The sequence below is a fragment of the Neolamprologus multifasciatus genome, chromosome 4, assembly GCF_963576455.1.
Source record: "Neolamprologus multifasciatus chromosome 4, fNeoMul1.2, whole genome shotgun sequence".
Lineage (NCBI taxonomy): Eukaryota > Metazoa > Chordata > Actinopteri > Cichliformes > Cichlidae > Neolamprologus > Neolamprologus multifasciatus.
The window spans coordinates 6,526,884-6,596,925 of NC_140442.1; the positions used below are offsets into that span (position 1 = coordinate 6,526,884).

The following is a 70,042-nucleotide window of genomic DNA, read 5'->3' on the forward strand; positions in this document are numbered from 1 at the left end:
ATTCTTTCACACCACATAAACCTCATCACCAGTTAAAAAAATTAAAAGAAATACATCTGCAATCCACTTATATTATATTATATTACATGGAATCTGTTTGCTTTTTCTTCTTTGCTTTGTTTTATGTTATTGGATTTTCAGCTGCTCCCTTTAGGGGTCGCCACTGCGAATCACCTGCCTCCCTCTCACCCTATCAGTAACATCCTCTTCTGTCACACCAACGCTCTGCATGTCCCCCTTCACTATATCCATGAATCTTCTCTGTGGTCTTCCCCTTTTCCTCTTGCTTGGCAGCTCTATATTCAATATCTTTTGTCTAGTATATTCACTGTTTCTCCTCTGCACATGTCCAAAGCATCTCAGCCTTTCCTCTTTAACTTTGTCTCCAAACCGCTTAACCTATTTTCATTATTTCAACTAACATATTATATACAATAACAGAAATACCAGCAGTAAATCCTCACATTAAAGGTGCTAAACTATTAATTTGCTTTTTAGCTTTTATTTTAGCTTGGCTGACGTCAGTCACTGCGATGGTAAATTTTTTTTTTTTATTTGAGCTTAAGGTTAAATGGCATTTAAGTTCATGATTATCATAATTTCACTTTTATTTTTAACTGAGTGCTTCCATTGCATTTTTTAAAACTACATTTTCAATACTTGCATTAAAACTGATCACTAAATTGGTAAGGATTACCTTTAAATGTATTAATGTGGGCAGTTTTAAGTAAAATGATATGTGTCTGCAGCTTAATGTTCAGTTAAATGATGCTCATTAGAATTTTTGCAGTCTCAAAGATATCCAACAGAGACCTCAAAGACTTTGTTGGTTTTAAGCATTGGCACTGCAAACTAGCCCATTAAACCCCAGGAGGATACAAGCCTGTAATCTCCTAGTCTGGATCCCAAGCCTAGATGACTGGGGAGGGTTGGTTCAGGGCACAAAATCTTGGCTGAATCAAACAGATGTTTGAATGAGATTTCTACACTGGCTCAATTGGGACCAGAGTCAACAATGACAGCCTCCAGTGCAGTTGTCCAGCAGTGTGCCAGTGGAAATTTGTGGAAAGGGTGGGAGGCAGCAAGACAAAAGGAAAGGCAGGAGTTTGGTGGTAAGAGTACGGATTTTAAATATATCTATGGATACAACAAAAGGGATAGAGTTGGCTTATTTAATGGAGAGAAGTGTGATGTGTGCAGAAGACCAGGTGGATGGTTTGAGCATGTGCAGAAGAGGGACAGGGACTGTATTGGACAAAGGGTTTTTAACATAGAGCTGCCAGGCCCCAGGAGAGAAGAGAAGGACCACAGAGAAGAGTCACTGATGTAGGGAAGGAGGACATGTAGAGGATTTATGTGACAGAGGGGATGCTGAAGACGACTCCTGAAGGGAGCAGCCAGAAAAAAGAAGACTGCAAACTAATCCATTTCATTAAACTGTTTTTTTTTTCCTGAAAACATATCTTTCTGGTAGCCTGAAAAATAGAACAAACTACCTCCAAATAAACATTTAACTGTTGGTTCCTGTTTAAAATACCAACATGACAATCATACAGTGTATTAACATGAAGTGTGTAAGAAAGGAGCGTGCCACATGCCAAATGACCTCATGTCTCAAGGCTCCAAGCAGCCCAGTGCTGCTGTGCGACATATCCACCTCATTTGCTACATTAATCCAGTCTTCTGCTGGTGCCTCTGCGTATATGCATCTTTTCCATTATCCGGATGATTTACTTTTCAGGATCAGTGTGCTCGAGATCCACTTGAATATCCTCTGAGCTGGAAGAAAGAGTTTGAGTCCCAATTCCCAAGTGTTGCATGTGAGGGTTTGACATCTACAGTACGGAGTATAAAGAGGCAGCAGATTGACTCATGCTGCACTAATCGAGGGTCACCAGCTCCCTATGATGTGATCCAGGAATTAAATGTCAATGAGTTTTTAATCTATTTGATTCTGCATCGAGGTGTTGCTGGTTAAGGTCGCACTGAGTGTAATGATGTGTTAAGTTCAGCGTAATGAGTTTTTCGCGTGCTGTTCTTGCACTGTTTGTCTTAGAACTGCATTTATTATTCATCGCACACTGGAAACATTATTTCTGTATTTATTCATTAATAACGCTGGAATAACTGCTTAATTTGTTAGCTGCCATTCTTGGCATCATGCAAGCGGTCAAGATATAATCACTTCACTTGTTCCATCGAGTAGACTAAACACGCCACCATTTTTATGAGCTTAATCAAGAATATGCGGCACAGATTCACTCCAACCCCCGTTATGTCTCCGTCAAATGAATACTTTATATTGACATGATAACACATCTAAGGAGAAGGTTTTTATAGTATTTTATACGCTTAGACTAAATCAAGTTCTTGGTCTTCGTCTGTAATTTGTAGGCTGTTTTATTGAGAAAGACAAGGTTGGTGGTCCATCTGAAATATAAAAGAAAGGTCTGACAGCTACTTCAATCCACCCTGCACACACACACACACACACACACACACACACACAAGCCCACTTAGAGTCCAGCGTCTGACCCCGTTCACCAGCATCTCCATTAACCAGAACAGTGTGATTTCATTACATGGGGTTTAATTGTGTTCCCTGCATCTCAACATGCTCCAGTAGAAACAGTGGCGTGAAGGGCGGCTGGTGGAAACAGAAGAAGAGAATGGTTGTAGGGATACAGGGCAGGGAGGATGTCAAAGCTTTTATTCACAAGCTTTTAAAAAGCTCTCTATTCCACACCGCTGCATTTCCCCCTCTGCAGGGCAGAGAGCACATCTGCACTGAGAAAATAACCTCCAGCCTCCATGCCGCCTCGCAAACAAGCCACAATAACAACACGCGGATGGGTTTCTGCACTGCAGCCCCAATGAGACACGCTGCATTTTCCAATTTTGTGACAAAGGAGGAAGAGGTGACTGTGTTCATCAACTCAGGCCGCTTTGTGCTTTTTATTCTGATGGAGTGAAATTAAAGATAGCTCTGTGAATGCGGGAACACTTACCAGGACCACACAAATACAAGGTTTGAGAAACCGAACGAGTGAAAGTACTTCAAAATAAAGATAAGAAGAGCAAAGGTTCTACAAACTAATTTAAAAAAAATAGCTATGGGCTTTATCAGCCTTTCACACAACTTCCTCTAAAAAGCTTCATTGTGTCCTGTTTTCTCCTGACAGCTGGTGCCTATTTACAACTACCGTGTAATCACTTTTGGCAGTTTCAAAATAAAAGCAGTGGGAGCAAGATATGGGAGAGACCTCGCGTTTTGCTAGAGAAGGAACAGGGCCCACTGGGAATAAAATTAAGGGATTTCTGGACTGGTTTGTGGTTGACACCTGACATGGTTCACTTTCTTTTTCCACCAACTGGAGTTGAAACACCTGCTGTGGCTTTCTGCCGTTTCGTTCCCATGTCAATTCATCCAGACACCTACCGCTGATTCAGCTATCACAACACAGCACACAGACGGTCAGGTTGTGTCTGCTAATTTAATGTCAAATAAGTTTCACAGGGCAAGACCTTACATCTGTGCGTGCTCACATCTTTGATACCACATATTTACCCAGTGTGGGACTGCTTGTGTGCAGCAGCATGTCTTAAAGCTGAAATACTTCGTCTTGAACTAGTTTTGTGTTTCAACCGCCCTTTTTTGGACATACCAACATTACTAAGAATGTGCACATAGACCATGGCTAACTTAAACATTCAAACAGTACCTCGCTAACTTTACCAATTTTGCTCCTAGTGGCCAACTGTCATGTTCTTTCTAACCTTTGCAAACATATATAAAAATTGTAGCATTGCTCCAGGTCCCTGTTAAACTCCCTACCTTTGGCACGCTAATTGGTGGCACCTGGAAGCCACTTTGAGACAATGCAGAACTACCACACAAGTTAAATGATCCACCCCTGTAGGAGGAAGAACAAGATGAGAAACAGCTGTGACCAATAAAAAAGCGAGAAGATTTTAAAACAACGGTGTAGGAGACAATATAGACATAATCAAAGACTTCTTTGCGAAGTGGCAGCAAATAAAGATAATATCTGTATATCCTAACAGAATAACAGAAACTGTTCTTTCAATTAGGCTGCTACAGTAAATACTTCTCCATGCAGCTGTTTGTGGTATCACAAACTGTTCCCTGATCTGCGGTAAGAGACCAATCTACCTCCAAACCAGTTGAAAGGCTTGTGGTTAGCCGATGGCTTTGAGTGCACCTAATGCCAACCTAATGCCGTAAATGTTTTCAACCAGATTTTATGATTCGGAAACTATTCCTGTGAAATTACATCCATGCAAGTTCAAAGTCTTTTACCTTTAAAGAGAGACGGCATGGGCTTTTATTGCGCCTAATATGGTGTTAAACTAAGGCAATAATGAAACCATTACAGATGACCATCTATTTTCACATTTCTTTTAAACATCTTATTGCTTGTAACCGTAGATGCATTAAAGACCTCCATGAGTGGAAGGAATCTATCAAACCTTTCCAAAAAATTAAGACATTTATGGAGAGTTCAGTTTTTGTCAGATGAAAATTATATTTGGTTTTAAAGATAGACAGATCAAAGAGCTTGCTTTCACTTTGTTTCTACAGTAGAGATGTAGTTAAATAAGGAGTAAAGCCCAGTTGCAACATCACAGTGAGACAAGCTTCTATTCATTTTTAACCTATCCATCTAACTTTTTTATTGAAAATAACATGTTTCTACTAAAGATCGACACTATTTATGGAAACTGTATCAGATCATCACCACTCATATAACAAAGCTGCTGCCCCATTATATAATTCTCACTGTTTAATTTACAAGTGGCTGTGACTTGATGAAAAGTGTCAGCGGATGGATGAAGGTGAAGACGAGCCTGCCAAAGGCTCCATGCAGAGGAGAGCATCTGCTGTCTGTAAGCTGTGAAATCCATCAGCCACAATGACAGCAGTGGACACAGAAACCTTTGAACCGACAATGCTGCACATGATCATAGCGACCACGACATGGAGAAAACTGGTCATAGCATAAATAACATACAACCAACGAGTGACAGCAGCGACAGCAGAGATCCTTGACTATGTTTTAATTGAACTGTTTGTTCTGACGTTGGATTTAAAGGGATTTAGACTTTGGTTTTAGACAGTTAAAATTTACTGCTTCAAATCCTCAGTGACCTTTTACTGTTTTGAATTGTATGCCTGAAGCATTCTAATTATAGGACCACAGTAATGCAAACAACTAAATGATGCCAAATAGAAAGTGCAGTTTATATAAGTAACATTCTTAGCTTTGCTATCACCAAGCTCATTACAGACAGAAATAGAGAACTCTATGGTCTACAGAGGCTTTCATCCAAACCCATTAATGCACTGTTTGCATTTATATGTAATCTCACAACAGAGAGGGCGAGCTATCTAACATCGTGATCTATCTGACTGATGTCTTTAGGCCGGCGTTCATAATGAACATGTCCACTCTCCAGGACGGCCCTGCGGGCAGGAACTCAGGTCTTTGTTTTTGATCTTCCCCAGGCTGTCTGTTGCATTAACTCATTTCTTTCACCAGATGCACTCATAGATGAGTCGCATCATTTTTCATGTTGAGCAGTGGCTCTGTGAGGCTTATTGTCAAATCTGGCCCTCCAGCCCTTGCTGTCCAATGTAACTCTTTAGTACATTAAGCTACCCAGCCATCTCCACACAGACACATTTGTTGTGATTTGGCGCTATATAAATAAAATTGAATTGAATTGAATTTTATTATTTGCTTCGAGCCCTGTGTACAGGAGCTGCATGCTAAAAGATCTTTTGTTAAAAGGGTTGGCGTAATAAGCAAATGCTTCAGCCAATACCTTTTGATTAGCCTTGTCTCATGCTTTCTTGCTTTGTGGTAAATCTTTGTTCTGTCTTCACTGAGATATTTGAATGCTAATCAATAAACATATCAGTATATCAGTATTTAAAGCCAGACAGTAACATATTGCTGTTATCATGATGTTGTGCATTAGTGGGGCATTATTTTGCCCTTAGCACATAATGTTGCTGTAGTTGGTGTTGAATACATATTAAGTTTAAATGGTTGGCAATATGAGGTGGACGGCTTTTCTAGGATGCTGTTGGAACAAATAAACCCCGTAATTAAAATGCTCCTTGTTCCAGTAAGAGCGATCTTCCAGTTTCAAACCATGTCACAGTCTGCAAGTTGGGACCAATATGTCAGGCTATATGTCACTGGTTTAATGCATGCCCGAATGTGTGAGCAGCCTTCAAATCAAATAACAGGCTCTGGCAGTAGTGGCACTTCTTTGTTTCTGTGTGCATAAATGCATAAAATGCAGTTGTATTGTGAGAATTAAATTTTTACCTCTGACATTTCAGCCTAAATTAAATGTGTTCATAAACGTGTTAACTTTTGCTTGACTTTAATCCTATTCTTACCTACATACCATCCAGATTTTAAACTGAATACTCTGCTGATACTGATGTTTGTTGAACCTTACACAGAATTAGTTCATTGTCACCTTGATGACCTTCTTTGAAGTAAATTCCTGTGGCCCACAAAACCTATATTGTTGCAGGTTTGAGAATGTGTGCCAATACCACTAGTGCTATAAAGCTAACAAGTGCTCATTTAGTTACTCTCCTCGTAGCACTTAGTGCAATAATTCTGTTTTAATGACTCTCACTAAGCACAATTTAACTGTACATCCCATGTACTGTGAACAGGACCTCTGGGTATTTTTGCGCTGCACAAGGTAGAGCATTCATTTTGTCCCCACAAAGCCTCAAAACCATTAGTTAGACACAGAAACTCAGTCTGTCCAATAGCTCTGCTTGCCTGCCATCGCTACAAGCATGTCCTGAAAAAGCTCACCAATGAAACAGTTGCTCTGCTCTGTTGTTCTGTATCTGACAGTTCACTATTTGATTAATGCTGCTTGGAGAGTATGTGGAGAAAAGCATGTGAGACCAGTGAAGTAGGCAGGGGAGCAACACTGAAGTCTAATTTAATAAAAAATTTAGTAGGAGCATTTCCATAAAGAGAACAAGTGGATCCACGTGGGCTGGCTAATGACAAGCACAGTTGGATCTGCAAATTTACCCAGACCCTCAGCTCTATAGAAAATGATTGTCTGGCCATGAGTTAGTGCTGCTTAGGTTTGAGTTTGCTGGATACGCCTGGATTTGTGTTTTTCCTTTAAGATAGAAAAACACTGGGTCTATTTATAGTGAGTTTGAGGTGACATTTGGTATCAGCATATCTAAGTAATATATTCATCCAGGGCATGGTGTGAGGAATGGAACTGCCCAGGAAAACACATGTCAAACACATCTGTGTTTCTGATATCATTTACTGATAAGTTCACTGACACAAAAGTTTACCAGTTCAGCTCTAAAGTAGATCATGTGATGGCGTCATTCCATTTGGAAACCATTAGCTTCCCATCTGTTACATGGAGTTTCTGTGTAAGAGGTCCCACAAAGAGCGACAAACTTTAACAGGGGATTTTAGCCTAACAGATGTTCACCGACTTTATTTATAGATCAACCTGTTCCTGCAAAGTCAGTTATGCTACAGTGGAATGCATTGCACCATGCCGCTTCTTCATTAGCTCTCATACTGTAACAGCACAAGGCTCGTCTGATCAGACCAGTTAGGGGGGTCAGTGACTCTCTGCAGGTTAATATTAGGCAGCGGTTAGTCAGAGGTCTTTAGTTTCACACAGTTTTTCTCAAAAGTGCCCGAAGGGAAACTGAGAATGAGCGGAGCTGTTTGGGGATCTAGTGACGCTTTAGGAAAACATGGTGTAAAAATGAATGGGAGCGCTAACTAGACAGATGTGTTGATAAGACCTCGAAAGGAAAGCCCATGAGAGGAAAGAGACAGCAACAGGGGAAAGAGCAGATGAGACACGTGGTGTTGGAAAAAATATAATGCTAGGGGAAAAAAACAGTTATTAAAAATATTCTTTATTCTCACTTCTGCTAAGTTGTAGTTGCAGCTCAGTCATATTCTTTTTCAGACTATGCCTTCATCCATCCCTCTAAACTAGCAGCTGTCAGGCCCCCTTGCACAACAGCTCTGATTGATGAACTCTTTTGGGAGTTAACGTGACACACTTTGTGTCAGCTTTCCAGACTGCTGCACTCACACTCTTTATTGTCCTTTTTACCCAATACCTTGAACCATTTTTAACCTTTTTGCCAAATACTGCTTATTGTTACCTGATCTGCCAATGCCTCGACCTTCTGCCACACAGCAGGTGGTGAGTAGATAAAGATACTTAATTCTTTTGGCTAACGGGTTATAAATATCACCAGTTGTAGAGAAGAAATTCTTTCCTTGTCTTGGCAGGCTTGGTAAAGGAGGGGCTGGGACTGTGAGTCCCATTGCCTCTCAACACACCCAACATCCTTATGGTGTTAATGAAACTGCAGAGCTCTGATTGATGACTGCACCTTTACTTTAGTGGTCTGGGGTTCATTTACAGTATGTGGGTGTCCTCTCAGTGGAACCTCCAAAGACAAAAGTGTGTTTTTTTTTTTATGGTGATTTTTTTTCCACCCGGATCTCATCTTTAATTTTTCCCCAGTAATGGATCATGTAGCCTCCCTTTGTTTTAATCACCACTTTACCTCTCATTGAGAAGAGTCATCATTCAGCGGTTGGGTGGCAGAGGATTTTTGTGGGAAGCTAAAGCTTTTCTTTATGGCATTATGTGGACATGCCAAGTGAGTTGTGAAATCCAGCATTGTGCCAGTATGGCTTTTCGGAACAATAAAAGCCACTGTGGTTTTTGTGTGGATTTTTTTTCCTTTTACAGGAGAAGCAGAAGAGGATGGATGGATGGGTGGGTGGATGGATGGATGGATGGATGGATGGATGGATGGATGGATGGATGGGGTGGGTGGATGGGTGGGTGAGTGGATGATGGATGGATGGGTGGATGGGTGGGTGGATGGATGGATGGATGGATGGATGGATGGATGGATTGGTGGATGGATGGATGGGGTGGGTGGATGGGTGGGTGAGTGGATGATGGATGGATGGGTGGATGGGTGGGTGGATGGATGGATGGATGGATGGATGGATGATGGGTGGATGGATGGATGGATGGATGGATGGATGGATGGATGGATGGGTGGGTGGATGGATGGGTGGATGGGTGGATGAAACTATGACAGTTAGCACTTTGACCTACATAAGTGACAAAGTAACAAACTAACTATTAACTGATTTTCAGAGCAATTAAGTATACACACCACTGGCTCATGCCCTACAGAATTTGATATATTTATATTTGTATTGCGTATATACTTCATTTGATCTACTTTAATAAAAATAACTATATTTTGAAAGCTCAATCTATTGTGATTTTTATTTCCATTTGTGCGTTTGATGTATTGCATTCTGCAATCGTTTAATGTTTACTGCTGTATTAAACGTTCTGTCATACATTCTTGGTAAGCAGCAGGAGGGGCTGTTTTATTCACCAGCTAATCAAAAAGCCACAAATATTGGTAACATGCAGTTTAATTCTTCACATGTGGAGTTGGTCACATGTCATTTATAGCCAACAGAACTGTGTAAATTTTACAACAATTTCAGGAAAAAAAAAAAAGAAAATTCATTACATAAATCTGTGAGACCAAAGAAGCAGATGTTTAAAACTGTGACTGAAAAACATGGGAAAGAAAGGGCATTAGCGATCAATCACTTTAATGAGCACACTTGTTATGACAGCTGTGCAAACAGCGAGATTTATATTGGGTTTTATTCTGAAAAATATGTATGTTGCTTTAGATTTGATTCAAAGTCAGAGAAAGTGGTCAGAGAGTGGCCACGTACGCAAAAGCTAATCAATCAATATAGACAAACGATTTTACGTGATTAAAGTTAATAGGAAAAACTTTACTGATACGTAAGAATTAGTTTAAGTTTTCTATGCAAATCAGAAAACATCTCTTCTGTGGATCGTTATCTTGTCATGATAAAGGCGTGACCCATTGTCCTGTGCAATTCACCACAGATCTCACAAAGCGAGCAGATCCAGGGTGAGGGTTCAGACTATGAGCAAATTAGAATTCCCTGATGATGACGATGATAAACAAAGGATCAAGTTACTCTACCAGAAACCTAAAATACCAGGCACTGGGTTGGTGCTTCATAGCAAACACCACATGATGAGCCCACCACTGAGAGAAAGCGCCAAAGGAGTATGGCACAATGTGGATTGGATGGAGGTCAGCGATGGCGATCCTGGCAGTCAGATCTCTATAGATTGATGTCTATAGATTTTAAATATGTTTAACATTTTATGCAATTATCCATTAGTAATTAAACTAATTTGCTGTATTACACCATGTTGGTATAGTTTCCTTTAGCATAATAAAAACATGGGCAGATCAGAATGACAGCACTGTGGAAGACTCTGATTTAGTGTGATTTAAAGTGTGATGTACTGATGTCCCTGAGTGACTGTGCTGTTGTTCACAGCGAGGGGGTCACAGAGGTCAACTAAGTCCTCTATTATTGCCAACAGTGGGACAAACTGAATAAAAAAAAACACTGCTCTGATGTAGACTGAATGTATGACATATATCCAAACTAACGCCAATGTCGGGGCAGCACAGCGATTAGTGATTAGTGTATTTATTTTGGATAGCTAGTTAGGTAGCACCGTTAGCACCAATGACTGTAGAAAACAGTTTCCTACAGTCATTGGTTAGCACTGTTACTGTTACCTAAATTAGAAGTAGTTACTCCTAATGCGGGATTTCTGGGTCTGTGTTGATTTCCTTATTAATCACAGTGCTAATGTACTAAACAAAGCTTTAAAGGAAACTTACCCTGGTTACATGTGCTCTGCACTTGTGAATCCAGCGTGGTGGATGGAGGAGCGAGGAATGAGACCTCTTCATCTTCTGTTTTCTGATTGGCTGTCCTCCACTCCAGTTCATTCCACCTCCAAACTCCAAACCCAAATTTCACAAGTGAAAATTTCAAAATATAAGTTCAAATTTCTTTCTACACACTCTGACTTTTTATTCTGCAACTCACATTTTGCAACATATACGATCATAGTGTACATCCTCTGTAGGTTGTCCTAAAGGTTAAAGATTGAAAGAAGGAAGCTGAGGCAGTTTGGGAATATAACTAGGGTACCTGATTGGTGCCTTCTCGGTTTGATGTTTCGGCTATGTCCTCCCAGAAGAAGACCCAGGGCAGGGTAGACCCAGGACATGCTGGGGAGCTTACATCTACTGGGCTGGCTTAGGACTGCCTCATTGCCATCCTGGACGAGCTGGAGGTGGTGGCTGGGGAGAGGGAGATCTAAGTGTCTCTACTCAGACTATTGCCTCTGCAACTCGAACATAGCAGAAAATGGATAGATGGAAATCACAAAGGCAGCAATTTACTCAAAGCAAATGTCAGCATTGTTATTGTCAAATACATGCTATGAATATCCAATATATCTGTAAAGCTTTATGAGACTGTGAATCATCAGACTATTATTCTCTGCATTATACTTTCGTTTTTTTCAGCAAGATCTCCTCATACTTGGCAAACAAGGAGCAGGTGCTGTTGGGCTCTTTATTATTTCATTTGTATGGTAATGATCTTCTTTTTGTTGTGCCCGATACTTCCTGTTATGTTCAGAATGCCAATGATTTTGTCATTTTCCTTCCTTATGTTGGTATTTATTAGTTGATTAAAAACCTTTCCATCATTCTTTTTACAAGTGACTGCAGCTTTTCATCCGCAGTAATCATAACTTTTGTTTGTTTATGTTATTTCTTCCACTAGAATATTCGCACACATTGCTGGCTAATAATGTGACTGCTCATGATATTTTACCCATCCAAGCAACTAAGTAATGACACATACTTATCCATATAAGAGACATGTTGTTCTAAAAAAAAACTACTAAACATTTCAGCATGAGTGGTTCTTTTACATTTTTTACTTCTATATTCTTCTATTTATGATATTGATCTTGTCATTAATTGACTGTAGCACTGTAAGTTCTCTTTACTTTTTGATTAATGACACATAGACAAAGTAAAAATAGTTTCTATGCAGTGCTGTAGAACTTAATTTAGTATGAGGTCTCTTTTAATCAACGGGTACATGTGGTGGCATGTCTGTATTTAACTGCTCTCTCCATTCTTCTCTGTGTCAGTTATATGTACCTACTGGGTCCTGCTCTATCAATAAATGAAGTATAAAATGGGATTATTGTTAACACCTCAAAGGCTGCTGAGGACCCTGCTGTTTTTATACCTGCATAAGTTTATTCCCACAGGCCAAATATATGCAGTTTGGATGAACTGAAAGCTCAGAAGCTTTGATTGTCAAAATGTTTGCCTGTGTGTGTCAGCCCTGTGCACAGCACATATTAATCAATGCATGCTGGGATACGCTCCATAGCACCCCACAACTCTGAAAAGGAGGGATAGAAATAAAAAAATGAGAGCCTACAGCCATGTGAGAGGCTGTGCGGTGCTGGTTTTATTTCTAATCTGAGCTCTAAATTATATGTAAGGCTGATGGGAAAATGTTTTGTTCTCATCCCAGGGCATTAATACAGCCGGACAATATCCTCATTTGGATGCCCAGTCATTTGTTCTCATCCAAGAGACATTTTATATCCCATCTGGGACATCTATGACTTTGTTTTGCATTGATTTCACTCGCTAATTTGTTTCACTTTCATTTGGTTTTTATGTTCACTTTTTCTCACTGCTTGTTTAGGCTTAAGCTCCAAAAGCTTCTTGGTTAACTTTAGAAAAAGGTCTGAGACACCACTGAGGCCAAAAAGGCACCCTGTCCATATCTTCTACATATCAGTAGTTTGGGCAAAGTGGAAATGTTTGATAAAAACGTGCTTAGTAGTAAGTGTTAAATCACACTACTGACCTTTTTATTTATTTATTTATGTATTTATTTTAACTTTTACCAGATGGGGAAAAAGATGAAATGTAAAAAGACCACCAGCTTGGTTACAAATAATCTTGATGGGGACATAAATGTGCACACCAAATGTCCGGATAATCCATCTAATAGCGCTTGAGACATTTTATTCAGGGTCATAAATATCAGCCTCTTGGTAGCATTAGGATGGAAAAAGAATAGGATTACCAAAGGTTTAAAAATGTGCTACTACTCCGTCATGTGGCGGGCTAGCTGGTTCAACCCCCCAGCTCACCTGGCTCTGTATGTTCACCTGCTGAGGGGAGGTCCAGGCAAGGGGAACTTGGAATTAAATTTAAATTTCATGGTCCAGGGCTTCCCCTGCTTCTGTTTCTTTCTAACTGAATTCCCCAGAGGAACCCAACCAAGGGATAAATAAAGTTTCATCTAATCTAAAAATGCCCTAGCAATACGACACTGCCATCACCAGAGCCACAAGTATTTATGAGAGAGAAAAGATAATATATATGTGATATCTTTCATTTCCATCAGTTGAATACAGTGTATTTTACAGTGTTCACTAAGATTGATGAATGTGGGTTAAATGCGGTCAAATGAGAAAAAAATATGCAATTAAATGGACAATAAGAACCAGAAACCCCAAGTTCTTGCTGATGAATCAGCTTCCTCTCTGTGGTTCCTTTACTGCAAAACAGAAGGAGGCTAAAGGAAGGACTTGATGAGGAAACATGTAAATGACACAATAAGTGATCAGAAAACATAGGAGTTAGACTCCCATGTTACCATCTGCACAGGAAATTAAATGAGAATGAGGCGTGCCCTTTGGTCCTACCCCATAACTACATTAGACTTCCTTTGATTAACCACCAATGTCGTGCTTTATAGAAATTAATCTTTTGAAAAGCGAGATTTGTCATTATTGCTCGTTTGTATGTTTGGGGTTTGTTTGGTTTTTTTGGAAAAGGGTGGGGAGGTTGGGCTGGATACTTGGCTTTTCAACTACTATATATTTTATTCAGAGAAAAGCAGAGCAGAGAGAAATGGAAATTCTTTTCACCATGACACAGCGGTACTGTGATAGTCTCAGTCCTAACACATGCAGAAGATAATACGTTATCATAAATTTGATTTCCAGGTCCAGTTGCTGTACTGAGGTGTGCTGTGGAGCAGAGCAAGCTGTCTGTTCACTGTCACCTGCAGATAGAGCAAGATGTGCTGTGAGTATCTCCGACCCTGAGGAGAAATGCACCACAGCAGCCCAATCCTTCTTGGCTGCCATCTATCTTTTCTATCTCGCAAAACACCCTTTCCCCCTCTCTCTTATCACACATTCCTGTATCCTCACAGCTACATAGTCATCACTATGTAGCAGTACAGTTGCTGACTAGCCCGCACAGTTTCTTAGCACACCTACTGTGAAAACACTCGGGGGGATCCCAAACATTCATTTTTACGTAGGCACTAGATACTCAGTATTCAAGTGGCGTAGTGCTGAAAGAGTCAGAGCGCTGCATCTGCAGCCAGAGCTGGGGAAAAAACAACTCTGTGTGCATTGTTGTTGACAGAAATAGAGTCCATTAGAAGGTGTGAATGGAAGAGTAATGAGGAAAACCTGATTGCTGGATTTGGTTAACTTCAATGTCATGTCCTGTAGTCAGTGCTTGTTTTGTTGAGGGAAGTTTTGAAAGCAAAACGTGCAGCTTGCAGCATTTCACTGCATGTAATGGATATCAACAATGTTCTGTAAAGCAGAGCTCAGTGTAATGATCTAAGATCGCTTTACCTCAACCCCTTTTTTCTAGGTATCACTGAGAATGGCAAAAGGATGCTGTAATGCCTCTGATCAGCCTCAGTACCCGGAGGAAGTTTACTCATCAGTGTGGTCGATTGAAGTGTTTGTTTGTTGAAGAGAAACTTCATTTGTACAACGAAATGCTTAAATACATGTTTGTATATATATATGAGCTGTTTATCCTTTTGTCATACACGGAGTCAAGGACGAAAAGCCAAGATGATTAGAGTGGAAAAATCACTTCTAGTCTTGCAATCAAAGTGAGGAGAAAGTGTGTCACAAAAATTAACCCAGTCTGCGTTTTCCGTCTGCTGGCTATTAGAATTTAAGCCAGAGAATATGAGACCAGGTGTCCCATGCAAGCACAGTCTAGGACTTCGTGGTATCAGAGAACAGTGGGAAAAACAAACCGTGTCCAATTTTTACCCTAGGCACTTAGAGTTTCATAAATATTTATAAATGTTGTGGTTTTACAGTATGTTCCGTTTCGGGGTGTGCCACCTGTGGGTGTCCAGATAAACATGTGGTACAGTAATGTTCTGGTGAAGGTAAATACTTTTTAGGAAAAAGACTTTTAGTGCAGATGCATCTGTTGTCAAGTCAAGTCAGCAATGGCAAAGAAACCCAACCCAACTCAGAATCCTGAAACATTAGAGAGAGAAAATAAACACAGTGTCGTAAATATTGATAGAATTACAAAAACCCCCAAATAACTCATTAAAATGGTGATTCAAGTAGCACTGGCAAACGTAGAAAGATAAAATAAAATAAAGAAATCATATCCAAGTAAAATTTAAATTAGTTATTTTAGATAATGTTTTAAAATAGTTACCAAAATAAGAGCCCAAAGGTGTTGCCAAGGGATTTGTTTCTAGGAAGGACTTTGGTATAACGTGTTTCATGCCCCTGAAGACAACATGGTAAATAATCAGTGACAAATCCAGTTCTAAGAAAGCTGCATGAGGTGTAAAATGTAAATTACAACAGAACACAAATTAAACACAGATTTACAATAGAAAATGAAAAATACTAAATGCTTTAACCGAGGCATTTTACTGTTTAATTAAAAGAAGGCACAAACACATCTCATAGTCGGGACAGGCAAACAAAATGCTGGGGAAAAAAAGTTCTTCGAGAAACATCTAGTGGAAAATTTTGCAGCTACTGACTAAGGTCAGTAGTATAATAAGAGCATCTTAGAAAGGCAGACGTTCTCAGAAGCAAATTTAGCCACAGTTCAATAATCTGTCTTCACAATGTGGAACAATTCCACAATAATTTTCTTCATTGTAAAATTGCCAAGAATAGCTCATCTTTATATGTTTGAATATCTCATCATCTACACTGCGTAATACAATAAAAGATGCAGAGAATCTGGAGAAATCACTGTGCACAGGGGAAAAGGCTGAAAATCAATACCGGATGCCCGTGATATTCAGGGCTTCAGGCGACACACAGAAATAGGAATGATTCTGTAACGGAAATCATTGCATGGGCTCAAAGATACATCCAGAAATGTGTCTGTGAACACAGTTCACCGTGCCATCCAGAAATGCAGGTTAAAGGTCTATCAGGTAAAGAGGAAGCTATAAAGTGAATATAATCTACAAACCTTGCTGCCTCCTCTGGACTACAGATTGTTTAAAATGGACCAAGGCAAAGTGGAAAACTGTTCCACTAAACTTTGAAATTCCTTATAGAATAAAATGCACACACCGTCCTCAGGACTAAAGAGGAGAGGGGCCATCCGACTTGAAATCAGCACGCAGCATGCATCTCTGATGGTATGAGGGTGCATTAGTGCAAATGCATAACTGGAAAGCCACAATATAGAAAGCAACCATTCAGAGCCGCATGTGTAGAGCAGCTAGAATCGTATATCAAACCAAAATGCAACAAAATTTTTTACAGTGGTAAACATGCCATCAGTTTAAACATTTGATATGTTATATTGTTATTTCCTGTTATATATGTTCTATTGTGAAAAATATGGGTTTATGAGGTTTGCAAATCATTTCATCTCTTTTTTATTTACATTTTCCTCAGTGTTTGAGGAAGCTTTTTTTCTGTTATAATAAATAGTTTCTGATCTAAGTGTTGACTAGATCACAAATGGCACCCGCTGTGCTTGGGAAAAATACATTGTGAAATATATGAGCATACATTCTTTCTTTTTTTTCTTTTTTTTTTTTGCCTGTCCTGTTTGGCTCTTTTGCCATCAGAATTATTGTCTAAAGGCGAAGAAAGATGCCCAACGGATTTACTTTACCAAATGGACCATCCCAGCCTTGCCGTATTGGTCTATTTGATTCACCTTTTATTGTTTATTTTATTTTATTTTCAGTTGCTAAATACGGGACAGATTTGATTTGGATTTGGAAAAGAAAGAGGGAAAAAAACAGTGGGGAAGAGGGACGGGGATAAAGGGCAAAAAACAACAAAATAAGCAGACAAAAAATACATATATCAATCACCTGGATCACCTGTTGAGAAAGAAAAAAGAGAAAACAAGCAGAAGAAAAAAAAGAGCAACATAATAAACAACATCACGACAGTAAATACTAAATATCAAACATTATTGTGCAGCACGTAAGATCGACAGCGCACAGTGTGCTTTGAAGTAGGAGCCAAAAAGGGTGTAGTTTGTGTGTGTGAGCACCCGTGTGTACACCTGTGAGCATGAGCGCGCTTGTATTTAAAAGGTTCCTTCATGTAATGATCTGCTAGAGGGTGTGGGGAGCGAGCGAGCCCCAGGCTCCAGGCCCCGACAAGCAGCCACCAAGGAGTGAGCCGGTGGGTACCTGGACGCCCACCCCTGGACACACAGGCATGAGCATACATATGCTACATACATATATTACAAGTTTGAAATATATTCTTTAAATGTAAAATTTGTTAGCATTCAAAGGAGAGGTTGCCTTTATTATTTACCTGTCTCCTATAAATGTACAACAATAATAATATAATAATAATTGTATTACTTTCATAATTAATGTATTAGTTAATGATGTACGTAATACATTTGAAAGGGAAACAGGTTGTATGAAAGTCATCAGAGGGCATGAAAGGTACACAAAGTGAAAAACTTAAGCCAAGGATGTTATGGCAATAAAACATCCTTGAATGTCAATTAATGCAGCATGCACATTGTGTTTCATGCAAAAAAAATTTTTGCACTAAACCAGAAAAAACTTGAAAAACATATGAAACATGCTTCATTGATTTAATCAGATATGAAGAGCAAATATTGTAGTGGATAAACATCGATCCACCCATTCTCTGCCACTTATCCCTTCTTTCAGGGTCGGGGGGGAGGGGGGGGGGTGGAGCCTATCCCAGCTGTCTTAGAACAAGAGGCAGGGTACACCCTGGACAGGTCGCCAGTCTGTCGCAGGGCTAACACACAGACAACCATCTGCACTCACATTACACCTATGGGTAATTTAGAGTTTCCAATTAACCTATCCCCACTAACTGCATGTCTTAGATAAACAGTTTGAAACGGATTAGAAATGTGCATTCAAACTTTTCTATGTGTAAAAAATAGCCTCCAAATTTAATTGCAATCTTTCATAAGATACAGTTTTTGCTGGTAAAATTATTCGTACACATTTTCTTTGATGCGATATTTGTTTTGTCTTTTGTTATTCTCAGTCACGTCACTGCCCTGTGTTTCCTTCACAAGTGTGTAACCAAGTTCGTTGCATTTCCAGATACATATTGAATTGTTGCAGTTCACCGAGGCCTGTTTTTTTTTTTTTTTTTTTTTTGTGCTGCTAGAATCACCCAATATCTTTCTCACTTTCTGCCCAGTTAACTGTGTGTAACAAAGTATTCTTCCATATCCGACAAGATGAATTGCACCAGGCGTTGAAGGTGCACGCATTACAATGGTGGTCACACACTTTCATTTTTCTCACTCGGAGGCTCAACTTAGGGAAGAAAAATCAAACCTAACTCTGCCTTAAAATTATTCATCTCTATCTTGATATGAAGTGACAGTCAAGTTACGGATGTGGGCAAACTGAATCCCAGTGAGTCTCGATCTAACGTTCCATTAGTCAACTTTGTTGTCCATGCTACTTTGTAGCAGAGCAGGAAATAAGCAAACCGCATCCGTGCGTGAAAATCCAATGAGCTGCTGCATCAGAAATGAGAAGAGACATACTTTAGATTCCTTAGTCCCTCCATAAATAAAGTTAACTCTGCGAGCAGCATCATAGATAATCACTTAAGAAGTCATTCATTTGGATATTACCTATCAATAAAGGAGGACAACTTTACTTTTTCTGTTGTAAAGGTGTAAACAGTAGGGGTCCATACACATATGGAATTGGTTTAAGGATCTGTACGAGGCACACAGTCATTTAATTTCTGAACAAAGGCAAAACGTTTTCTCATTTCATCTTTCTTCTTTCCAGATGACATGCATTAGAAACCCCACAGCAACAAGTGCAATGCCATAAATTGGAATAATTCTGACTGCTGAGGGTCTAAAGTGGGGAGTGTTTAACTTTGGGATCCACTAGAGTGAGGTGTTACAGGATGGCGCTCCTACAGCTGGTTGTCATCAAGTCTATTCATTCCCGATTTTCCACCTCCAAGTCAGTCATTTCCAACATTTTCTCTTTTAATTCTTCTGTCTTTATAGTTAAGTGAGTTGGAACAGGGCGGTCTGCTCATTTCTATGTAGGATGCAAGCAAATGGGAGAGGCTGGGTTGGATTGATTTGTTTATTTGTTAACCGTTGCTTGGCTGGATGGTTTCCTTATGTGCCCTACACATGACGCAGAGCTGGTATTCAAGCCTGAAGCCAGCTCTCCCACATAGATTTCACACCCTACGGAGACATATATTAAAACACTGATAAAGCAGAAACATAAACAGTAACGTAACATAAAAATCTTGTAAAAATGGCCCCGTGTTTCCTTTTCTCTGAAGCTATGCGTGCATGTTGTTTGCTTACTCTTATGTCTTGTATGTTTATCTGTCAGGTGTTTTAGCATAGGAGTGCAGAGTTCAACCTCTGGGATCCTGTTGGAAGACTTTCACAGATTTACTCCTTTCTCCACTTTGTGAAAAAAAAACACTGCTCTCTAAAAATATCCTCCTTCATAATGTCAGCTCACATTGTTTGCAGATGTAGATTGACCGACTGAAGCAACAGTCCAAAACGTTTCCAAGCAGATGTGTTTCAGTGTTTGGTGAATTTTGATTTCACTCCAACCTGCTCTGCTGTAGTGAGGAACTGAGTCAGAGGTGTGACATGTAGCAGTCAATGTTTAAAAAAACATGAAAGCCACATTTTGGCTTGAATTGTGTTTTTTCTCTCTCAGAGGATGTGGCGATTGCTGCCACTAGTGTTGAGCCATTTTCAAATGAGAAAGGAAAAACAAGAACTGAGGGTGAAATGGAATAAAATTGAATCTCTGTCGTTATCCATCCATCCATTTTCATCATTTCATCAAATGTGTTAACCTCTTTAAGTGACACTTTATCCATAACACAGCCATGACTGTGTCTCACTGTATAGACCACAGTCCTCTGTCCAAAGTGAGAGGCAGATTTTACCACTCAGGAGCCATGTTGGAAATACTTCCAGGTGGTAAATTTAAGGTTTATAATGCCAAGACATTTCTCACATCCTTTTTAACATAAACCAGAGTGCAACAAAAAACATGGCCATCTTGTCCCCTACTCACAATTAAGGCAAGGCAAGTTTATTTATATAGCACAATTCAACAACAAGGTGATTCAAAGTGCTTTACAGAGACATTAGAAACAAAACCAAATAAAAAAACATGATTTAAAATTGATTAAAACAAGCAAACAAACAAACTAACTAGCAAAGAAACAGACAAACAAACAAAACAGTATATAAAATCAAAACAGATAAAATCAGAACAGTAGATAAAATCAGTAGTTAAAATGTAAGTTTTGAAATTTAAGCTTAAGCGGATTTGGTGCTTTATTTAAATGCAGCTGAGAATAGGTGAGTCTTCAACCTGGATTTAAATAAACTGAGTGTTTCAGCTGATCTGAGGCTTTCTGGGAGTTTGTTCCAGATATAAGGAGCATAAAAGCTGAATGCAGCTTCTCCGTGTCTGGTTCTGACTCTGGGAACTGATAAAAGACCGGATGCAGATGACTTGAGAGATCTGGAAGGTTCATTAAGGACTAGCTCCATGGTGAAATTTGTAGTCCAAGCCAGATATTTTGGATAGAGCACGCCATAGTGGGCACGACCAAAACAATAGAAAAAAAATCTTACCTTCCACCATAGAGATAAAAAGAAAAACTCCCAGACATAAACATTAGAGAAGGTTGCTAAAACAACCTCACAGCTACCAGCACTACATTTTAAACATGTAAGTAGATGGTAATCTAGCTCTTCTAGCTTCAACGACACTACAATGCATAGGCTGGTGTGCAGTCTGGAAACAGACAGAGCTAATCAAGTCGTATCAGGTCCTAATTTAAAGCTGGCACCTCTGGTCACCAACCTATGGTCATCTGCCACATAGAGCTTACATAACTGAAAGCATAGAACAAAATGAACACCACTCCTCAGGCAGGGAGGAGGGAAAACAATAACACAGAATACAAAATCAAGTCTGGGTCATAGCACTTTTATTTCAGTGGTCACCTCAACATTAAACACCTCATGAGTCGAATCATCAGTCAAATCTCATTAAGTTCTCTTTACAAGTTTGATGTTGGCCCAAAAGCTTTTTTGTGCTACAGGTTCTTCTTCTACAAAACACACTCACAGTCTCACAAAAGGATGGATTTATTTAGCGCCTAATTCCAAGTATTGACATGATCGGTGTGACTGGTTCTTTTTATGCTTGCCTGCTGCAGCACATGTGAAAGTACAGTGAACCTCAACTTTGCACTCATGTCAGTCCAATAGTGCGACTGGCTCATAATATCAGGGTTTGGCTGAAATTCCCCGAAGTTTCAGACAACCACATTTTCAGACGTTAAGAAAGTCTCATGTCTTTTGGCTTTATTAAGAAATTTCCTGCATATTTATTGAAATGCCCACATTAAATTTTTGCCATTAAATCTTTTAGATAATGACAAAGATCTGTTTTATATATGTTCCTTATGACTGGACTTTTCTATTTTTAACACATGATATTTAAAATAACTATATTAATATATTTCTTTTGGTTTCTTTGAGAATAAAATAATTTTTTCTTTCTCATCTGTTTTTGTGCCGTGAATCCATCAGATATGACTAATCACCATACACATTTTAGCCCATTAAGTGCTGATGGAGTGTGTAAGCCCTGTTAGCAAAAATCTGATGAATTTATCTAAGCGTATAAATAAGTGTCTATGTGAATGAATAAAGCTATAACCTGCTGATTTGAATTTACAAATAAAGCATTCATCAACAAACGAGAGCCAAGCTGAGACATTCTTCTTGTAGGTGCTTGTTTCTTTTTTAAATTAGTCACACAGACAAGTTTCAGTTGTATCGCCTCGAGCATGTTCGCACATTTGCTTCAAGTTGGCGTATCTCTTTCATTTCATCTCTTTATGGGCTTTTTTGTCATTTCAGCTGAGTTGGAGTCCTGATTAATCTTGATAGGAGGAAAAACTTCTGTTGATTAGTGTTTCCATGTAAATGTTCCCTGCTGATCAAATTAAAATTTATCTGTCAACCCCATCTTGCTCTGCTTTGTTGCATTCAGTAGAAACTAGTGAAGGGGGGAGCTGTACAAAAACATTTCATCACTTTCCTGTTGTATTCCTTTAGTTCATTTTTTTTTTAACTGTTGTGCTATTTCACAAAAATTGAACCAGAACACACGTTAGTACCGTTCTTGATCATTTTCTTGCTATTATGTCATTTCGTTGTTGGTGAAGGATTTATCGCTGAGGATTAGTCTCTGACACGTAGCAGGGACAAAAATTCCATCTGGAATCCAAAACGTTTAAGTGGTGATAAGACTGTAGAGAACCGCACTCTGGGTCCGGTAGACCTTCACATATGGTCTTGTTTTAAACTGTGGTTTGGCTGTGAGTCCAGCACGCCATTCTTTCTGGCTTAAGCATTTTATTTTCATTTGCTTGAGGTCATTTTCACAATGCTTTTGGGTGTTTTTGAAACGGGGGGAAAAAAACCAACAAAAACTGCCTATCATCAAAACTAGGAGGGTGGGAAATGTTAAAATGTTGATAGCTCTGTGAGATTATGACACCTGTGTGTTCCGTTTTGGAAATATTTTAAATAATCTTTTATGGTTTTCCCAATGACAAAAAGCTTGCTGAGTCTTTAGATTATGTGTTATACATGTATCCAGCCTACTTTCAACTGCTGAAAGAAATTGATTGAAATCTTTAAATTACCCCACCAAGATCAGCATCATTGTCATGTTTGTAAAAATGGAATTAATCAAGCTGCCCATTAGCTTAGCTTAGCCTGAAGAAGAAATACAGATGTTGTCAGAAGTTTGTATATACTCATCAACTTGGATCTTTTGAAAAACACTGTGGGAAAAGGGATAAAATTGCTTTTTATATATATATTTTTGGTAATTTGGGGCTTTTAATGATTTCTTTAAACTTTTATTGGGAAGGTCCTTCCAGAAACTACATGTTTTGATATTTGTTTGGGATCACTGTCCTGCTGGAGCTTCAGCCACCTGGCAGTTGATTTGAGTCCTCCTTCATTATTCTTTCCACTTTGTGCAAAGTACGAGAATCAATGACACCAAAACAGTCACAAAGCAAGATGCTACCATCACCATGTTTGTCATGGTGGTAAAATATTCATACTGTAGGTTTGAAAGCTTCCCCTTTATTCCTCAAAACAGACCTCTTGTCATTCTGCCCAGACAGTTCAATCTTTGTGTCGTCTGACCATAGATGATTTCTCCAGATGGCACTTGGCCTGTCCATATGGGCAGCTGCATTAAAGGTGTCGATTTTGGAGGTGGGGCTTCTCTCTTCCCTCTTGGCCCAAAGCAATGTAAAACTGGCTTCACTGTGGACAGTGATGCTGGTGCTCCAGCAGTTTCCAGTTCACGAGAGCTTTGAGTCTCCGTGGCTCCTGGCTTGGTCCAGAACATCCTAACTTATTTCCTCCCATCTGAGCATGACAGTTGGGTCTTCTTCCAGGCTTTAGCACAGGGGTAGGCAACTCCAGGCCTCGAGTGCCGGTGTCCTGCAGGTTTTAGATCGCACCCTGGGTTAACACACCTGAATCAAATGATTAGTTCATTACCAGGCCTCTGGAGAACTTCAGGAAATGCTGAGGAGTCATTTAGCCCTTTAAATCAGCTGTGATGGATCATGGACACATCTAAAACCTCCAGGACACCGGCACTCGAGGCCTGGAGTTGCCTACCCCTGCTTTAGCAAATACTTGCAAAGACACATGCAAATACTTTGTACTTAACATTGTTTGAAGGAATGAAATTGGAATCTTCAGTTGTTTAAAAAGCCTTCCCAGCTTATGTAAATCTACAATTCTCCTTCTGCACTGAGTTCTTTGGACCCATTGGTCCTGAGTACTCTTTTCATGCCAGCAAACTTTTGACCCCCTTGTGAATTAGAGATTGTGCATCCGGTTCTTATTGGATTTTAAATTAAATATGTCTCCTCTAAAATCATTACCCTCTGACAAAGAACAGTTCAAAGAAATCATTAAAAGCCCCAAATTACCATGACGGTCATGCCCATGATGACTGTTTGTAAACTTCTGACCACAATTGTGTTTTCTCCTCATGCTGACCACAAGTATACAGTAGCTGGCCTGGCTGTGTCTGCAGCTAACAAATCAGTCTACGAGTGCTTCTAAATTTAATCAATTACAGCATGATGTTGTATGGACTGAAAATATACGAACATTTATACTGTACTGCTCTTCTAGTCTTACTTAGCTCAATAAGTCCCTTGGGCTACAAATCACATACATTCATGCAGCACATTATAATATGCAGTTTAAGTGATTTTTTTTTAACCCTTTATTAATCTAACCAGCAAGTTTGGACTGTAGGGGGATGGAAACCCACATAGACACATCTAAACTTCACACAGAAGTACCCCAACCTAGCATTGAGCTTCCAGCTCAAAACCTTCTTGCCATCAAGGAACAGTGCTAACCACTACACTGCTATTCCACGTACTCCTGGTTTTCACGGATTTTGATATGAAACCAAGAAAATACAAGCCATGCATAAAAAAATGCTTTAAATGGGCAAAGGAAAGAGGAAATCATTTCAGGATATTAAAGTAAATCATGTACATGTCATGCAGTCAATTATGAAACTTAAACTGAAGGATGATTTCAGAGAGTGGATTCATTAGCATAAATCCTTAATGAGCTGCTTCAAGTTTATTAAAAACCTGCAAGCTGCAGTGTTTTTGGGGGGTGGACCTCAAAGTCTACCGATTCAAACGTCACTGGAAATGGAAATGTACAACGAAAACAGCCTAAAAATATCTCCGAGCCTGAAATGATCTGCAATTCATAAACTATTAAGACGTAGCGTTCTACCAGACAATAAAAGCATTTGCAAGCAGGCAATAATATATGCCAAACCGGATTATTAACTCTATACTTTCACCCATCTACAACTGTTGCATAATTTTTCATGTTTTTAAAGTGATGACAAAAAGTTATTACATTGAAATTAAATGTGGCAATTGTTCATCTTAATGCTTAAACACTGAAGCTTTATTAGTTTTCTTCCTTGTATTCTTTGAGCTACTCTAAGCTAATCAACAGCTGGCACAGGTTTCATATTTGCAAAACAGATCGCTTTTTAGCAAGCAGGTTTGCCAAGATCTCAAGCTCTTCCTTTAACCAATAATATTAACACCGTATTTATCAATTCGTGTGAATATCATCAATCTCAGTGTAGCTACAAAGGCAGAGTAGACAAATAATGCAATGACATCTGTTTATTTTAATATGGATGTCCATTACACTTGCACATATTTTTGTTTTTATACATTTTCTAGGGTATTTTTCTGTCTTGTATCAACGCTAAGAAATTCACATTTACATAATGCATTTTACATTAGTAGGTTACTGCAGATGACATTCAGCTTTACTGGGACCAGGTCCTGATCTATCTGTGTCAAGTAATAATATCACAGAGTATCACAGTGAACCTCCCCATAGACTTCATGTTACTGTAGATTACATATCTTGTTGCCTCTGTGATGGAGGTATGTGATCAAACTTACTGTACATGCAAAAAAATCAGTACCGTAGTGCTGATTTCTATTGACAAATAGTATGTGTGAGCTTAAGAGTAGAAGTCCTGGGTGGCATGTTTATGCAATGCTACATGACCCTGTTAGTCGCCAGTATTTATAGCATGTTAACATATAGTATGTGTTCACTGGCAACCTATTTGTACTGTAAGTCTCTTTATACTGGTGCCAAGTTTATACAGTTTGCTTGCGTCTCCAAGGTTCATCTATAGTGCTGACTTCGATTTGCTAGAAACCTTCATTAGCTCTGAAAATATTTTTAAAAATACACAAAAAACACAAAATAAGTGGAAAAACTGCAAAAGAAAACTAGCCATACATCTGAACTCAAAGATACTGGACACTGTACACAGGCACTTGAACTGTGGTACACTCTTTGAGTGCATTCATATTATGTCTAATAAGTGCTACAAAATAACATCAGTTAGAAAAAATACGGATTCCAAAAGTGTAATATTGTTCATTCATACAAACAAACGGGAAAATGTAAAGACAAAAAAAGAAAAATCAATTTACAACAAAAAACTTAGGGCTACTCAAACCTTATCCTTGAATTGGTCTTGCATATATTTCTGTTTATATTCAGGTTGTAGATTCCTACAGTGTGTCTCACTTTACAAGCTGTTAGAGTAACACGGAATAAGTCAGTTCAGGGTATATGAGTTCACTGCTGGAGGGCTGATTGGGCCTCAGGGGGATGCAGTCGTGGAGTAGGGGTTTTTTTTACTTTCCTGTTAAGTCAACACTCTGGTCGCTCATACTGTAGCAGACTCTGCTTTAATGTCACTGCCAGAGCTAGGATCGGGATGACTCATACCGACTCTTACAATAGAGTGAATCATACACTGTCTGTATGTGTGTGTGGTCACATGTCCGCACCGCATCAGCTGAGGAGGTGTGAGCAAAGGACAGCAGAGTTTTATTTGCTTCCATTCATTATGCTGCAGTGATTCATGAATCACAAGTGAAGAGAAAGTTTAATTGTCTTGAGCTGTTGGTGACCAGGTGATTGATGCATGCGGGATATAATGACTCACTTTCTCTGTCTTCTTCTCACTGTGTGACATTTCCTATCTGGTGGTCATTAAATTCGACAAGTTCTGCTAACAAGTAAACACATCCGCTTGTCCATAGATAATGGTATTACAAATAATCCCCGTTTAAAAGCCATGTGTCATCTCTTACATGTGAGGTTTCGTATGAAGCTAGGAGAAGTGATGTGTTTATTAGGAAACTTGGTACAGGTAGGTGAATTTTGTACCTTTGGCCAGAGCCAACCATTTCCCCCGTTTTACAGTATTCATTCTAAGCTAAGCTAACCGGCCTCAGAGAGCATCATATTGAATGTTCAGATCTGACATTAGCAACAATCTTCTCATCAAAATATTCATGAAAAAAGCAATCAAACTATTCTTTTAAATGATTCTGTTTCTAGATCCTGAATCTATATCAACCCGTGTCTTTCTAGCTACTTTACTTGTCTACTTAGCAGGTCTATTACACAACTTACAGATGATTCACACTAATTTTCTGAAGATCTCTTTATCATTTTATCCACACCACATTAAGAGGGACCCTGAGAAGATGCGTGCCCCTGAAGGAATGAATGCTAAAGCAATGCCGGTGAGCTCAGCTGCAATCTTTTGCAAGGTATCTATGTCAATTGCTTTTACAGCTACGTTAGGCAACAGGAGGGGGGCAGCATAAAAGTGGTCCTCCATGATAAAAGGTGTCACCCAGCTTTAGATGTGAGCCTGGACTAAGTGCTTTTATATCACCAGCCAATGTAGTAAATGTCAGCAGCCTCAGAGTGGGATAAAGGATTTGTAATGTGGCGTTGAGGCTTCAGCAAGGGCGTAGTCACCCCTCTGTTGTCCACGGCATTAATCCCAATGAGAGTGGAGCGGAGGGTAAATGAAGCTGAAACCCTGAGGTAATTACTACCTGCCTGTCAGGATGTCTCTCTAATGGGTCCCGTGTTGATGTGAGTGCCAGCGGCAAAGCATTAGCACCTCCACACTGTTTATCAGACTCAGACAAAGCTGCATGAAAGACTGCAAGAGTGAGAAAGTGAAGATGTAGTTGCTTGTGCAGATTATGAAATGAAAGTGTGCCTCTGAGGGTTGTCCCAATTTTCCACTCAGTAAGCGTAAATTGTTATAGATGGGATTCCTTGTTGCTGATTTTGTGTCCCAGATTCATTTAAACATCAGTTTAATGAGCACTGATGACGTAGTTTGTTGCTCATTAGACGGCTTCCCCTTCCCATCAGGCAAGTTAACTCATTGCAATGAGTCAGCAGAGCTCCACAATGCCGAGACGTCCCCCTTCATGTTGCACATCCAGGCTCCACGGAGGAGTGTGGAGGACCACCGCTCAATCAGCCATGTAGCTCAAGCCACAAAATTACCATAAACAGAAGATATACATTTGGTTATGTTGAATTAAAAGCGTGAAATTACCGACACACAATCCTTTTTAGGTGGCGTAACGGAGGTTAGTTTGTGAGAGAAAGTCAGGAAGAAGCATCTCACTGAGGCAAAAAAAACCCCAAACAGTTAACCTCTTTTTCCAAATATGAGTCACTCGCATCAGTCGGTGTAGCCAATCTCAAACAATGACGCAGACTTTTTATAAGACAACATGACATGAAACGCATTTGTGGTTAAATGATACAAGAGAAAGAAATTTCAGAAGAAGTTGGGAGTGACTCACGGCTCCCCTGTTGCTTTTCGTATCGCTGATGACAGTGGGGGTCTAATAGAGTGAATCTCGTGGAGAGAGGCAGAGGATTATCCAAGAGTGGGACGCCACAGAGCAAGATGTGAGACGGACAAGCTCCCTTTGTCTCTTCGATGCTCGTGAAAAAAGAGGGAATATAATGAAGTGTCTTTCTACCTATTTACCTATCAGGCATAGATGTTTCATTGCAAGTGATCATAAAATTTAAAGGTAAATGAAAAGCTTTGAGATGGATACGAGGTTCTAAACTGGCAGCTAGTGAGAATTATGTCATGTCATACTGGAATAGTCAGGTAATACAAGATGCACTGGCAAATATCTACCTATCTGTGTAACACAGGTTCAGATTTTGGTTGATATTGCCAAAGAGTGTCCAGGCACACTGTATGTGCATGGAGGAAGAGTCAGCGTGTGGCCCAAAGGTGCTGGGAGGTCCTTATCAGTCGAAATGTCGCTCTGTGGCAGCTTCAGATATAAATCAGAGTCGGTTTTTACATTCTGTGGCCGCCTGTCTTCCTTTTGGTCCACTGTTTAAGTCCCCACTGTCTTCTCCTTGTCTTGGGCCTCCGTCTCCTCAGACTTCAGGGGGAGGCGAGTCAGGCTGGGGACCCCCATCCACCCTAACCACTGCAGAAAAAGATAAGATATATGTCAGGCTGTGAAAAGAAGATACTGGTGGAGGTTTTTTTAGTTGTAGAGCTCCTCTTTTATTAACTTGAAATTTCACTCATACCAACACTGTTTCTTGTGTCTCGCACTGAAAAGATCCTTGTTCTATCTTCTTCAAAAAGTTTCTTAATCACGAGGAAATGCTTCTAGTTACATCGCCCAAATGTTAAAGCTATCCATTCACCAAAAAATAAACTACTTACTATAAGTCATGTAAAACCTCTAAAACTCTGGATAATCACACTCTACCCTGTAGAGGGCCCTATGGTGTCATCCACTCATTCAAGCTTGTTAAACTGGATCATTAGCTCCATGAGGATGGGAAACAAAGCTGATTGAGGGAAACCATGGAAACACCTTGGGAATGAAGACATAATTCTGAGAGGACCCCAAAGTCTGTGTCTTATCAATGCATCCTTGTGAAAGTGAACTACAGTACAACAAAGTTTGAAGAATTGACTACCTATAGTGTCACTCTCCTCCTACAAAATCCTTTTCCAAACATCCTACTGCACTAAGAGCACTAAGATCGCTACATCCAGTTTTTCTGCTTCCTTTCTCCATCTACTCTGATTATGTCCAGCGGCAGTCCAAAGCACTCGTCTCTTCCTTCTGCTTAAACAGACACTCTACAGGCATCCTCAGTGACACAGAGCAGAAAGACTCTGACACTGGCCAGTGCCCAGCCATCTGTATCACGCACAAGTTCATGCACACAGACATACAGCGGCTTGCACCTGCACTTCTGCTTCAGTCCAACTGTTTCTGAACTGGCAATGCACCTCATTTCAGAGGCAGCATTGATAATAATAGCCACATGGCTGTTTTATAAAGTCCGACCTCATTCCGAGAATCAATACAAGCTGTCTTTCACTGAACCAGTTCAATCAGGTCTACTCTGAAACGTGAACTCCCCATCAGAGCGAAGCCTTGTTACTGACTCTTTTTTTTTTTCCAATCAGAACATTCAGGGAATCCTGATTGGATCCAAAGCCACTGTTAAGCTTTGAAATTTGCCAATTGTGATTGTGATTTGTGGTTTCATGATTGTCACAAGAACTCAAAGGAAAAGTTAAAGAGTCAGTGTTTTACTATGTTCACATATATATATGTTTTTCTTTTGATAGTTTACAATCAAATAGCACTACTTATATTCATTTCAGAACTCATTTTATTCCATTTAAATCCATTTTCATTTTTTAGGGCACTTGAAAGGATACTACATATTTTTGTGTTTACTTGATTAACTAAACCCTGCATGAACACAGTCTTTTCTTCCTAAATTATAAACCTATTTGCTAAATTTGCCTGGTCCCTCTTTTTTGTATTTTTATTTGTCATCTTTTTTTTTATCAAATATCTGCTTATGCACTTGTGTCATGGGGCAAGATATTTGTACCCAATTGTGCATTTTTAGAGTTCTACTTACCAATCAAGTTTGATGCTTTGCTTCAATGCCAACAACAGCCCATGGTGGGAGCAATAGAGTGAACTCATTTGCCAAAATACAACCTTGAACCTTAAGCTCTGATCATAATTTAGATCTTTATAGCTTTTTTTTTTAAAATGTATCTGACTTTGTAAAGAATCACTGGTTTACAGAGCAGCAAGTCTTGCACCAGATGCCTGTTCTCTATACTGGAAGCCCCAGCTGGTGGTTGTCCCCAGAGGCTAATTCAAAAAACTAGTCACCAGGTTCCCAGCACTTCAGAAATTTGCTTCTACATCCTGGTGATAAAGGGAAGCTGAATATTAATCAGGACACTAGAGGGTGAATATTTAGTTTAGTTGTGAACTTGATTGTGGATTTGACAAAAACAGATGAAATAATAAGACTCTGGCTTTGGGGGAAAAAACTGCCTAAATCTTTGTTGATACCATCAAGTGTGTTGATTTGTTAAACCAACATCTTCAGGGTAATCAAACCACTTAACCAATTATTAAAGTAGTTTAGAATAATTGAATCAGTTAGTCGACTCATTGCAGCTCTACTGTGCACCGAATACATACTTATTTCACGCGGGGTGTCTGCTGCCTACTTCTATGCTCATTATTCAAATAACAACAGCAGTGAGAATACTTCCACCCAGAGAAGTTTTTGCAAATTTGCTAATGTGGGAGGATGACAACCAGTTATGAGTCATCCCTCTTGTTCTGCAGAAATTGCATTAGTGATTTGTAACATGACTCAGCTGCATTATTACTGTAACTTTCAGCTGTATAATGTTACAGAGTAAAGAACGTACCGCTGAGACTCTGCAGGTACCGTGAGCAATCAAACGCAATCCCACATGTAAACCCAATGATGGAGGTGGACTGTAGTGATGCAATAAAGACTGTCGTCCCTCTGCGTTTTCAGCAAACCTTCTGTCAGTGGCTTTCATAGGAAGATTAAGCAGCATAAATCTGGGACTGTACATTTGCTACAGGGTTATTTTAGGTCAGTTTTGAAGCTCTAACGTCAAATTTCTACCCTTTCATCATCAGGTCTTTTGTTTTTTCCAATGACTCTGACAATCCTTTAAAAAAAATTTGACTGACACCTGCTTTGACTCAGTTTGTTGGGCAACGAGGTCTCGTTTAAATTTTAAACACATACAATCTGCACAATTCATAGGGGGAAGCAGGCAGTAAGCGAGGGAGAGTTCAGGGAGGGGCGCTGCACAGATGAGACGGTTCTTTTCAATTCAGATGAGCAGACAGAAATGAGGCTGAGGACCCTTCATCTTGGAGGTCTCACCCCTCACCAGTGAATCATGCAGGGAATACCCTCATTGAGTGTGTCAGTCAAAGCGAGGGGACATTTTCAGTGCTCGGTTTCTGGTTTTAAAAGCCTCTTTGACTTGTTTTGACTGAAGCCGTTCCCATTACTTTAGCTACCAGTTAAATATGGTTCAGTGGAAACAGGAAACCCCCTGCGATTATCATGGATTTATGGCGCATATTCTCACCCCTTTGCTTTTTTTTACAGTCCCAGTTGGTTGTGTAAGAGCACACAACCCCCTGCACGAGCACATTTGCTGCCTTTTTAATGGCTTCCGCACCGACAGACGGTGGTAATGCCAATTAGCACGTGCTAAACACTGATACTACATCAGATTCGGAGCCCAGGCCTGGATCCCATCTCGTAACACCTGCTAATGAGCCAGTCCGTTAAAGAGGTGACAGTGTTAAGCAGGCAGTCATCCTCTCAATGAACCAATGCCAAACTTTGCCTCCAAAAGAAATTCCTTTCTTTTCTTCGACATACAGCGGGCTTCACATTTGTTGAGTGGAAGAATGAAAAGAGGTACTCAAACAAAACACAAGAACAAAATGAGCTTTTTCCAGGCCTCATTAGAATGTAATGGGGATCCTAGACCAGACACAGTGGTGCGGATTGTAGAAGCAAGGATTTGTCAGTTGTTTGTCTTCGCATACTATTATCCTTATTATAACAATTTCTTAATCTTTACACAATGTGCTTTGGAAGGGAAAAATAAAACCCTGAGAAAGAACAGGACAAGTGAGAACAACTGAAAACAAGATCACGAGCGAACTTAAGACCTCTTCAGTAGAGGAAAAAACTCAGTCTTATATGTATAAATCAAATAAAAAAGCTAGTTTCATTTTGTAAGTGCTATTTGAGAATTGAAGGACGATGGGTGGCTCAGTGTTGTGCAGAAGCCACTTCACATTCCTGGAGCACTTACTTTTATCCTCCAAGGCTCTTTTTTTCCAGACATTCAGTGACAATTCTCACCGAGCCTCGTTCATCGCGTTTATATATTCAGCGCTATGCAGTGAATGAAATCACCTGATCTTATATTGATTTAAAAGGAGAATTAGATGGTCATAAAAGACTGGTATAATTTGAGATAACTGGGCTCAAATATAGTAATAATTCAATGTATTTATATTTCTTGTACTGGTTAAGGGATGATACCAGCATTTTTGGGGGGTGGCTATTGTGATCAAATCCCTCTAACATATTGATCCTGTAAAACATTGTCTTTACATGCAAAGCTTGATAATGAATTTGCTAAAAAGTACTGCTGTTCCCAACAATCAAAAACACATTTCAACATACACATTCATGCTGCTTTAACATATATAAATCTGCAAGTTAGTCCCCAAAATGCACAGATTTCTCCTGATCCAGTAACGTTCCCTACAATCTAAAGTTCCCAGCTAATTTTGAAAATGTCACAGCTCTTTATTTAAAAAAAAAAACAAGACTTTTTAACAATATTTATGCCTTTAGTAGGAAGCACAGAAATTCTGGCTTGCAGACGAAAATGGCAAAGCACTAGAAATTAAATACTCGGAGTTATCTTAATATATCTATATTAACAGTAATGGCAGATATCTCAGACAAACAAAAACACACACACAAAAAAAAAGTTCATCTCTGCGTTTCTCCATCTTAATGCACTGCATTACAAGAAGTAAATTAAGGACATGGTAAATTGCTTTATAATAGATTAGTAAAGTGCATAATGTTGGTTCTAAGCCAGACATCATTTATTGAGTTCATCTTCCAAACAAACCTTTTAGATGTTGTCTGGCTTTCATGTCTGCATTGCACAATCTGTCCTAAAGACCTACACCAGAAACACTTCCCAAGTCCCCAGAGACAAATATATGGAGGAGTAGTGGTAAAGGCAAATACAGATCATGCATATACAGTTACATACCCAGTCTATACATTCCTCCAATGTACTGACTGAGATGAAATCTGTGTCAAAATTCTGTCAACACTGAAATTTTTCACCTTGTTTTGACGGCAGGTTTCCTACAGAGCCGTAGTCTGTGCATTCCTTGAGTCTAATGCATCGTGAGTACCTGTAAGACTTGGCCTAACCTACCTGCCTTTGGCAGCTAAATGTAGATTTTAGTCCTGCTGTTAGGTGATATACTGCTTTTGATCTCAATCCCGCAGAAATGTGTCTTCCCTCTGAGAGAAAAGCTTGCACAATGCTCAAAAAACACCACTACACACATTGATAAAATCTCAGTAGAATATCTTGATTTAATCGAGGCAGACTTTCCTTGGCACCGAAAGTAATACCACGTGAAGGAAAAAATGTATTCAGTCTGGGATGAGTCTAAGTTTCTGTGATGAGAGGCCAGGTTTTCATGGAGTGAAGCACCTTAGCTCCCATCAGGCTTATCATTTTATTAGAACATGGTCACGCAATTTCCACTTAATGCTTTCATGGAACTGGGAAATTGATTTGCAATAAGCAAGAGAGGACAGAAAGATGAAAGATGAAGCATTTTGGATACTTAAATACCCCTTTATCACACAGAAAGACTGAAAAGCTGGGATTAGGGTTTGAGCTTACCTATCTGTTCCTGTGTATGAGAGTGCGAAGGCTGAGGCTGGACTTCAGCCTGGGCCTGCTGCTGTTGCTGCTGCTGCTGCTGCTCCTGCAGACTCTGACTGTCCACTGAGATCCCGCTGTCACTGTGCAACTTCTCTCCTTCCGGCGTCACCATCTGGTTGTTTGTAGCTCCACGGTTATTAGCTGCCTGTTTGTTCTGTTTGCAGCTATTCCACCTGTGGAAAAGTAGCACATCAGATAAGATCCAGTGTGATAAAGATACAGTCATGGTTTTAAACTAAAACAAATCTTCTTTAATTAAAGCCAAAGGAGTTTGCAAAGAAAAGCGTCTGGACGTCTTTAAGTTACTTGAAGACGTTTCAGCTCTCATCCGAGAAGCTTCTTCAGTTCTAAGGTCAAATGGTGGGGAGTCCCAGATTTAAACCTAGTGGGAGTTTCCCCCCACAGAGGAACAAAAGGACCCCCTGATGATCCTCTAATCACCTGAGCCAAGGTGTGAAACTGGGTGTGGGTCCCAATCAGCCAGAGTTTCGGGTGAGCTCATTGTGAAACCTGGCCCCACCTTATCATGTGAATTCCTGAGGTCAGATGGCCCAGGATGTGAGTGGGCGTTAAGCCGTTTGGGGAGGGAACTCAAAACTGGATTATAGATGGCAGACAGTTGGTGTCGTAAACCACCGCCTCTGTTCAAAGATGGTCGCTCACTAAAGTATTACTTTTCTTTGGCTTTTTTTTAAGCATTTCTAAAACCAGAAACACAAAAACAAAACTATCGAATGAACAAAATTATGTTCTTATCTTCTGTAATAGATAAACAGAAGTCAATAAGAGGTTAAGAGGGTGGCTTATCACCACATTATCAGCTACCTACATTGTGTTACATTGCAAATGGCCCTTTCAAGTCTCTATCTACAGTGTGGGATCTGATGTCCCAACGTTGGTGTTGTTCCTAAAACATCATATTTAACAATCTTCAGTGCAAATGATGAAACACGTTTTACCCACCGGATCCATTACAACCTACAAGCCTTCCTGCCTTAAAGTGTTTCTGTCTGGAAGCCTTTTCTCCCAGAAAGCACTGCATTCAAACTTCTCCCGCTACCATCTCATTAGCAGGATTGGTCAGTTGCAATGATGAAAGTTGCAACAACATTACTTATTATGCTGAAAGAACTACGACAACGCTAACTCCCTAAAAATATCACCCTAAGATCCCAGCTGCTCTGCACACTTTACTGGATATATTAGCTAAACACATTTAGTATTTAAGATCATTCTAATTCAAAAACCTAAAATGACAAATTAGTAAACTATATTTCATATTTTACATCATCCTCAGAATTAATGGACTAACTAGCTCCACAGTCCTATGCAAAAAGAATATTTCCATTTCCATCTATTTCTGTTTCTTATTTGTGAATTACACAAACATTTAGTGTGATCGACATTATAAAGTCCAGATGGAGACAGCATTTTAAATCAGTTCATTGCAAAGCATTAGTTAGCTAACTAGCTACAGCTTCTAACACCTTATAGAAATCCATTCACAGCTGTCGCTTCCACTTTCAAATTCAACAATTAATTTTATTTTCTGCAGTTTTGAGTTACTGTATTTTAAAGAGGCATGCCACAATTTGAAGTGAGCTCCAATGGTGACAGTTGATGTAAACTGTTTATGAAATTTGTGCTTTAAATTAGTAATTTATGTCCTTGTAAAACAACAAGTCTTAAGATGAGTAGTTTGTGTTTGACAGAATTGTTTAATTAAACAAATAGATGATATAGCTGCTAGAATGGAGTAACTTTCACTTGTATTTCTTCAGAAAATGCTATGGGCTTTAACAGTTAATCTGTCATCATTATCGCTGTAAACTGCATAGTTATATTTTGTACTAAAATCTTAGAAAGCAGAATTATAATTAGTGCTATGAATACAACTACAAGAAAAAGAAACACTAAATAAAATAAATATACAAAATACTATAAAAAAGAAATACAACCAAGTGTTCTTCTTGTAGAAGATAAAGTGATGTGAATCAGTAATTTAAATATTCATGAGGTATTTAGTGGTACCGTATAGTAAACACCTCTTCTTATAAAATACTGGGTGTTAAAGAAATTCATGTAATTTACAGTCTGTCTATGCATGTCAACAAGTACATGAGGTTATTAACCAGATGTGTGCGTGACTGTGCTGATAAATCTGGCACTCAAATTTCCTCTGGTCGGCACTTTTCAAACAATCAATGCCCTTAATGAGCTTGTTTACTTGCTTCAAATGTGTTATAGCCTGGGTTTGTATCTGTCTGTCTGAGTGCTTGCATGTGTGGTTGCACGTCCTCACTAACGTGTGTGTGTGTGTGTGCACGCGTGTGTGTGTGTGAGAGAGCGAGAGCGAAAGAGAGACAGTAAGGGAGCGAGAGCTCTCTGAGAGCTGAGTTTGGGTTTTTTTGTTATGGTGTGTTTTAGCACAAATGGCTTAAAGCCTCTTCAACCACAACTGGAATTAATATTCGACCAGCCACCTTACTACCACTTTTCAACCAGATGTTGCCTGGGGCAGATGTCGCTCCAAGCAACATCCAGACCACCATCATTGTTCACTCATTCTACACCAGGCAATATTTTTGAACAAGTTGTAAAACCCAAATGAGCCAATATCCTTGACCATAGAGTTGCTTTTAATTATTTCTCTTCACAAACTGACCTCCTAAAGATGAGATAAGCGGCAAGACCCACCACCATGGCAGCCAGGATAGAGCAGTAGATAGGTATGAGGTTTTCATTGAGGCCGTGACCGAGGAAGCGAGGAGAACCAGCGCTGGACGTAGTCGTTTCTCCTCCTGGCAGTGGGCTGTCAGAGGCATCGGGAAGGAAGGGATCAGGGAGGGAGGATGAAGATATATCCAAATCGGAGGTAGGAATGACATCGGTGGGTAAACTAGGATCTATAAGGAAGAAAACAGAGCGACAGGAGCATTTATGAGTCAGGAAACATGTTATTTAAACTGATTATATACAGCTATAGAAATAGAGCACAATTAAATTCTGTCCACATTGCAGGCTAAAAAAATATTTATATCTGTCTCTGACTGTGTACTGCATGGAAGCTCCAAATTACCATGGCATTCATGTCGGTGATGAATGTAGGTAAACTTCTCACTAGAAGTTTACCTACATTCATTCATACCTACATTCATGCTCCACTGCGTCATTGCTGACAGGATTTTCAGAACATGATGCACTCTGAGCTCAATATTTTGAGGAGGCTGTGCCAGTGCCAGCATGGAGACTTTTACCAGCTTTCTGCAACATTTACAGCGTTCACCATTTTAGTTTCACAGCAACACCACTTGTTGTTGCTATATATAGTTTATCATAAACCAAAGCACTGGAAAATTTTGCCCTGCTTGTAATGTTAAGGGGAGGACTGTATGAAAACTTCTGGGAAAATATTTTTATTCATCCATTACTGTCTAAAAAAGAAGAAATCCAAACATTACAAAAATAGAGATAAGTTCTCTGAGAACCGAGAAGTATATAGTATAATATACATATAAACTTTATTCACTTCCTGTGTATGAATCAAAACCTTAATGTATTAATTTCATTGTATATTCCCGTGCAAGTCCCCAAGCAGATGTCTGGCGTGCTGCACTCATGTAGCAGCTGTTTCTGATAGACAGATGGGTTCTTCCTGAGTTGCTCTGTGCAGAAAGAAGGAATGCTCTTTAACTAAGGGGGTAAATATCCACCACCCACTACACACTCAGCTTTCCCCACACCAAGTTTGGGCCTTGCATGCCAGGTCTCCTCTCGCCACATCTCCATCTGTGTGATCCTTGCGCACTGCACAACATTGAGGCCATATGGTTTCTAGCTGAACAAAGTCTGGGGTTTTAGCGAGGTCATCATATTGAGTTTAGCCTTTGCTGAGGCCAGAGAAGCGAGAAGAGCACTGTGCTACTGGACGGGTCTGGTTTCTATCATAGCTATGTCTGTAAAGAAGTCATTTTCATAAATTGTCCTATTTCCTCTTTCGTCGTGAGCTCCATTAATTATTTCAATGTAATTTTCCATTTGGCAGCAGCTCCATGGCATCGCTTCTTCTGAAAAAACAATGCATCCATCATATCTCTTCAACACTCCTGTCATATTATGCATTTGTTTTGAAAAGTTCTGCAAGTTACAAAGCAGCGATTCTGTTAGATGACAGAAAAGGTCTGCAGAGAAGGTTGCAGATTATGCCTTCTGTCAAAGTGTGGTCGAGCAGGCCAAGTAAGAGGTCTGTCCAGGCAAATCTAAGACCCCTCTGAGCACAACAGCAGAGTGAGGAAGGAGTTGTGCAGCCTGGTTCAGATCTGAGCCAGTAATTCCCACCAGAACCTCAGGCTGCTCCTCATTAGCTTTGTCTTGCACTTGCAGGATTAACCCTGCGGAGACTCCTGGGGTTTCCTTCATGGCCAAACACCGGGACACTCTATCCGAAATACTTTCGGTGTCCCCTCTTTACAGATGTTATGATTTTTTTAGGGCTGCTATCTGGTTTCCACGTATTATATTTCTGTGTTCTAAGCTTTTATCAATAAGTACAATATAACCTTTAAACGTGGTGTATTTGAAATCAGATATAACATCCTTTTTAAATAATAATTATATATAAAGAATTCAATTAAAATTTAAATAGAATTTATTCTAATGGCATAGTTATATTTAACCTAAAAAGAAAAAAAAACCTCCAACAGGTTTTGGCTTACAAGCCTTCATCCGGGTGTGAAACAGAGTACCAGCTGGTACTCTTTCTACACGTCTTTGGCAAATCTCTCATTTGAAGGCTCCACCATCTACAAGCTACTTTGCAACTCGTACTTTAATAATAATAATAATAATGGATTGGATTTATATATCGCAAATTGGATCGGATTTTATGGATTTTTCAAGGCACCCAAAGCGCTTTACACTATTCATACACTCTACGCCTCTCACTGGTGGAGGCAAAGCTACGGATGTAGCAGAGGCGAGGCTGCCATATCGTGCCATCGGCCCCTCTGGCCAACACCACTAGGCAGTAGTGTGCCCAAGGGCACAACAACCAGGACAGAGAGCCCAGGGATCGAACCGGCGACCTTCCAGTTACAGATGCGCTTCCCAACCCCCTGAGCCACGGTCGTCCCACGGCTTAAATGCATGGTTCGAATGTATCAATGTCATGTCATTTATATTCTGTATTATATGAATGTTGGATATTGAGTAAGGGAACAATCTTCCAGAAAAGACTGGTAATGGAAGAAAACCACACCACATGATTGCTGTGACCGCTGATGTTAACAACACGAAAAAGATATTCAGTGGACCATGACAGCCAATAGCTGTCCTATTTCTTCTGATATAGCAAATACTCAGGTTTCTTCATGGTGATTTGTTGCATATATTGCATACGGATGATTCTTTTAATAGTTCATTTGCATCTTGATGGGCAATTTGTCTGGACTTTTTTTCTGTTTGTCATGAAGCGTCCACGTTGGTCTGTCTTGCTGCATGACTGTGGCGGGGCAGTTCTGTCGTAAGGGTATTGGGTTGCTGAAAAAGCAGGAAATATATTTCGTGGGACAGAAAAACAGAGCACAACAGAGCCATACTTAGAAACAGAAATAATGCGGAGACCTATTTAAAGCGGCACTATTGATTGGGATCTGTCTAAAAGGAGGGAGTGGAACATGGGTGTTTGTATTACATGCATTTCTTGACCTTTCCTGGGATGTAGTCAGGTTTCCTAAGCTCTGCCATACATCATCCGGCTAATGCAGGGATGGCTAATGGTATTAGCAATGCAACCTGAGCTCACTAATAGGACACATTTTGAATGGAAGGTGTGAAAGTGTGCAGATGGTCTAGGCTTATATACAGTTTGTCAAATAAGTTGCAATCCCTACACGTTTGTCTTCACACTGGCTTTTAAATCACGTCACTCTTCTGTAAGTACGCTTTGGTGCAAGCAGTGCTCCCTACATGCAGATGTATGCTTACAGTACGAGTCTCACCTAGGATTTGCTGTAAATCGTTTATCTCTTTCCGAGCCAAGGCGACAGCTCTCCTGGGAGCATCCTTTGCATAACTCTGACTCAACACATAAAGTACAGTGCGCTACGTCTTTATTGTGACTCCTTCATGCTCTCATTTCTATAGGTTGAAGAAAAAAAAACTCTGGCTGTAGACCAAAGGACAAATATAAGCCTGCAGAGGCTGCGTACACTAACTGGAACAGAGCAGGAGCTTAAAGGCAGCAGTGGAACTTTAACAATTTAATTTTCGGAGCAGAGGGTTTAAAACAATCGTGACGCTAAATAAAACTAACCCTAGATTTTATGAGCGTGGGCCTGTGTGTTCAGGGAGATGTGTTTATTAGTGGGGTGTGGACCAAAAGGGGAGAAAAAAAAAGATTGAATTTTTATGAGCCATTGAGGTCTTTATGGTGAAGTTAACCCCAGGGTCTTGAGCAGTGGTTGATGTCTTGACTGCTGCCAGTTCAGGGTGGAGATGAGCAACTATCAGGCGCAGAACACGCACAATGACCTCTTTATCAGCCACCAAACACTCTCCCTCTGTCTCAGCTCAGCTTCTATCTCAATTGCCTGCCGTGCACACATCTATCATACGCACACGTACTACGAACTATTCAAGTGAGCGCTCTGTCTTCTGTGAGGGGGGGTTAATAGGAAGAGTAGAGGGGAGGATAGACAGAGAGGCAGAGTGTTAGGAGAGAGGGAGGAGGGGGTACAGATGAACAGAGGAGCTGCTGTAAAGTGCTCTGATTAGCAGGAGTAATTATACTGCAGCAGTGGAGGCACTGAATGCACACTGGCCAACTTCCACCACTCCGCTCACCGAGCCACTTGAGGGCCACTGTGGGAAGAGATAGAAAGAGGGGGAGGAGAGAAGGTGATGAGCGTGGCGTGATGAGAGTGGGGGTAAAAAAGAGCAAAGAAGTCTGCTTTATCTGTGTTTTTAATCTTTCACTCCCCTTCTCTTGGAAAAGCTGTCGAACAGATGCTCAGCATTTCACGTTTAATGCAAACCTGCTCAACTGGAGACCGGACAACACCGTTTGGAAAAGCTATCTCAAGGCCAACAGGATCAAAGGTCTTCGATAAAATGTGGCGGAGGTGTTTACAGCTTCACATCAAAAAGGTTCACGCATGTGCAGCGTCTTTAATGAAAAACGTAGGAATAAAATCACACTTGGCAGGGGAAGAGTGTGCGCGCGTCTTGTTAGCCTGCTATCAGTTGTATTGATTCGGGATGCTCATATAAAGCATTTGGGTGTCTGAAGTTGGAGATGACTAAGCTTGCTTGCATGTGTGTGTGTGTGTTTGTGTGCGTGTGTGTGTGTGTGTGTGTGCATACTGTAGTCAAGTGTGGGTGCTCATAGAGGTCACTCAGCGAAACCTGAGCACAAGTAGAAGAAATCCCTGGACTGATATCGACCCCTCTGCATAGAATACCAGCACAGCACATATGCTGCAGCCCTCTCTTTCTCTTTCTGACTCTGTCATTGTATCATGTAATTGACACTTGGTGACAGCTGGATATGAAAATCTGGGAACTTTAAAATGCTTTAATCACATCGTATTTACTGTATAAAAATAAGGCAGCGGGATAAGAATAAAATCTAAAAATTCCTCCTGTAAAAATTACCAGTAAGGCACTTTCTCCTTTGTCATAACAAGCTTACTGTATGCACAGTATCAAAGACCACCATGTAAGGTCAGCAAGCATCATCATGACCGCATGTGACTGCAGCCATTACCCGCAGGCCCACTGGTGCTATTATTTTTCAAACAGTCACATATCATGCCATCTCCAGTCCCCACCGTTACTGCTGCTGCAGTACCATCACTCAGGACAAGGCGGGTCACAGTTGATCTGCCTGGGTGGGCGCTAAATGGGCAGCAAAAGGCTGCATTGTGGCCTACGGGACGGCAGATATTTTTGGACAGGCCAGGCTAATGGTAGGCATTACTTTGAAATTCCAAGTGGAAGTAGATTATATGCCTGGACCATATATATTTTTGAGATGAGCCAATGCATTGTTCAGGCAACTAAAACTAAAGTCTAAATTTAAATTTTTTAAAAAATTGTAGTTTTTCAAACTCTAATTAATTCGTTTTGAAAATGGCAATTAATCTGTCTGATTTCTTTATCATTTTATCCTGGTGGCAAACAATATAAAAAATAGACCATAATTTGAATGGTGTAAAAAATTATCTTACTGATCAATTAATAATAAAATGCTAAATGTGGCGCTCATGTAAAAGTTGTTATGTATGTTTAGAGTCATTTTTCCTGCTTTTTTTCCCTCCAGTTCATTTCTCCATTGTCTTTTTTGCCATTAGAACCTATTATAAGAAGCTTCAAGTCATCCTCTCTACAACAACATGTGCTTGACAAATTTCTGAGGTTCATTAACTTGGTATATCCACCTGCCACCACCAGTGTTTGAGGCCATGAAATCTCAACCCTCTCGACGTTTAAAAGGGGATTATTACAGCTCCTTGCTGAATACCAAAATTTATACATAAACATTTTTCAATAAATTGATAATGTGCACAAGAGATTAGTAGGCCTTTAGCCAGTGTTCCATCTATTACGATCATTCTTTGAAGCATTTATTCAAAATTGCCTCACTGGTTCAAGCACGCTTTCCCATAAGATAATGCAGAAGAACATTTTTTCATACAGGAAATCGAGAGCAATACCAGCGAAGACATTTTACCCCATAGATTTGAACTTTGCAGCCCCCTGATGAGGTCAATTTCACGCCTTGTCTAACCCAAGTGAATTTATAGCTTCCTTTGGTACAAGCAGCTTGACTTTGCTCTGACATTCTGAGCTTCTGTTTTGTGGTCGAGACGATTATTCATTGTCCCTTTGTTGACACTGCAGCAAACTTTGACCTTTTAATGCTAAAACTTTGAACATCCTGCTGTTTAAAAATCAGACCAGGGCTGACCTCTGACCACGTTTGTTCCCACACATGTGGAAGTTACCCCTGCTGATTTGTGCAAAATGTGACTGAGACATATATGATGCTGTTTTAAAATTACTTGTAGCTACTGTGCAGTTTTAGTGTGGAGCTGCTAACTTTTTAAACTGACTTTTACCCCTGATGTGTTTGGCATAGAAACCATCTCGGTTCGTTTTTACCTTGGTTTCGTTCAAAGGTGAAAAAATATCCTTTAAAAAAAATTCAACTATATAAAAGCAACGTGAGTGTGCAGTGCAGACTTACTGTAGCAGACAGTGTCACTGGTTGGCGTGCAATTAGCTACTTGGGTTTCGTTTTCATCACAGATGGTGCAGGGCAGGCAGGGTTCGAGGGAGTTTTCCTCGTCAGAGAAGGTTTCGTCGACACATTCCTCACACACCGTGTCGTGATCGTGATCACAGTGGGAGTACACGCCCTGTCCCAAAGGGCACACCGTACACCGCTCACAACGGCCAGTTACAGTGTTGAAGAAATAGTTATAGTTACAAATGCATTTGGCATCGTTGGAGTCGGTGCATGGCGTCTCCATCCGCATCAACCCGGTGCACTGAGTGCATGTCTTGCACTCCTCTGTATGACTGTAGTTCTCAGAGAAGGTCTCGCCTGCACATTAGAGGAAAGGTTTGAAAGGAATGGAGAGAGAAGTGAGAAAGAGGAAATGGGAGATGAGTAAAAAAAATAAAAGAGATTAGAAGATGAAGAGAGAAGGAAATGTGAGGAGATAAACAGGGAGAAAAACAGTGAGTATAATGACATTAATCATGTTTACTGCACATTCATTAAAAGGAAGGACACATTGATCCACTGGGCTCTTTAGTGATTTGTGCTTCGGGACAAGAAAGGTGCTCTTGTTGGGGAGCGAGTCAAAAGCCTGCTGTGCTCATTATGATATCGATCCCAGAGTGTTTGCGCTGCGCTGAGTAAACTGCTTTAATCTCAGTCATACGCGGGGAGTGGAACGCAGGTGCATCCACATCCTTCCACTGAAAGCCTGTCTTTAAAAGTCATCATCACTGACTTAAGTAAATTAAGATACTTTTGTTACCTGGTCATGATATAAACTGATCTAAAAGCACAAATAGAATTTTTAATTGCCATATCATAATTGAATATATCATAACATAATGTAAGGCTGCAGTCGTATGTTTAAAACTTGACCTCCTGTTTCTTTTCCTTGCTGATCTTCCTTGATTTCAAGGATAACACCATGAGGTGAAGGAGAAATACAGATATGGAATTTGAATTTGCGCTACAGTCAAAAACTGTTCTATTTGAACTGCCCAGTAATGTATCGCAAAAGGCGCATTGAGTTCTTACCAAGTTGCTTCACACAGATGAAGACAACCCAGAGAAAATATCACTTTATTACCAAGGTTGGATTTTTTTTAATGTAAATTGGCAAACACTTCCAGGAGTTACACTAATGATCCAATGTAACTGCCGCCTTTATTTAAGCTTTTTGTAACTGAAGTAAGATTAAATAATAACCATCATCACAAATGCTGATAATAGGCATAAACGTCTAACTGCAAGGCAACAACTTCATAAGAAGCAGATACTGTTCAGTAGGATATCTTCAGATATTTTAGCTTTAGGTTTAACACAGGCTAATATTAGCTAAGCTTCACTCTTTGATCTGCCTGAAGTAAGAGTGTGTAAACTGGCGGACTGAGTAGTAGCGTCATCTATATAAAACACATGTTATTTCAGGTTTGTGTCATATGTTTGCTAAACCTTCACAGGGTATGTCTGTGTGTGCAAAAAACCTTGAGTTTAAGGCACATTTCACTGTATAAGTTTTTGTTGTGAGTTCAAGTTCAATTTTTTTTTATTCAAGTTCAAATTTTATTCGCCACATGCAGTGGCAGGTTGCCCTGCAGTGGAAAGAACCCGCCCCCCAACCTTACACACACAACACAGACATCACATGGGGATACAAGTCAGAGAATGGTTGCATTACAGAAAAAACACTGAAATGTACACTACAATGGGAAAGTACAAGAGGAAAAAAAGAGACTTCTACTCATGCTGGGCTGGACAGCATGAGAACAGGAAACAAAAAAAATTCCTCTGCACAGAAAGCACATAAATGTCCACAGTACAACATTATAGAGCACGTGACCAGCAACAGGGTTGAGTAGGGGATAAGGAGTAATCCCAGGCAACACAGCAGCCATCCTGCCACTGCGCCAACTCTCCAGCGGTGTCCATAGTTCAGCTGAGACAGTGTCCTTCACCCTATCAGGCTAAGTAAACAGTCTGCTAGCCAACCCAGGTAGCCTTGTGGATATGGATGTTGTGTGCAAAGGGAGAAAAAAACATATCAGACCACAGTAGTGTTATCAGAGAAATGAGGTAAAAGCTGTGGTGACTTATTACTGGCTGCCTCTGAATTACTCCAAGCTCTTCAGATTTGTTCTTCTGTGCTATTTGGAGTCGGGAGGATTTGGGAGAGTTCATGACTGAGGAAGTGATGACCTCAAATTAGCTTATTCTTACACTGAGAGTTCCTCGGGGCACAAAGTAATCTATTAATATTGCATTTTCATATAGACTTATTTTCAGATATAATTGGATGCCTGCTGAATTATGCATACAATGTGAAAGCGAGAGTGTTTGTGTGCCCTATGAGTGTGCTTTAGCAGTTGAATGAGTTGAGAGTATAGTAGAAAGGCCGACAGGGGTGGGGGGCGACACTAAAGCTCAGATTCATTACAGAGGCAGCGTCACTGTTTTTCAAATACCTTTTTGTGTGTGTGTGTGTGTGTATAATATAAGAGCGGTCACCTTGAGAGAGCTGCAAAAACAACACAAAGACTGTTGTGTTGTACACAACATTCAATGGGTACAAAGCTGTTTGGAATAAAGGTTTCACAACATGAGATTTTGCGACAAGAATGCAGCCTTACAAACTGCTTAATTAACACCAGACATTGCTCGTTTTACTATGAATTTCACAAAAATGAAGCACGTAGCAAGTTTACACTCTTCAAAATCTCCTCGGCATCTCCGTGCTGTTTGTCTTGAAGGGAAATAAATCATTGGGAATGGCGGAACTATAAATAAAGCCACATGCCTGTGTGGATGTCTGGGACTCTTATCTGCATATCCATATGCTTCGGAATATGTGTTTTTCACAGGAATTACTTAGCGGGTGTCGTGTTGAGAAACAACATATTGTCAGTGTGAAAAACCCTGCAGCAATGTCCCAGCGCTTGCTTTCACGTTGTAAGCGGCTCCGGCAAGTAAACACTGGCACCGATTGAAGCTCTTAACACCTTGTAAACAGCAGCGCTGCTAAGAGGCCGACTATGAGACCTGTCACATTATACAAGCAGACTGAGCGGAGCAGATGGAAGTAATGATATAGACACAGGTAGAATGATCAACAAGCTCTGCGCGAGCAGTCGTTCGATTCGCTCGAATGATTCGCTAGATTGTTTGACGCAGCACAACTATAAGCAGTCTGTGAGGGTGGTCCCCCCCCCCCCCCCAAAAAAAGCGTATTCTAGTGTTGAGGAAGGGCTGGTGTACAAGTAGGAGGAGAAAGGGTCACGGGAAATGAGGCAAGCAGGGATGTAAGTGCGTTCAGTTTCCTTTTAGACAGCATCAAATCCTGTGCTTTTTCTTTAAGGGTGAGTCTGTCATCACCCTTTGCTCTTATTACTGTGTGCAGGCAGAAGTGATAGAGGAGGGTGACACTAACTGAATGATCCACAGACAAACACCAGACCTCCAAAGTAAATAATCATATGAATTTGTGAGGTTGAAACCTTTGTTTTGGTTTCAGTCAGGCTCAACCAGTAAACCTCCCCTCCTCATTCATTTCAATTATCCCGCTGCGAACAGGCTTCCTCGCTAATTTTAACTCGCATGCATGAGTCCCCTTTGCAGTTCTTGTGCGTAAACATGCCTAAATGTGACCATATGCAGCGAGTGTTCAGCAGGAACTGTCAGAAGAGATGTGTGTGGGCGTGTGTCTGCGGTGCATGCGTCAGCGCTTTCATGTGGAAAGAAGAAAGTTAAAGGCCATCAGGTGAGAGTGCATTCTTTAATCAAATATGGCCTTCTTTCTAATTGTCCCCAGCTGAGATCTGATGAGCACACATCAGCGTTTAGTGTCATCGTGTTTGGCTATAAAGGTGGTTGCGGGTAAAGGGAAATGCGGTTGTGAATGGGGGCGCGATGCACTTAAATTGTGCCACTTCAGCCCAGGAGGACCACCCCCCTCATCTAACGCTGATGTGTTTCAGCCCCATTAGTGTCATCAATAATGTAGCTCTCGATGGCATTGAGGCTATTTGATGATGTTCACAATCAGCACTTTAGGTGTGAGCATGAGCAATGCTGGACATTTCCTACCCTTCACAGAAAGTACCGTGTTTCTGCTCAGACACTACCCAAAACGCTGACCCTCCGCTGACTGAGGATAAATTATCAACATTTGGAAAGTTGCGTGACGGCTTTATTTGGCTTTTTGAACACAAATCATTTCTGTCTGTAATTATCACCCCGCTCCTTTGGACCACTTTGCTTCCCTCAGATTTGAAACAGGTGTTTCAAACATAGAGGGAATATTATTAACCGGAGCTATTCCAAGGAAGACCAAATTAGGCAAAATATAATTTAGCAATCAATGTCCGCTCTTGCATCCCGTACTAATGTCACTTTTTTTAGGGTGGTATGTAGGGAACTAGCTTCATCTGATACATCTGCTACAGCCAAAGAAGACCTGCCAGGAGAAAATCTCCATTTTCCCTTTCTTTATCCAAAGTTAAAAGAAACTTGATGCTCTGCTTCAGCCGTCCCCAGACATTCCATGATTTGAATTTTCCTTTAATTTCCAGTGAGTCCTAGTCCAGTTGGCCAGCAGGGCTCTTCCACATTGACTCCTGGGGTTTTGCCCCTGGGCTTACTAAGTGAGGCAAGTCTGGTTGTCTTATCTCCCATGACAGCAGTGAAAGTGAAGGAGACTGATAAATATTTTATTGCTGCTGATGCTGGCACTCGTCCCGAGCTGGGACCGGGGAGACCATTGGTAGGTGGAGGAGTAGAAGTGGGATACAGGAAGTGGGATATTAAAGGGGGTCGAGGTGAATACAGATTTGTCCTTATTTACCGTGAAACAGGAAATGGATGTGTTGGATTTTACTCCTCAATTATTCATATCTGCACTTTAGAAAATGTATTTATAGCATTCGTTTTTCGAGTAAGGTCGCTGTTTTAGCCTCTAACCTTTGCTTGTATATAAACGCCACTCAGCCTTATTTTAGCGACTGTGCTCCCGGGGGTTTCAGGTGGATTAATATTTAAATTGCCGAAACAAAAACAATGCAGAAAAGTCTAAAAATGCATTTGCACCAGAAATTGAATTTAACCTCCTGGGTATTTGAGGTTAATTGTTGAGGGTTTATCAGTGGTGAATACTGTTCCCGTATTGCAAAGCAAGATAATTGTTCGCTGTTAGAGGCACAATAGGCTTTTCAATATGGTTTAATTAGCTGGATCAAATTGGTAAAGATGCACTGATGTAACAGTATGCATGATAAATGAGCAGATCGTGCCCTTTGGTGCCTGGCTCTCTAATACCATTTTATCCGCTAGTACAGACGATGAGTCATAGCAACAGGAAGGGGGAGGGAGGCGGCATGCTGGCTGAGAAAAGTGAGAACAGGAGATGAAGGGAGACACGACAAGAATTGGTGTAGAGGAGTTGGGGATGAGGGAGAGAATGAAACGACGTCTATTCAGAAATACAGTCAAGAGAGCCAGCCCACATTATAGGAAAGTAGAGCTGTGGTTTAGCATCTACACATCATCTGCCACTGTTTGCCGTAGCAATATGAAAGGGAATATGGTGTGCAAGACGAAGTCCTCGTGACGTCAAAGCAGTGATAAAGTCCAGACGCCCATGAAATAGCAGCGCGCTTCTCCTCAGACTCCAGACACCACTTAACCAATTAGTCATTCCAAGTTATCAGATGCGTTTTTCAATGTTAACTAATATTTATAATATTAATTCTTAATCTGGATTTTCAACAGCGCTCATAAAAATTTCACTTTTACTTTTGCACATCAGCCCATTTTTGTCAAATTCATGCCTCTTCCTTTGCTTTGACACAGTAGGTTTATATGAAATTGACTCATTGTATCGTACCCGGGTTTTTTCAGCCTGTGGCACTGTTTTGCTCTACATGTAGAAAACTGGCTCCCTGTTCTTGCACCAACAACTGCAGCTCTTAAGATACCCAAGGCAAAAAACTTCAAAGGATTGAAATTAGCCCGACTTGAGATGCTTAAATAACATAATGTGGCTCAGAGATTTGCATTTTGTTATGCAAACAAATTCACAAGTCCAAGACTTGAATTCTCTGTGGATAGAAAGTATTCCTGCCAGTCCGTAATTATTCCTCCGCAATTTAATCATCTCCCTCGTAATGGCATCCAGTTGATATTTTGGAGGGTTCTGTTTAGCACATGGGAAGATTTTGATGTTAAAAGACTTTTGCTCAGTACTCCTTGTTTATGAAAGGATTTTTCAGCACATGTTGCCATAATGGATTCACGCCACAAGTCAGTGTTAAACAGTTCTGCAACTTTTGTTGAACTACGCAGTGACACTCGAGATCTTTACTTTGCATGCTGACAGAGCTACAGAACAAGAGAACTGCTACGACAAAATGCAAAAATCTTATTTTCTTCTTTGTGTTGTTGTGAAGTTGGAATCTTTCCCAACTCTGGGAAAGCACAGACCAAGTCCCTAATGGTTTACAGCCTCAGCCGAGCTTTAAATGAACACATTTGGACCCACTTACAAGCATCAAACTGATGAATTCCTGCATTATTTGGGGGTAACTTCATAGAGACAAATCATACAGTTTATACAAATTGGTCAATAACAGTATTTCTGGCTTTGAAAATCTTTGTTTTTAGTTTGGATCTTGAGACCCCCAAATATGAATGGCATGTGTAAATAAAGATGATGCAATTGTTAAAAGTTTGTGTTGATCAGATGTGTCTATGTTGGTAATCACATTCAGTTTTGCAGCTGTGCGTGAGTTTATATGTGTATATACTGTGTTTGATTTGTTTCTGGATTTATTTTAATCCTCTTACATTGGGCTTACAAGAAGTAGAGTCAAGTTTTTTGCATCCTAAAGTTCTATAATGCAAAGATTTAAGAGTTGGTTGCTTAAATGCCCGTAATAAAAAAAACAAACATGTTCGACCTGCTTTATTAGAACCACTCTGCACTTATATGAAAACTCTTTGTGTGGTTTGTGGTTGTATTTTGGTTGCGGTAAGACTCATTGTTGTTGAGCTTTGTTTAGGCGGAACGTTTCAGGGCCACAAATAGGAAAGGCAACACAAAATTCCATAAATATCACAAAATGGTTTTAAGAGTGTTATCTTTTAATACAATACTTTGAAACTTGCTTGGTGTATGCATTGTTGCCTATTGATCAGTAAAAAATGTGTTTTCCTAGTGGAAATGAAAAAAAAATCTATTTTTACAGTTAGGAAAAAAAATGCTTTTGGCTCATGTAAATGAGGAAAAAAAATCCCCTTGGCTCTTGTGTGTTTTGCAGCCATAAATAATAGCAAGCCATTGGTAGAGCGTTTGCACAGTATTTAATCAAGTTGAAAGCTGTAAATGTTAACAAACTGTTAATTAGTGGATTTGAAGCCTCACTCTCCACACATCTATTCTAGGATTTAACCTAAAGCAAAAAACAAACATTTCGCCAAATAATGATATATTAACCAACATCAGAGAAACTTGCTTTGTAACTTTGATTTGATTACTCTATTCATTTTTAATTGCATGCACAATAATAATAACAGTAATACAATACTCACTGTCCAAACACTGAGCGCAGACGGTCTGAGTAAGGCCGCATCTTTTCACCACTCCCTCTCCAGGTGGACACTCAATGCAGCATTCTCCATTCCTGGTGAACTGGCGAGAGTCGCAGGAGAGAAGCACAGCCCGCTCCGTCTTGGAGGCCAGCGCCGCTGCAACCTGGCACACCGGGACACCGGCACAGTAAATCAGAGAGCAAACTTTCACACATAGACAAACAGGACCACTGTGGCGTGCAAGGCAAAGCAAATTGATGAAAATTACTGCCAGGTGTCCAACCTGTTCCTTAACTCTAACTGCCATCGGGATTCATCATAAATCATGTTGTCTCCGCCTACATTAGACACACTTTAAACAAGGCAGTCGTCTAAACTGTCCTAATAGCTCCCCTAAAGGCACATCAGCTCTAATAGTAAACTTATGACATGCTCCAGCCAGGGCAGTAAGCATAAAATCATGGGTGCACGACATTATACACATGCCTGTCCTAATTACTGTCTAAAGGTGAAAGTTGTTGTGAATGTCAGCCTCTGCTTCCGATCTCCTCTGACACATGCACACAACCACTTGTATTTCTACACTTGTGAGGACTTTATAAATTGTAAACGTGCATTTCCTCTCACTAACCTCCCTCAACCATAACATGTGTACATCCATCCTTTACTCAAATTGGTCTACATGATGGAGGTTCATTTTTTTTATTAAGTTTGAAGGTGAAAGTTTACATTGTGGAGACTTTTAACAATAAATGGGAGATAGTTCCCCAGATAAATAAAAAAAAGTTCACTCTTATGAGTCAGCAGCTGAGGTCATGAATTAATTCTAAAGTCCTGTTTCTTTGCATATTTAAGCAACACATTTAATCATGTGGTCTCTGCACTCTAAATGCTTTTTATGGTGTTTCTTTCATGCATGCACAAATTATTTGTCACTAATATCCTGTCTGGTAATGCCCCATCCTCCCCCATTATCACCTCCTCTGTGTTGCATTTCCCTCAGTCCTCTCTGATATAAATTCCATGCAGCTTTACTCGCAAAAGAACTGAGGCTTGTTCCGCTGGTGTGTGTACAACAATGCAAAATGAAAAGAATTCATACCCAGACGTTGGAGAACAAAGAAAAGCGTTATACTGAGTCACTTTCATGTCCTGTGGCTTTTATTATGTAACGAGCAAAAGCTCATTTCCACTTAATTCACATTTGCTGAGACATCAATTCAGTCTTTTTTCTGTCTTTCTCTCTGTCATCCTTCCTTGCCCCCCCCTCTTTCTCTACTGTCCCTGCTTTCATTCAGAAACAGATGTACTGAGCAGCTAGCGCCGCTCTCTCTCTTTCTCTCATTCCCACTTCTCTTGCTCAATATTTCCCCCTATCTGTCACTCCACTTTTTGCTCTCAAGGTGCATTCCTCTTCCTAATCCTTTTTCCTGACTTTACAGCCTGTTATCTCGACGTTTTTGCACAAATTTCTGCATCTGTAAGAGTACATTATCAGACTTTGAGTCTGCAAAAATGAAACTTGGATGGATCCCAAAACCATAAAAGACATTCCTTCTCACAGGGGATGGATTCATGTCTCTAACTGCTCTCCCCTTCCTTTTACGTCTCACAGGAATTTCGCTCAGCTAAAACACAGATTAATGACAAATACAGTGAAATGGGCAGCAGGAATATGCATACACGTATTAATAAAAATGTACAGTGACGCAGCTATGATGTGCTTGGTTTGCTCCCACTTCAATTTCATGGTCAATTTGAGAGTTTATTTCTAAATTTAATTCTACCAAAGTGCATCCGACCGTCACCACTCTTTAAACCAGCTGTCATAACAGAGTGTCCGCTCACATCCAGGGCTGTTCACATGATGACTGAGCCACACAGCCCAATAAGACCAGCTGCTGTGCACTTAACAGAGTGCTGGGAGGATGTGACCTCTGCTTCTGGCTTTATTACCACCATCTCCTATAATCAACTTTTTTCCTATAATCAGTACTTTAATTTTAAGAATCATGTGATTTTAAGCAAAAAAAAAAGAAAAAGAAAAAAATCCACATTTTTGCATGAACATTCAAGCATCTTTCTCTGGTTTTCATTTAACACCCCAAATATGGCCAAAATACCCTAAAAAGTAAACATTTTGACAAAACATTATTATAAACTCATTACAGGTATTAAACTCTAGGTCAAAGCATCCACCAGAAGCTTCTGGTGTCTGCATGTGACCCAGGGTGAAGAAGATATCGAAGATATTTTCCATAAGCATAATTCCAGCAGTGCTTCTGAACTTTTTCTCCCATGCGTGAAAACCAAAAGGGAGGTACAAGTGCGCATTTAGGGGGACGTGTGTGCGTGCTTGCGTGCGTGCGTGCGTGTGTGTGGGTGGGTAGGTGGGTGCGCGCACAGCTGAACATCAACTGGTCTGTCCACAAAGTCATAATCAAATGAGTTGACATGTAGCTACATGCAGCACCCGCGTGTCACGTTTAACCAGATAAACGACTCACTGCTTGCCTCACAACAGCAATAAAATACATGTTTACAAAGATATGACAGAATTTTCTCAAAACAGATTATAAATGCCACACAATGGTCAAGAAAAAGTCACCACGAAAGTCCCAACAGGGGCAGCAGCAGCACAGATTTGCAAAGTGGGAAACAATTTCAGCTCCAGATGGCATGTTAGTGAGGGAATCATTATTGAGACGTCACAGTGAAAGGAAATCCTTAAAAAATGAAAAAGTGAAATGAAAAAGTCCATCGGGTCACTAAAACTCCATTTAAAGAATGACAGCATTAAAGAAGCAGGGTACTGCTGCAGTCACTTACTGCACAGACTACTTACCAAAGCGCATGAAATGACCAGCGATAAGGTAGAAGTCATCCTGATTCGTCAGCCGGAGTCACATAAAAGAGGTGTTGTGCAGAGAAAGCAGAGCTATGTGTATGAGGAGAGCCGCTCAGCAGAAGTGCTCATTTTAATTCCAGCGGCGCGGATTTTATCAATGAGTCCGCACCATCGCGCGTCTGTCCGGGACCTCTGGACCGGAGTCAGTTGCAAGTGTAGGTGCACCTCCTCAGCAGCGCCACTACTTACACACTAACGCACCAGCACACAGAGTGAAGACGAGCCGGAGGAGGAGGTGCAGGAGACCGTCCTGTCCGGAGTACTGCAAGTGCACTGCGGAGGAGGCAGGCGAAAAGAGGAGAGGGCCACGTCCACCCTCCACTTTATTACTCCTGATGCTCCTGCAGTGCAACCTGCTCCTCTCCCTCTCTCTCACACACACACACGCGCGCACTCTCTCACTCGCGCTCTCTCTCTCTCTCGTTTTAGTCTCACGTGAGGTCTCACTAGATGAAAAATATCAAATAATGAAAATGATTTATATTTATTATTAAAGACCGACATGAATGTTTTGCACATTCAGTAATAATCCCCACACACGTCTTTGTTGTTATTGCTATATACCCAAAAGTACGTGGACACATCTGTCTACATTCTTTTAGCCCCACAGTAACACTTTCATGCCACTTTTATCCTGCCTTTGATCTAATATCATCGTGCACGTTACAGAAATTAATGATATCTTTATATCTTATACGAAAGAGTCACGTGAGAGGTTTGGGGAAACCCTCTTTCTAACACCTGGGCTAAGTCGACCACCGAGTATCAGCCAGTTTACCAGTAATGACAATTACTCGTGAGTGTCTACATATTTATGCTAATGTAGCGTTTGGTTCTTCAATTAATCGTGTTTTTTGTGGCGGAGTGGCTGCTGGTATGCCAAAGACTTCGCTGTAGCTTGTGGCATTGTTGAGCTGGATTGCATTATGCTAAAGTGTGTTTCTAATGTTTCTAAAAGTGAAGGAAGGATATTGGAAACAGAAAGAAAGAGCACCACGGATTCCAGTAGTCTCCAAACTTACCTCTAAAATTAGGTCAACAGAAAAACAAGTCCACAAAATCACTGCACCTATTCCTTCTTTTATATTCAATAGTGGTTTTATTTTACTACTTTATATTTTTATTGTCATTATTATTTTGAATGTGTTGTGAATCCTTTGCAAAAAAAAAAAAGTATAGTCCTATGATGGACTTCAAGGTGCATTGTCGCCATGCACCACAAGAGGGCGACTCAGCTGAGCCACAGATCAGCAGCAGCTCACTCAGTCTTGTGTGATGATCTTGAGCTTAAGACTGAAAGATGAGGTTTTTCTTCCTCCCACTTCACAGCGAGAAGTGCACTGTAAAAAGGATTGATTTTCACTGAATTCTGGTTTCGTGTGTTGCTGATGCTACGGCACAATTTAGTGCTGTGCGCACTTGAAGAGGAACCTCCTGAAAGGGGTTTAGACTATAAATGTGTTTTTGATGTCTAGTCCTGAATTTTATCTACCAAGCTGAACAGTCTCTTTAATTCATGACTCATTTTCTAGTGCAGCATTTGGCAGTTTCACACTTTGACTGCATTTTGAAATAGTGCATTTTGAAACACTTGTTTGGAAACCTGCCAGACACGTTGAGGTTTATTGAAGTTTAGATCACATTAATCCCATTAAGTGCCATCTGCTTCATCTTTTTTTTTTTTTTTTTGTCAAGATCATACTAAATTTGGCGAGACCACTCCAAAACCACTAATGCACGTCTAAGGATTGTAATTGTGTTTGATGCCCACTGAGGTACTTAGCCTTTACATTTAAGGAAAACCAGTGTTGATGGATATTGATCCAAGAAAACGTGGCAACGAACCAGTTGGTGTCACCAAAAATTGGACAGCTTTATCTGCTTCAAACCTCTCCCAACCTTTTCTTCTACAATCTCCCTGACACTAGCATTTCTAATTTTTTTCCACTGATCATCAGCTCAGGGGACACAGAGGCTGATGTCCCTGAAACAGCAGCAGCAGCCACTAGGCGATTCAGTTACACTGTTGAGATCCGAATGCTCTTCGTTATTGATCTCGGGACACATCAATTTTCCCACTTCCTACATCCTCCTTTAAGATCACCCCTGTATCGTCTCTATCTAACCCCCTTCTCACGACTTTGACAGCGCTCTTCTCCATCAATACTAGCGTCTTTGATATTGCATTCGTGTGATGGTCATGCTTGAGCCAGGATTTAGAACCTATAATCACTACAGTGTCAGTAGAGCCACTATAGAAGTGCCAGTAATCACCACGGGTCCTGCCATTCCTGCACATGTTAAATAAATGTTAATAATTAGCTCGTTTCAACCTTGTTGTTGATGCTGTCATCACTGTCCTAACAGTGTAAAATAGATGTTCTACAACACGCAGAGGAAACAGCCATAAATAGAAAAATGCCCTCTGAATGTGAACTCTATTCGTGCTGTAACTGATATATGTTTACAAGGCCTTTGGTAGGATACATTCTTTTTGCATGTATCACGTTTCAGTCTTATTGCTGGTCGGCAAAAGGAAACATTATGTCAGCCGGCAAGGTCACAATTATAATATAATCTTGATGAAGAGGGCTTGCTGCATGGTAAAAGGCGTTAGTTGAGGGCAGCAACACTTGACATTCCCGGCAACACAGTGTTATTTATTTATGTATCTAATTGTATGTAATTTATTTATCTCTTCTTCTTTTAGTCAAAACCAGACCAAGGGAAACTTAATTTAACTGCACAATAAGCACAAATTATACTACAGTGAGCATTTAAACATCGCAAATAGCAGTTCAAGACACCCTTCATCCTCCCACCAAATGACCTATTTACTACAAATTGGAAGAGCAGATAGTATCTGCATCTGGTGATCAAAAATGACTGTCATCTCAATTTTTGACCATATAATTTTGATGTTTTTGTAACCCAGCTGGAGGCCAAATTAAGCATGTTTTATCAAAACAAATCCGGTTACTAAGACAATAATGAGCAAAGTGTGTGTCCTTCCTTTTATGCACGTTCATGCCCTCCTATTGGTTTTTAACTATGTGAGAAAAACTTTGGCTTGTCGCTACCAGTCTTGATACCAAATACTTGAACATCCAAATACTAAGAGTATCTTTTAGTGCATTGAGAATTAATGCTGCTTAAATATGTGAGTAATAGTAAAATTCATTTGTACTGAAGAGGACCCAGCACCAAGTTACGAGTCAAAGAACAGCATTTTCTGTCTTTCACAGACAAAGGATGTCACTTGGTCTTCAAGTAGTGACTGTAAAAACATTCCAATGATGACACTGTGCCCACATATAATCATGAAGTCCACCCACGCTTTACATATTTTCCGTTTTATGCAATTTAAAAGACTGCAGTGGTTGGGTGTAGTTTTGGCCTCAGCCACAAGAGAGGTGGAGCACTCATCCTGTATTGCTGACAACACAAGTGGACAAGCGAAGCTGGTCCTGGACTGTGAACTGTGCTGGAAAGAAACTTTGAGTTAATGAGCAGAAGCGTTATGATGTGCAGCGTGTGCAAATAAAGTCAGGCGTTTGCGTAGCATTGACAAAAGCCACAAACGCATAACCAAGTTTGGGTTTTTTGGACAATTCTTTTCACTGCGAGCTGTGCAAAGTGATTTATTAAGTGAAGTTAGCTCCTCTCCTAATTGGGTTAGTGATTAATGACTTCCACTACACTTCCACTACTGAACAGGATGAACCTCATTTTCTCCATCTCGTATTTTCATAGGGTTTCATCTTGTCTGAATCCCTGTGTGAAAGAAAACGCCGGAGTTTGCTGAGCATTACTATAACTGAATGCTGAACAAGACAAAACCGCACCCAACTCTCACTGAAAGCACCAACCGTCACAGTCACACCCTTAACTGTGAATAACTTTTGGCCGTTCTACGACTTGTTTGATAGATTAGTTACATAAAAAGTTAATTATACAGTTGTCTTGAAGGACCACAACTTTTTTCCCTCCTCTACAGTTAGAATTTTTTTTTTTTTTTTAAATCATCTCCAATGATGTAATGGTCTCAGATTCACAGTCTTGGTTTTCCATAAACTTACTCTCTGCATTCATTCAGTGAAGCAGCGTGTAGGGACGGTACCTTGCTCAGGGGTAACTCACAGTAGCATGTTTAGTGGGTTTGAACAACTGACCTTCTGTTCATGCCTACTGAGCTTTCCCCTCCCAAAACAGCTTGTGGCCCGTACGGGGATCGAACCCGCGACCTTGGCGTTATTAGCACCACGCTCTAACCAACTGAGCTAACTGGCCTACCTTGTACACCACCTCTTTGCCGGATATTGATATGTTCTGAACTTATTCTGGTCAAGTGTGAACATAATGGAAATGTTTTTTTGCCTTCCATGAATAGAATAAAAAATATTCACATATTCTATCAATACTTGCCTTTTGTTCACAACCTGTGGGGAAAGCAGTGTTAAGGTTAATACTGCTTTGTCAAAAACATGGCATAAGATCTGAAAGAACGATGTAAACTGAGGGAATGGATTTGATTTCTTGCGTACTGGTGTGGATATAAAATACAGATGTTGCGTTTAGACAAAGATAAGTCTAGTCGAGACAAGAGCCTCTCCTGTTGAGTCTAAAGACGGGATGACCCCTGTGTGATGTTTAACCACACTGATTTCTTATCTTTTTGCCGTTGAGGTGACACATTGTGCCTGATGTAACAGTTGGAGGCCCACTGTATACAGTTATTTCTCAGCATGCATTGGGAAACATGCCGGGGGAGCCATACGGAGTCGGGAGAGTGGACGCCACATGTTTTTAACTGGCTGCCAAGTAGGGGATAGTACATCACCTGTGACTGGTTACAGATCTAAAAACAAGAATTATAGATGAGATTCAACACAGAGGAGGAGGTGCTTTCACCCTTCACAAATCGTTTGCAAATATAAAACCACAAAAAGTACACGCTGAAGACTGGAGCTGAGCCAGAGCTGTAAGAGAGCATACACTTTCCTCCTGACAGGCTGTCTTTAGGCTGTCATATAGATGATGTGTGTGTGTGTGTATTTTTTTCTCCCTAGTTAACTTAATATCAAAGGTTCAAAGCAAAGAATAAAAACGGATCCTTTAGCGTTTAACGCACCATGCTGTGGTATTATTTCATGAAATAGAGAGGTTTTCTGACAAAAGTGTTCCCATATTTCAAATATATTTATGTGAAACAGATACTGTAAATTTCAACTGAATATTTCATCTCAGAATTTGTGGACTGTTACAAGCAGAAATAAATGTTTTAAATATAAGGGTTCTTCTTCCCAGTAGCTTGGTAAAAAGACAGTATGCCCATGTCGCTTCTGAGGTTTTACACATCAAGTAACAACCATAACACCCTCACTCCTTCCATAGGAATTATTAGGGTAAGTAGCAGCCAGCTGTTTATAATCAAATGCAATTAATTAACTGATAATGAGTAAGTGAGACCACTTCTATAAAAGTGGTCTAGACCAGGGGTGTCAAACTCAAATACACAGTGGGCCAAAATTCAAAACTGGAACAAAGTTGCGGGCTAACATTAATATTTATTGAAAAAAAATCTTCCTCCAGATATAAGAATGAATCTTTTCTTATGGACTCAAATAAGTTTTGCTGGAAAACTGAATATGGAACAAGCAAAGCTTAATACTAAACAATATATATATTAGCTGTATAATACCAGTAGGCCAGCTCTAATAGTAATTTGGTATGGCTTCGCGGGCCAAATGTAATTAGGCTGCGGGCCAAATTTGGCCCACGGGCCAGAGTTTGACACCTATGTTCTAGACCATTCAGATGTTTCTTAATACAATGGCAAAGTGGAGGGACATTAACGATTGTAGGGTTGTAACATAATTTCCAACCAATTTAAAGTCTATTATTCTACAGTAAGAAAGATTATTCACAAGTGGAAAACGTTCAAGACAGCTGCCAATCTTTGCAGGAGTGCACGACCCAAACAATTCACCCCAAGGTCAAACTGAGTCAATCTTCAGAGAAACTGCAAACAATCCAAGAGCTACATTTTGGGCTCTACGGGCCTTTGTGAGGATGTCAAAGTTTACCATGGTACAATTAGAAAAAGACTGAACATGGGTGTCTTGTTTGTAAGGGTTGTCTGGAGGAAGCTTCTCTCTGAACAAGTTACAAGACTTTTGGACAGTGTCCTTTAGACCAGCGGTCCCCAACCTTTTTTGCGCCACGGACCGGTTTATGCCCGACAATATTGTCACGGACCAGCCTTTAAGGTGTTGCGGATAAATACAACAAAATAAAACTAGTACCGGTACCAAAAAGAAGAAAATTTATTCATAACACACATGAAAAGACCCAGGAAAACCGAGTAAATGATAAAAACGATAACAAAATAACGCTGAAAACCGATAAAAACCCTGAAAACTATACATTTCACACCTGAGCCTCAACTCTCGCGGCCCAGTACCAAATGACTCACGGACCAAGGCCCGGGGGTTGGGGACCGCTGCTTTACACAGACAAGTCCAAAGTGGAGATTTTTGGCCATAATACACGACACCAAATTTGGTGAAAGCCAAACAAAGCATATCAGCTCAAACAGCTCCAATTGTCAAGCATGGGGATAGAGGGGTGCTGATTTAGGCTTATTTTGCAGACACAGGACTCGGGCACATTGCAGACATTGACCACGAACTCCTCTGTATACTAAAGTATCCTAGAGCCAAATGTGAGGCCACCTGTCCAACAGCTAAAGCTTGGATTAGGTGATGCAACAGAACCGTGACCCCAAGCACAGCAGCAAATCTCCAACAGAATGGCTGAAACAGAAAAGAATCAACTTTTGCAATGACTCAGTCAAAGTCCAGACCTCAACCTGATTGAAATGCTGTGCCAGAACCTTAAGAGACCTGTGCATAAACAAATGCCCTGAAAAAACTCTTGCAGAAAATCTTATTATGTCCTGATATTTAAAACCTTCAAACTGACAGAGGGTGTAATTTCTTTTTGCTGTGACTGTATGTATTTTGAAAAAACCAAAACAACAGCAGTACCAGATCTTGCACTCATTTACAGGTTGTTTTATGCATTTTAAGACACATGGCTGATGTTTTTAACAGTTCTTTTTCCATCTGAGCAGTGCTAAGTGATTTACTTAGGCATACATTTTCTCCTCTTCTAATTACAGCGAGTGTGTGATTAATGACTTCAGCTGCATTTTTATCCACAGAGCACGACGAATCCTACTTTCTCCTGTTACTTCCTTTTTGTCTGAGTGTATGTTTGTGAAAGAAACTGTCCCCCTGGGAAATGTGCTTCAGTGACTCATGTTTACAGTGCATTTTTACAAAGCCAGATTTTTCTTTCTCATCTCAAGGCCAATTCATTGGAAACACACCAGCGTTGTCCAAAATCAAAGCAGAGAGTCAAAATTCAAGACTTTTCATCTTAGAGTTTCCTGCTCATCTGTTGTGCTTGGACGTTCAAAGCCGTGTTTTCAGCCATATACATTCCATAGTGAAGGAACAGGAAAGATGACCTGCCGCCAGCGACTCACACAAGATGCCAAGTTGGAGGCAGACATGAAAAGAAAGCTGAACTTGATTTAGCAGCAAACAAGTTTACAATACCTGAACAGTTTCCAAGGAACACATAAAAATAAAGCAGGACGTAAAGGCTCATTAACAAAGTAGCTCCTGATTAACTTGTTGATGATTAACTGTTAAATTGCACAAAGACATATTACGAACAAGTATCAGCTGCAAATTTGAGCTAATCTTTTGTTCTCATAATGACTTGTACATATGAATGTAGTTGTGCATCCGACTAATTAGCCACGCAAGAGTTGGTATAAATGGACTGGCATAAAGTTTCATACAGGCATTGACTCGACAGTTCACCCTTCAGGATGAACTGTTGACCCCTTAACTTTTGATCTACAGCCAAAATGGCACTATGTGTAATTTGTACATGCTGGATTTGCGACCTGCAGATCGTGTGAAGAGTTACATGTGAAATGTGAGCTTGTTTTGTCACCTGTGAATGGGGCAGAATAGGGCAAACAATGAAACGGATGGATTTAGCCCAAGCCAACCTTTTTATGATCACCCAAGTAGCTTTTGTGCCTAAATGCAACCAAACAAAACATAAACTGTGGATAACAGAAAACCTGAAAAGCAACAACACATAAAGCTTTTAATATTAGAGAGGTTTCTTTATTGTAAGCCATGGGACAACATATCTCATAGCATATTTTCAGATAATACCTCTGAGAAAGAATTTATATTGTGCACAGTTCTGATTATAGAAACAGCCACATGACAAGTTAGAAAGGTAAAGAGAGAAGGTCAAAACCTTGCTTTTCCCTCACTTCCACACAGCTGTGCAATCACACCATGAAGTGGGTGTAAATGTCAGATTGTAGTATACAGAAGGTTGCAGAAATGGTCAGATCCCCTAATGAGAGATTTGGAAGGTGCATGGTGAGGGCCGGGTTATGTCTTTTTTTTTTTTCTTTTTTTTTTTTAATCTATTTTAGCATTACAGTGTAATCATGCTGTTTTTGTCCTGTGTCATAAATTGCTAATAAAAAACACAAAAGTCTTTCTCATCCATTGCATGTGTGGACATTAAGACCGTGTCCTTTTTTCTAACTTTATACAATAAAACGTGTGTTGCAGGGCTGGTCTGCCTCATTAAAAAATCTCTTCTAATGAGAAACAGTATAGATCAATGTTTATGTGTTTTCTAAAGAATTGCTTTATTAGAAGTTGTTCTTTTTAAACCAGAATACTAATGTGGAAAAGATTGCATGGTGTATTTACCCCAAATACAACTGCACCCCAGGTCTCCAGAGGTTAACCCTTTTTCTGCGTGTGATAAGATGGTGTATTGCCTGAACCAAAACAGATGGAAATCCTGTGGTTACTGGATAAGCACTGTTCAACTGAATAAATCATCAGCATTAATTAGTTAGAATGAGCGACTACAACTTTTTGGCTGGATGTTGCTATTTTTAACATTTCCCAGAAAAAGTGCCCCAATGGTGCCCTCATTCTTATAAGTCTGATTCACATGTGCTGGATGACCATATCCTGCCAGAAAGTTTCGTGACAGAGTGGATGGATTTCCAGGCAGCCGGAGGATGCAGCAGAGGTGTACGGAGAACAGTGTTATTGAGCAGGTGCGACGTTCCCGGGCGGTCGTATAAAACGTGGCCTGTCTGTGCCCTCTGTCTTGACATGGCTGGTGGTCGGGTTGTGTTCACATTCAGATTCACCTGCAGATCCCCTGCTGTCATCGCGTGGGGAGGCAGTAGCATGAAAGTACCAAGTTGTAAAACATGTGACCCCTAAGTACAAATGGTCCCAGTGTAACAGGAACCAGACGCTGCGAGCGCAGGATCACAGGCTCAGAAAACGAACACATCCGTGCAAAGATGGCCGTCTTAACGAGTCATTTCCTCTCATTTAGTATGAATTTTTTAATCTTCGAGCCCTAGCAGTACAGTGGTGCAGTGTTTGCCTCACAGAGGGTCCTGGGTTTTAATCTGCTGACCAGTTGGGACCTGTGACAGACTAGTAAGGTCTTCTGGGTGTACAGTGCCTCTTGCCTCGTGACAGCTGGGATAGGCTTCAGCCCAACTGTGACCCTGACTTGAAAAAGTGAAATTAAATGTATGGAAGGATGTATAGTTAGGAGCTATGTACCTATAGCCATACTCTTTTCATACCCAGCGGCATTACTAATTAACCTAAATGTATAGTCACCCAGTTGTTTTGTCTCTTTTAATTAAAAACCATCTCTTGCTGTCTTTTTAAATCTGCCCTGCATTAATAAATGTGGCATAAATATTCAAACTAAGCTTTCATAATTCAAAACATTTATTTCATTTTTAACATTTAATATCTTTACTGTCTTACAATAAAGATAGACTTTAAAAAAAATCACAAATACAATCATTTTCTTTCATTAAATTTTTAGCCTGCATTTGTGTTTTTCTGGAAACGAGGTTGCATACCGAATATTTGCCCCTCTTCACCAATAATTCACTGTAATATCTAGCATGACGATTTTGTGTTTAGGGCTTTAACCGCTGTAAAACTTGACTGCGAGAAAAAGAAGAGTGAGATGAATTTAGCCATGGATAAGAGGGGTAATGCTATTTTATTATACTCATCTCCTGCCTTTTATTACTCCACATGGGTACTTAAAATTTAATTGTCATGTTTTATTGTTTATGAGATGCTGCTTTGATCATTTTGCTAGTCCTGAAAACGACATGAAAGTCTAGTTTTCTTAAACACTTTTGAATGGCTCGTATTAGCACAAATTCTTTACTTGTCACTCTCTCATCTCCCTCGTAGGAAGTGAAAGATTGTCTCAGATAAGATCTTTCTCTGATCCACTGTAAAAGGAGTAGTAGTTCTTATCTGGCTGCTTTTCTCAATGGCTTCATGGTGACGCTTCAGCTAACCACTATTATCCTCCAAATGGATGAGCTGTTTCACTCAAGGTGATGGTGATGGAATATTGATGGCATTGTTAAACCTTCTCTGCACCTTGAGATTGCATCGAGCACCGCCGTACGTAAGACCGCCGTTTCCTCTGAATCGATCAGAAATGTTATTATCATGGTGCACAAATTGATGTCTATGAATAAGGGAGGATGATGTCCTTTTTGTGTGCCTTTATGCGCAACCTGGGATCATAAAGGCCACCGATGGTCTTCTGATTTCTTAAGCATCTGGGAGAAAGTAGACGTCACATGAAAGGAGACGGAAGCGGTCGAGAAATCTGAAAAAGAAAAATGTGAAAAGAAGTGCTAGGAGCAAAGCGAAGGATAGATGTGTTGGCAAAAAAGGATTAGTTGACTGAGAGCAATCCAAGGACGTGCATTGACAGCAGGGCACCAAAAAGAGACTAATGTGATTAGCTGGGTGGAAGATATTGAATAGCAATAACACAAAACCTGATCCTCTTCCTCTACCTTCCTCCAATCCTTTACATCTAGAATTTGATCTTCCACAGCAGCTCAATACTATGAAATAATATTGAGTAATGAAAGTTTTAATTACTTAATCCGTTTTTGTGCGCGCGGATCTGGGTGTGCATTTTGTTTTTACGTCCTAATATGATTCAACCACTGCGTGCAAGAACAGCAGCAAGGCTGATAGAGGCGTTTGTGTTTCTCTGCTTGTGTGTGTTAGGTGTGTGGCAGCCTTGCATTTCAGCCCCATCATGCTTTCTGTTTCACTGGCAGTGATCAAAGGCCTTGTGTTCTCAAGTCGTGTCCCTTCAAACGGCATACATGGCTGGTTGCTAATGTGCTGGAAATCCTCGGCACAGAGACAAAATAAACTCGTGTGTGCATGTGCGTGTGTGTGCGCGCGTGCATGCATGTGCGTCTGTAATGTATATGTCCATTTGTCATAATTCACAGCTCTGAACATTAAATCTGTATTCATTGACGTGGTTTTCTTTCCTGTCCCTGTTTTTTCCATTATTTCATTTCCCTGTATCCTTCTTTTCACGTTACACGTTACAATAACTTCCTAACTTTCCTACATGTTTTTTTGTTATTCAAGCCATACACCTCAGGCTTTCTCCACTCAGCCAACCATTTTATTGCCTAAAAAAAAAGACCAATGGCTGAACTGTCAAATAGCTGCACATGATTAATACTGTTTAAAATCCAGACTAAATTCATGGATCCTGCCATTTATAAAATAACCCCTATTAATGTGTTCGTGTGTCACAGCAAATAAGCACATCGGTATATTTGTGCTCTTGATAAATGGTTTCTAAAAAACGTTTCTTGTGACGCCTAAAATGATGTAAATATGATGTAACTTATTATGACTCACAACCACACGCAGTCTGGATAGCTGCAGGCCAGGCTACACAAAACCACCCACAGCAGTTATTCTGAATGAAATACTTCCACATGGTTTCTTTCCAACACCATAAAGAAAAGATTAAAGATCAGAAATCAACATCGAGTAAAAAATGATTGTTTTCACTCATGAAAACTGAAAAATGTCAGGAGAATCTGGTCAAGAGGTTTTTCACAGCATGGACACAATGTGCTTCAGACACGTTGTCACTAATGAAAACTGCAGTGGAGAAAAGAAACTACACCTTCTTCTAGGTTTTACATATCAGGATTGTTTTTAATCTTCTGTTAATTACCAAGTAAATACAACGGCATATGACATATTACACCGTGGTATTATTTATCTGACAAAAACCAAGCCCAAAAGCTGAAGCTGTGGAGGGAAGACTAGGAATTAAAAGGATACGTAGCGGCTATGTACTAATAATCACATACACTTGATTAGTTGATTATCAGCAAGTGTGAATACCTCTGTATTCAGGTGTGTGTTAACACACTGCTAACAAAGAAACAATTCAGTATTGACTTCCTCATCAATCTGGGAAGGGTTATAAGGCCACGTCCAAACAATTTGAAGTCAATTCAGGAGTCAAAAGTAAATAAACTGAATCAGTGTTGTAAAGAAAAGTGGACTAAAACGTCTCCATAAACATGAGAGAGATGGATAAATTCATACTAAGAATAATTTCCTCGAGTTATTGCTGCAAAAGGAGGTTCTGCAAACTTTTGAATCATGGGGTTTCCTTAGCTAACTTTTGCATTTTGCCTTAGTTGTTGCTACAGTATATAAAAAATAACTCTGTGTGTCAAGTGTTGTTGTTTCTCCCAGCTTAAACTTACCTAATTCTAAGACCTGGTAAAGACAAGATGATTTTTTTTATTATGTTTTGATACATAAAACATTAGAATATAGAAAGAATGTGTATTCTTTGTCATGTGAGTCTGTGTCTACATATGTTAACAAGAGGGCGCTACCATCATGTCCTTGAAAGTAAAAATGAGCCTAAAATAGGTTGAAGTTGAGATTCATCATTTAAAGCTGTGACTTCTTGCACACCATTTCTTGAAGTAGCAAGACAAAGAGAAAGTTGTAGCTTATGGTTAGGTAAGCTTAAGCTAAATTGAATTTACATTACAGGGTCTCTGCTCACTGCATTGGTGCCAGCCTCTTCCTGGCACCAATGCACCTCCTGGCACCTCTTCCTGTATGTACATCCTTTTAGGCATGATGTACTTTGAGCTAAATTGCATTAACGTGATCACGATGATAACAGTAATGTTCTAGTGTTTGATGGGTAATGTTTACATTTTCAGCATCTTGAGTTGCTGATACTTAAAGATGAGAGTGATGGGAATGGCACTGGTTAACATTTGGGCATAAATTAAAGAATTTGGGTAAATGAAAGTTTTGACCCGGTGATGGCGTCAGAAGAAAAAGTAAAAAGTGTTATTAGAGTTCACAGTTCATGGATAGTTACAGCAGTGTGTTTTGTCTGTGAACTGTGAGTGTCTGTACAAAGTTTCATGGTAAATTACCATATCATCCAGTGGAGTCTCCAAGTTAAAAAACACTGGCCCAAAGACACACATGATGCTCAAAAGCTATTAAATAAAAAACGTTTTCATATGTATTTGGACTCCAAACTGCATTTCTATAGGAGTCAAGCTCCAGTGTTACACTGCAATCCTGCACACAGATAGTGGTTAAGTTATAAGAGATCCATGATATATATCTTATTTAAGTGCTACTGACATGTTCCAGTAATAAAGTGCTGTGGAAGCATTTTGCCTGGCCAGAGTGGGAAGATAATGTCTAAAGGTGAAATCCACTTCAGGGTCAGACCACAAACCCAGTATGCCACCGCTGATTGATTTACAGGGAGCTATTCTCTCATTTCACTCTCCGTAATAGGTCCTGTAATAGTCACTTGCAAAGCAGTTCTAAATTTTTAACATACAATTGTGTTACTTTATTGGTCTCCAGTCACGGGGTTAATGATTTAACGAGTGAGACTTTGTGAGAAACAGACACAAATTCAAAATGGAATGGGAATTTACTCAACTGGCGTGCAGTTATTTTCCTTAATTGTTTCCTGAACTTTGCCCTTGAGGTTTTCCCTGACCCGGCATATCCTGATGGGGCAAAATGACAGACATGAATTTAGGAAGATGGAATGGGGAGGCCTGGGTGTGAGTGTGTAAATGCGGCTGTTCTGGTCTGGGCCAGGTGGCAGCAAAGCCAAAAGTACCTCATTTACTTCTGACACAAACTCCTCCATCATCTCCATGTTTGAAGCCTGGATATATTCATAGTACTCCTGAACATTTTTAGTGAAATTCCCACAAGCTAGGACTTAATGAGCACAGGGGTTCCCACATTAATGTCCTGTGTTTCATTGGTTAAACTAGTTTTGAAACAGCTGAAGACTTTTGAGAAATGTTGCCCTGTGTCTGCCACAAAAACAAAGACAGTATTTGATTATCATGCATCCCTTTATTCTCCATCCCAAGTCAACCCAATACTCCTCTCACTGCCTGTCACAACCTTTTCATCAAAGCTCTTAGCTTCTAAAGCATCCTGTATCAGGAAAGCAGTAAACAGTTATTTTAATGCATCATCGATTTTCACCAGAAGTATAGCAAAATTACAACTAAAGGAGTGCTGTAAGTTAAAAATATGAATGTTATTTAGTATTTCTTTCTGCCTTTAAAAAACATTAAATTTTATATTTTGGCATTAAAATATCAATTACAGAGCTTGCATGTACTGGGGTATTAACGTTTTTATTATCCTGTTAACTTAGGGCAGGTCTATTGGGTGTTGGTCTAATAAATTTGTTAAGCTCTGTAATGAGAAAAAATAAAGAGGACAGTATTTATTTCCCTTATATATTCTACATGTGTTGAGGATTCAGAGCCATGACACTACTTATAATACGTATAGAGCAAACTGCATATTTAGATATAATAGTTCCTAGAGGTTGGAGATGAAAGAGTTGTGCACTTGAGAGTTGAAGCCCTGTCAGACAAATCTAAAAACAGAGAATTTGAACTTTATCTATCCAACTTAATCAAGCAAAGGGTCAAATGGACTATCCAAAGTCCAGTGTCTGTAGATGTTCTGAATGGTCATTCTTGAAGATGGTGTTATCATCCAATTCCATAACCCTGTCCATGAAAATCAGAAATCGTACCTTTAAGTTTGGTTGATCTTGCCTTCAAGGTCATTTCTGTGAGCTGCACTGCTTCCAGCACAGCTGCTATTATTTTTAGATGGTTCTACAAAAGTCACATTCTGACCGCATGTGCTGCTCTCATATGTACTGGATTTCTTCCAGTGGTAATGCCCTACAGTGGCCCTGAGAGGCCAAACGGACTGCAACTTAAGAAAACACCAGCAATAAGAAAAACACTGCAAAAGCACACAAAACACAACGGAAATAGGGAAAAACGAAAACGGAAATAGGAAAAAACAGATTTCCAAACGTGCAAGGGAAGTGTTTCTGGGGAGACAATAACCCGACGGACCAGTTGGAGGAACCAAAACATGCTAGGTAAGTGTGTTTTAATCTCATTATTCATATAATACTGATGACGGATTTTTAGGCTAATAGTTAGGCTAACACACTTACCTCTCA

General features: G+C 40.1%; 1 protein-coding gene and 1 non-coding gene across 2 annotated transcripts; both read right to left on the reverse strand.

Annotated features, from left to right (window-relative positions):
* Nucleotides 1-20,691: 20,691 nt before the first annotated feature.
* On the reverse strand, nucleotides 20,692-54,887 carry ngfra (nerve growth factor receptor a (TNFR superfamily, member 16)). The gene is made up of 6 exons (XM_085157367.1): nucleotides 54,452-54,887; nucleotides 51,607-51,769; nucleotides 43,990-44,349; nucleotides 37,408-37,648; nucleotides 34,701-34,915; nucleotides 20,692-29,331 (listed from the first exon to the last, which is right to left on the reverse strand). The coding sequence occupies exons 1-6, from the start codon at nucleotides 54,488-54,490 to the stop codon at nucleotides 29,279-29,281; spliced, it is 1,071 nt and encodes a 356-aa protein (XP_085013493.1). The 5' UTR covers nucleotides 54,491-54,887; the 3' UTR covers nucleotides 20,692-29,278.
* A 3,843-nt stretch (nucleotides 54,888-58,730) lies between these two features.
* On the reverse strand, nucleotides 58,731-58,804 carry trnai-aau (transfer RNA isoleucine (anticodon AAU)). Its single transcript has one exon. It is a non-coding gene; the product is annotated as a tRNA-Ile (tRNA).
* Between the last annotated feature and the right edge of the window lie 11,238 nt (nucleotides 58,805-70,042).

Excerpts from the sequence above, each read along its gene's own strand:
- ngfra (XM_085157367.1), bottom strand. The coding sequence starts at position 54,490 with ATGACTTCTACCTTATCGCTGGTCATTTCATGCGCTTTG. Across the intron at positions 34,916-37,407 it reads GCTTATCTCATCTTTAGGAG|GTGGAATAGCTGCAAACAGA; the intron begins GTCAGTTTGTGA and ends ACTTTTCCACAG. Across the intron at positions 29,332-34,700 it reads TCATACACAGGAACAGATAG|TGGTTAGGGTGGATGGGGGT; the intron begins GTAAGCTCAAAC and ends CTTTTTCTGCAG.